Raw genomic sequence first — 70,190 nt, forward strand, 5'->3', positions numbered from 1 at the left:
GTGCTAGATCCAAAGGGCTCTCTGAGATCATCTGGTTCAAATCCTTTTTTCTTCGGAGATTGAAATGGGGAACTTGACTTCCCCAAAGCAACCAGGTCAGCCCTAGGGCTTGCCTTGGGCTTTATACTCCTGTCCTGTAATGGTGCTCACCATGCCATGGACTCTTGGTTAGGGGTCTGGAGGCCTGAAGGGATGGAGGGGAGGCTGCCCAGGTGGCCAGCAGAGGTTTAATTGGGCATGACATAAAGTGTGCAACTGAACACCCTCCTCGGGTTGGTGTTGTGCCACACACCAGCATGCTGCTGGGCAGGAGAAAAGGCGAGGGAAGAGAGTCACTTCTTTCTTTGCCTGGGGGAAGAAGAAGCTGTTTAAATCCAGTGGAAGAAAAGATATGAGGACTTGGGCTAGAAGGGAGAGGCTGGCTGAAGGCAAGGGCAAATTCCAGCCACATTGGGCTGATGGGGAGAAGGAGGAAGGCGAAACAAGGGACATGACAGTCATAGTGGGGGGAAGAAGGGGCAGGAAGGTGGCTTCTCTATCATAATGACTTGGTTAGAGAAAGACAAGTACCAGGGACTTGCAATGATGGTTGGCAGGTGCAAAATCTCAATCCTGCCCACCTCCCCATCAACGCCCTGATGTGCTTATGGGACACTGGCAATACCCTTCCGCAACAGGGCCCTCTTCCGAGTATGCCTGAGCTCTGGGCAGGGCTGGGTAGCCCCTCGGAGTTAGCACTCTCCAGCGATTCTGATTCAATAGGTCTGAAACTTGCATCTTGAGCAAGCTTGCTGGGTATTTCTGCTGCCAGTAGCCCATGGACCACATTTGAGAAGCCTGATTCTGGGATCTCTAGTGTCAAACAGATTGTTCCAAGGAGGGCGGCAGGCAGCTGCTTAGGAGTGATGGGTAGGTATCCAACAGCTCACTGAGAATCTAAGATTTGTTGAGCACCAGCTGTGTTTCATGCCCTGTGCCAGGCTCTCTAGGAGCGACAGAGGAGCTCTGCCCTCAAGGAGCTTAGACATGAGCTGGGAAACAGACCCATATCAGATCCCTTGAATGTGACTCAGAATGGGATATGTGCTGTAAGAGATGGACAGATGACAGCCATGGCCTTAGAGCAAAGGCCTGGGGACAACAGCCTAGAGAGGGTGGCGGCCCTGGCTTGGGGAGAGCCTGGCCTCCCAGGTTTAGACTTGCTTCTATAGGAGGCTCAGATAGGCCAAACTCGGCCCCATGAGGTCAGGGACTTGCCCAAGGTCACACAGATAGTAGCAGTGAGAACATACTTCAAACCTGCTCAACAGAAATTGCTCCAGGGGTACGATGTGGTCAAATGTGCTCAGGGACCTCATCTTGTGTGTACGATGGACCAGACGTGAGGGGGCTTTTTGTGTTTTATTAACGTGGAGGATGGCCGTGCTGGAGAGAGGAAGACTACTTTAGCAAACTACTGTAAATGCTCATGTTCTGGGGTGGACAGACACGGCTGGGACAGGAGAGGTGGAGGGTTCCAGGGGTGTTAGACTTCTCTGAACCTCCCATCGCACATGCCACAGGAGGTTTCCCGGCAGCCTTCTGCGGGACGACTTTATTCACAGACTCGAGAAAGATCTTGGTCCCCTTGTTTATTGGCGGTGGGGAGAACGGGCAACCGCGGACAGCCTCTTTGGCAGAAAGCAGCTTTCAGGTCGCTCAGGTGCCCCTGCCCCTCTCTCCCAAGACCCGGATTCACTCTCAGAGGCTCCCTGGGAACTCCAGAAAATTAACGCCTCCCAGGTCACTGGGAGTCCACAGTCTTTGAGTGGAATGTGCGTGAGGGAGGAGGGCGAGAGGCAGTGGTGACAACCTGGGTTGATGGCTTCCTCCCTCGTCTCTGAGGTCCCAGACAGATGTGCGGGAACAGGGGGCGGGCGGCACAGCTTTGCTCTCTGCTCGCGCCCACCTTCCAGGTGAGCCTCTGCCAGCCGGTCAGGACCGTATTAGGACAGCAAGAAATAAAAGGCAGCTAACGCCCTGCTCCCACGTCCCTGGAGGACCACTGTGGCACTCGGGGCAGGAGCCTGGGCATGGGACATGCTGCCGGCCCCCCACCCCCCGCAACCAGAGCAATCAGCTCCTCCTCTACTCTGAGTGGAGGGCAAAGGAAGAGCCAGAAGATTGAGGTTTGAAGTCTCGTCCTGGCTGCTAAGTGACTGGGGCGAGTCACGTGACCTCCCTGGGGCTAACGTCTTCACCTGCAAACATGTGAACACGACACAGGCTTGGGCTCATTTCATTCTTCCCGAAGAGGGTGGGCCTCGTGTGAGTTTGCAGATGTGCTGGGGGAACTCGATCATGAGGTGCTCTGGCTCCCGGCTGGGGTAGGGGTGGAAAGGGTGAGGTGAAGTTTCTTGCGGGAATCCTACCTTCTTCAATTGTTAAAGTTTTATTTTATCTATAATTGACACCTAATAACGGTACACATTTGTGGGGTACAGTGTGAGGTTTCAATAAACGTATACATTGTATAATGATCAAATCAGGGTAATAGCATATCATCACTCTAAACATGTATCGTTTCTTTGTGGTGACAACATTCAAAATCCTCTTTTCTAGTTATCTGGAAATATACAGCACATCATTATTAGCTAGAGTCACCCTACTGTGTAATAGAACACCACAACTTATTCTTTCTAACTGCAACTTTGTATCCATTGGCCAACTTCTCCTCATCCTGTCTCCTCCCTCCTCTCCCCACCAGCCTCTGGCCTCTGGTGACCACTGTTCTACTCTCTGCGTCTGTGACATCAACATTTTTTATTTTTTAGATTCCACATATAAGTGAGATCATGTGGTATTTGTCTTTCTGTGCCTGGCTAATTTCACACAGCATAATGTCCTCCAATTTCATTCACATTGCCACAAATGACAGGATTTAATTCTGTTTTGTGTCTGAATAGCAAGGAATCTCACTTTCTGATCAGGGGTCTAAAGAGGAAAAAGAAAAGGAAAAAAAAAAAGAACTTGCAGATTTTACTTCTGACACACCAGCCTTGAGCAGGAGCCTGCCAGCTTCAGCCTTCTGCCCGCCCTCCCCTCCTTCCTGGCCGAGTGTAGCTTGGAGCTTGGAGGGGAAGCCAGCCAGGGGGGTGGTGGCAAGGTGGGGGAACAGGGCGCAGTGTGGGGGTGGTTCAGGAGTGGAGTGTCCACGCAGTAACTGCATAAGCACAGAGAAGAATTTTTCTTACCTGGGGCATGGATTGGTGCAATAACTAACCTTCCAGCTGCTTTCTGGATTCTCCTCTTCAAATCCATCCTGCACAATACTCCTAGATTAGTCTTAAAACTCTAGTTGAAGGTGCACCTCCTCCACTCTCTTCTAATTCCTTGTAAAAACAAAATAAAAATAACCTGTTCTGGTCTATAATGCCTGGCTCTGAACTTCTAAAGCACTGTCTATCTCATTGGTTTGGCACTTTTCTATCCTGCAACCTATAAATGTCTTTTCTTGTGTATGAATCTCTTCAGTGAGGCTAGAAGCCTACTGATTCATTTTCTTATTCATCGTTTTAACAAAAATGTATTGAGTCTGTCGTGGGTGCCAAGGCAGTGTGCCATGTGAAGCAGATCTCTTCGTCCTCAAGAAGTATGTCTCATCTAGATAGGACGACAGACACAGAGGCAGAGGGTGACAAAGCAGTGTGATCAGTGAAGGCTCTGCTAGGGCAAGCACAGGGTGGGAATGGTGCAGGGGGCTGGGCTGTGGTGGTCCTTCTGGAAGATCCACAAGAGTGGCGATGTTGGAGCTGAGCCCGCCTTGAAGGATGCAGGGGCATTCAGTGGGTGGAGGAGCAGGCTGGGGGGTCTTATTGATTGAATGGAATATTCAAAGGCCTGGAGGTTGGTGGTGGAGAGAGAGAGAGAGAAGGAGGTTGGAGAAGCGAAGTACAAGTGTCTGCAGCCTGGCGTCCATGGGCGCCCGACGAGATGGAGAGAAGCCACAGCCTCCAGGAGGGTCTTCCTTTTCGGGAAGCTCAGGTCTGAAGGCAGACCTGGAGCTCCTGGAGGCACTTTCAGGCAGGTGGCAGGGTTGGGTGGGGCTGGGGGTGGTTCATATGGTTTAGGCTTCTTAGAGGACACCGCAGCCACCCAGGCAAGGCCCGAGGAGCTTGGGAACCACTGGCAGCTGCAGGAAAGGAGGAAGGGGAATGGACCTGAGTGGCAAAAGTCATCTGATAAAAAGGATGACTGGCTGCTCTTCTTCTCTTGAGCTTCTCATCTCACTGCTCTTAATCCAAGTCTTGGTGTCACAGAGCCTTAAGAGAACCTAGATTTCATGTGGTCCAGCCCCCTTCCCATTACACAGATGGGGAAAACTGAGGCCCAGTCTAGAGACATGTAGCCACTGGGTGAATCTGAAGGCTAAATTCCCCTGCTTGTGACTTTGCACCTGAGAGCTGCTTCCTTTCCAGTTCCTGAGAAAGAGTGAGGGTCCCATCCTATAGGGTGGGAATGAGTCCAAGTTAGGCTTGGGCCCGGGAAGGGGCAGTTAGATGATGCCGACTGAAGCCACTCACCCTGCAATGCTGCCCAGGTGCCGCCTTGATGCTACTGCTAAGAAAGAGGCCCAAACTCTATTTTAAAAGATGACTTTACTAGCAAGACCCTAGAGCGCTTCAGCTCTGTATAATATTAGGAATAGCAATAAAAGATATGACTTAGAGCTTTGCAAACTCCCACCTAGAAGTGCAAACTGAAGACTGTTAGAAACTTCCTGAAAAACAATCTGGGAATTAAAACATGATGGCTTCCCAACTACCCCAAACTAGAAGAGCCAAGAATTTCAAAGGGATACTTTAGCATCTGCCATGGTCAGACTTAGCATAGGAAATCAATTCCAAAAGCTAGGTGAGCAATAGCTACTAAAGTTCCTGAAACAGTGGGAAGAAAAAAAAATCTAGGCCAGGGTGTAGTTTGTGGGGATTTCAGATGCCTATAAGGCATGAATGAACAAAACTCTTAGAATCCCTGGAGAAGAGCACAGGCCCACCCAATGGTTTAGTTTCTTGATTACTGTAATTATGTATCCATAATGCATGTTATATGAAAGGAAAAAAGGCAACCAGGCCCTGGACTCTATAATACCCTAAGTCTGTGTGCAGCATCTGACATGTTTCTTAATAGCAAAGGCCTCGGACACTCTGCAGACTGCTTACTTTGGCTTTAACCAGTTTTACCCAGGGTGATCCTACCATGCTAGAACATGTCAAGGGAAAGGGAGGCTTGTCTCAATCTATGCCAGGAAGATTTTAGAAGCTGTAGTTGAGCTGATGTTGATGGAAAGAACAAGTGAACAATGGATTTGGAGTTAAAGAACCTGGATTGGACACTCCAATTGTCATCAGCTGTGTTGTATTGCTAGGCCCGTTTCCTCTTTGGAAAACAAGACGCTTGTACACATTTTTTAGCACCCACTTATGAGTGAGAACATGTGTGTTTGACTTTGTACATCTGGCTTGTTTTACTTAAGACAAAAAATGTGTACACAGGGACATAGTGAGTGGGAAGATAGACAATGGAGACTCAGAAGGGTAAGGAGGTGGCAGGGGTGAGTGATGAGAAATTACTTAATGGGTGCAATGTACATTATTCAGGTGATGGAAACCCTAAAAGCCTTGACTTGACCATAATGCAATCTATGGATGTGACAAAATTGCAATGTACCCCAAAAATTTATTTAAAAAAAAAGAAAGAAAAATAAGACATTTGTGAAATGAGCAACTTCTGCTTCATGGTCATTTTATAATGAAATGCAAAAGCCTTTCAGTCTGGGGTTGGTATTTGGTGTTTGGTGGGTTGGGGACGGCTCTCTCACACTTGGTGGTGAGTCAACCAACAACACCGACAATGTCTCAATGTCTTCCTCTTTCTCATATCTGGGCCCTCGATTATCTTGTTGATCAAGATAACTATTTTCCTGGCTGTCTGCAATGTGTACTTCTGAAAAATAAAAATGTCAGAGAATAACCTCCTCCTGCCCCGAACATGAATGGTCATATCCAGAAATGCTTACATGATACTTTTTAAAAAAATGTCCAGTACTTAACCTGACAATTTCTCTGTATTAATATAATTTCCCACTTGAACAGAGCTGTGTCTCATAGCACACGCCCACTTCTGCCCCTTGTCGAGCTGCTGCTGCATGTGTCCCTGCCTTCCAGCTGGGCCGCCAGACACACACCTCTAGCTGAACCGAGTTGGTTCATTGGCTGATTGTAACAGAGAAGCAGCGCACCTCATGGGGAACAGGGGTGACCTGGTGAGCGAGTGTTAGAAAGGACTTAGTATAGGATTTGGGCTTGGTTAAGTGATTTTGGGACTCAAGGACTCAAGGAAGCAGGGCTCTGCTCTGGATTGGATGCTGTCAGGAAGAGGCATTAATTCTATGATTGGTATCTTAATACATTTTATCCTGTAGGCAGGGGGAATGAAATGAGGTGAAGAGGCAGTAGTTACTCATATTAGCCAGAATAGGAGGATGTCTCTTCATTTTTTGTGGCTTGGAGACCACTAAGGACTAACTGAAGATGCCAAGTCAGTACCTGGCAGGGGTGACTTTTCTCTTCTCCAGTGCTACTTTTTGGCCAAGGGCAAAGTCAGGCTGCAAAACATGAGTCTATGACAGTCAGGTATTCACCATTGTCAATGTTTTGCTGATCGGGAGGTTGCTCAGCGAATGTAGTCTGGAGTTGGACAGGAATTAATACCTCCTATTCTTTTTGTGGCAGGGTGAGTTTTTAATCTCCTGATGTGACAAGGGCTGCAGAGTAGCATTAAAGACTCTGAACAGCACACACTAGCCAGTTGCAACACGGGCAGTGACCAGAAACAAAAATTGGTATTGGTTCTTAGACCCTGAAGACAGGGGCCTGAGTTACCATCTCCAGGCAATGAAAATGTGTCCCAAATCCAACTGATCTTTTTCTAGAGATCCAGGTGGCTTTTTCTTTTAGCCTATTTACAGACTGTTCTACTTGAGCCTGTAGCGTTTATATAGGTACAGCAAGCAGGGTTGGCTATAGCATAAATTCCCCTTCAGCTAAGATGAAATTAAGGTCCACGTGATCATCTCTGACAACTCTGGCTTACACATTTAAATTTAAACTGGTTGGTCTGGCTCCAGAGCCAGAAGTTGTGTAATAGAAGACGTCTAGTAGGGTCAGGGAAAAGTTTTGGGCCATCTCTTTTGGCTGAATGATCCCTACTGTGGGAATTGTAGTTTGTGTAGTACTCATGAGTCAGTTGTCCCCATTGGCAGTTCTCCGGTAGCCTGTGCTTGCCTCTTTTTGGAAGTTTCTGGACATTTCTTTCAGGGAAACATGATCCACTAAATGGGTGGTAATTTTAAACATCTGAAAGTCACTAGAAAGTGTCCTGAAAAACAGAAGAAAAGTTGGTGTGTAGCAGGTGGGTATCCACCTGATGTTCATATAAGAAGTAGTATCCCAGTGGGGCGCAGACTATATTGGGAATATCATTTATTGCAACAGGAATAAGCCAGTTTCCTGAGTGGAGTTAACTAGTTTCTGCAAAGCAGGATGGACAGTCTCTGAAGGGAGCAAGCTAAATATTATAGCAACACTGTACCCAATATTCGTTTCCATTTCTGATGGGCTGAGTTTTGCTGGTAGGGTTATAGTGAGCTAAACAGAAAAGTATTTTTTGACATGCAGTCAAAGTCCAATTTTTTGTAGGGTTTAAGTTTGGAATTACTTATAGGAGGGAAACATATATCAGAGGTCTTTCAGAAGGAAAGTGACCTTCTGACATATTTAAAGGAACAGTCATTCAATGCTTGTCCTCAGTCAAATTTAGACTGATGAGTGGAGACAAACACACTAGAGAATTATATTTTCTGAAGGGGCAGAAGACCTCAGGGTTAAGATGAGGGAGGTCAGGTTGAGAAGTCTTTTCGTTAACAGAGAGTGTCAAAATACAGTATTAGATGAGATTTGCGGTAGAGAGGAAGAAAAAGAGGGTGAAGAAGCAAAGTTCATCTTGTTTTGTTGTCTCGGGTGGGTGTTACCCACTGCTATAGTCCGTGGGTTGTCTGTTGTCCTAGGCAGAAGTTGTCATTTTCTGCAGTCAGCTTTTCCTTACGAATGTGTGAGGATGCTCAGTTTGAGGTTTCCCAGTGGATGAAATGTCTGGTGGGTAGGTAGGCAGGTGGGTAGTTATCTTTTCAGTGGGAAACACGAACCCAGGGATCAACACCTTGGCGTGTTGCTGCTGTGTTAGTTGTTACCAGTCCTTGATGAGGGCTTCCCCGTTACAGGGCTGTTTTTGTCTGGCTATCAGGTCACGGAACGCCACACCTCCAGGTTTGCGGGTGGCGCACAGGCTGCTCAAGTGGAGCCTCGCAAAGGCCGGACACGAGTGTCCACGATGTGTGCGCAGTCACTGCGTCCAGCACTCTCGTCCCGGGCAGTGAGGGCTTTGGCAGAATCCCGCTCCCCATACATCGTGGGGAGCTGTGGGGCATTTTGACACGCCTGCTTTTTCTCATGTGTCCTCCTGGCCTGGCCTGGAAGCTTTGTGAGGACAGAGCCTAGCCTAGTGTCCCTCCTTGTGTTGGGTGTGGCACTCGGCACAGAGTGGGTGGCTTGGCAGGTGCCCCTAAAATTATCATCTGGAGAAGGCCTGGAGGGGCTTTAACCTTTTAAGGGGAGACCTGTAACCTGGGAGGGCTGAGAAATGCCATTCCTTTCTCTAGAGGCCGGAGAAGGCCAAAAGGAAGACATGGACAAGACTCATTCGCAGAGACCATGAAGACAGAGCACTTGAGAGAGAGCAAATCCCAAGCTAGAACCCTCCTCATGGTTTTTCCAAGAATGGAGAGTTGAATTCCTACTCTGGACTGATTTGGGAGCATGTCACCTGCGTGGGGTGGGGCTCACAGGACAAAGGGCAGACCCCGAGGATGAAGGGGACTCTCAGAGCTGCCTTTGCCTGAGGAACTGAAGTTATAAGAACAGGAATAACCACAGTCCTCTGCACCTGCTTTTCCTGGCTTAGCTTGCTCCTCCTTCCCCTCCATCCAAGAAGGATCGGCTGAGACAGGGTTGGGGCCAGGAGGAGTGTGGTTAAGTGATGCTATAGGTGGAGCCGGGGAGGGCAAAGGTCAGAGCTAGGGCTGGGGAATGACCCTGCAGGACCCAAGTCTGTCCTGATGATCTCAGGAAGCAAAGGCTGAGGGGCTCGGTCTCTGTGACTGAGATGACTACCGCCCGTCCCTGGAGGGCTCCACTGCCTCCCAGGGCAGTAGTCTGTCTCCTCTCTGGCTTCTCCCCCTCCAAATCCATCTTCATCAGGAACTGTAAACGTCAGAATCAGAGCCCTTGGAAGGCTGTTCCTAGATAAATAATGCTTTTCATATTTAATTTACGAGTAGTTCTGCAGCCTCTTTGGGGTGTGCTGGGTTAATTAAGAGCTGAATTAGATGGAGCTGCATCTCCCTAAGGAGACTCAATTAAACTCTTTCTGACCAAAAAAAAAAAAAAAAGGAAAAAGTAAAAAACGTGGTTGAAGAAGGGGGTCTATTAGGGAAACTGTCCCTTCATTATGACCTTGAACTAGGGCTGGCTGGAGGGCAGCTCAGGGCCCTTTCATTCAGTCTTTCCTTCTTTTCTGTTTGGAGCCTCCTCTGGTCCCCGACCAGCCTGTAGGAGGTGCAAGGGACTGACCGTGGTGAGTCAGGTCAGCTTTTCTGCTTGGCAAGGGGTCAACACCCCCTACCTCCCACCCCTGGAGCCAGGAAACCACCCAGAGCTGGGCCAGCTGCCCACAGGAGGCTGCCAGGAGGCGGGCGTGGTCCTGGGGACTGATCCCAGCCTCAGGCCAGGACTGTGGCTCTGAAATTCCACCCCCATTCCCAGAGCTTCTACCTCCAAACGCAGCCCCCTTTGCTAGGGCTGAGCAGATGGGGGCTTCCTGGCGTGTGAGTCCCAAGCATCTCGTGGGCAGTCGATGGAGTCCCCCTTCCCATGGGAGAGCTTTCTCTCTCCTCTGCCCTCCACTGGGAAAGCTGGGGCCCAGCCGCTGGGGGTGGTGCTGCTGCGGCCAAGGGCAGGGTCGGGGGGAGAAGGTCCCCTCTGGTGGGGCCAGGGATGGGACGGCAGGGCTCCAACAATTTGGTCCACCCCTCCAGTTTATAGCTGGGGAGACCAAGATCCCAAAGAGGGAAAGGAATCTGGCCAAGGGCCTAGGCTAGTTGGTATAGGGATGGGGCCAGAATTCTAGGCTGCTACCACAACACATTCAAATGTGCATGTGTGCACACGCACAGGCACACACACCCCTTCCATGGGCTCTTGGGTTCACGGAGGTCCTTACAAACCCTGTTCATCTGGACTCACAGCCCTCATGCTCCTGTGGGGAGAGATGAACCCGCCAATCACAAGCCGACTCTCCCAGTCAGTCTCTTGTTCACACTCACACATAGAGACAGCCTCCCAGACACCTGGAGACCCTGTTACACACCTCATTGTCACAGAGTCTGCACACTCAGAGCAATGGATACTGTCAGCACCCGCTATGTCCCCAGACAGAATCACTAAGTGCCAGGCGATTTCAGATTGTCACCTGACCTATTGCCACATGCTCACCCTCCTCACATAAGCCTCGGGCTGGGGAGACAGTCTCTCTGTCAAACACGTGTGCACACACGTGTACACAGACCCACACGCACATGCAGAGCACAGGGCTCAAGTCCAGCCTGCTCATTTGCTGTGCAAAAAGCATGGAGCACTCTTTATGATTGTCCCTCAGCCTCCCGAGCAGTAACTGTAGACTTTCAGCAAGTGGAAAGTGAACCTTCTTGTGAAAAATAGGGACAGCAACATGCGTGGTGCCGGAAGGACAGCCCTCAGCGGAAGCAGGTGCTGGCATTACTCTAGCCCATGGGACTCTTGAGAGGAGGCTGCTTGCTTCTTCATCCATCAAACCGGCCTTTACGACATCTTGTACTTTGAGGACCTGTTTCCCTCGAAGGGCTCCTCCAGCAGACCAGACTGGAACTGGCCTCTCCCTTTCGCCCATGGTCAGATCTCTGTCCTGGGGAGATGCTGGGGCCTGGACAGATGGGGCAGGGCTCTTGGGGGAAGGGGGCTTTCCTGACCTCTTTCAGCATTTACCTGGTTTCTGATCCGGGGCTCACCTCCAGTACCATAGCCAAGTTCATCCTTAGGGACAGATTTGGCTTCCTGGTTAGCCCCATGGGGCTTCTGCTTGAGCACAGTTTTGTCCTTCCCCTTTGACACCTTTCAGGAATTTACCTGGACAGATCCCCGGGGGGTGGGGATGGGCTCCCCAAAGCAGTGTTGGGGCCTTCTTAGGGCTGGGAGGGCCTCAGAGACCACCTCCCCCAACTCCTGCATGTATGGAGGAGGAGGAGGGACCTGGCCAGCAGCACGTAGCAGGTGGAGGGCAGTCGGGACCCAGTCCAGGGCTCTGGGGTCTGCCAGCCCCTTCGTCCCGCCTCTCTGCCCCACATATCACAGCGCTCTCTCATCTGTGTTTGTCTTCCGTTGCGTCCTCTTTATCTTGCATGGGTATATCTTGCTTTATACAACAGATAAGTTCTTTTCGATGTTATTTGTAAAGAGAGGTTTTATACATCACATCATATTATAAAGTGTGTCCTCCCTTTCCCAGGGAAGTTGCATTTCAGGCCCTTGTGTTTGCAGAGCTGTGGTTTAAAAGGGGCTCTATACTCCCTTTGATTCCCATGAGAGCCCTGGGAGACGGCAGGTGGGCAGCATGGGCTCTATTGTTCAGATGAAGACACCAAGGGCCCAAAAGGTGAAGTGACTCCCAAGAGATAGTGAAGGAGCTAGATCTTCTGTCCTTTGTCTGTCTCGGTGGGTAGTGTCTGTCTGCTCCACTTGAGCACTGAATCCCATGTTAGATTAAATAGTCAGTGTGGAATCTGGATTGCTTTGTTCTAGTGCTGTTTTCCAAAGCATGCTCCATGGAACATTGGTCCTGAGAAATTCGCTGTGATGAAAAGATTCCTTGGTCAGATAAGGCGGGGCAGTGCTGCACCACGCCTCCCTCTTGGGGATTCACCATGCACATTAGCACATTAAAGGCTCTGGAAGCCCTGCTATGAAAACCTGTTTAGCTCTGCTTTTCCCAAACTTATCAGGCCACAGAACCCTCCATTCTGGTGATATCTGCTCTGTGGAACACACAATGGGAAACCCTGGCCTAGTTTGTTTCCTATTTTAATCTGGGTTTTTCCCCTTCCAGGCTGAAGGGAAGCCCACTGCCACCCCAGTCCCCTCCCCGACTGGGCTTCTCTCCTTTGCTCCCTAGTCTCTCCCTAGTCCTGGCATCCTAGTCTCCCCGTACCCCTCCCGCATGAGAGGTTGGAGCTGTTTTCTCTGGCTCCTTAAGTAGAAGGGACAAGAGCAGGGAGGGTTCAAGGTGGGGCCGGGCAGTTTTTACCGGAAAAACTCAGTAGACTCAGTGGGAACAGGAGGCCAGTGGAAGTCAGACCAGGTGATCCTAGAGCGTAGAAGAAGTGGAGTCTGGACATGTGTAAGGGAGAGACCCGGGTCAAGCCTGCTGCCCGGCACCTGTCTGGGGCCCTGTCTCACCCGCTGCCCTCACCCCCATGGCCTCCCTGCCCCTGCCCTGCCTGCCTGGCCTTCTCCCCTCCCTCCCTGTCTTTGTTCCAACCACAGCTTGGGTTTCTGCCTTTTGCCTCTTGCCTGGAGCCTGGGCGGAGGCTTTGCAAGAAGCCAGGCCTTCCTGTCACTTCCTCTCTTTTGAGTATACTGTCACCTCCCTCCACCTGCGGCGGCCTGTCTATCATGTCCCATGCTTCCTTCGAGGCTGTCTTTGGGGTTGGCGTCTATAGTGCCTTCCCCAGAGCAGGGTCTCCTGGCACCTGCTGGAGGAGGGCAATGTTTGCCTGGTCTATATTCTCTCACACTACGGCCCTGGGACGTGCTCCTAGTCCTGGCGATGCCAGCCGCCATCAGAGAGGAGGACAGGAGGCCCCTTCCATCTGTCTCCACGCTACTCTTTCTGTGCTGCATCAAGGCCAGTCTTCTACCGTAGCCCCTTGTTGACTCATCAGCACTCTAAGTCACCTGGGGCACCGAAGGCTTCCCTAAGGCAGCGTCTGCCTGGCCCTTCCCTGGTTGCCCGCAGTTGGCGTTTTGGATGCAAGAGCAAGGGTTCCCTTTCCCCTGATGACTCATGATGGATGTGGGTCAGACAGTTGGCCTTGGAGAAGCCATATTTTGTCTCTCTGAGCCTCAGTGTATTAATCCTCCAAATAAGGGAGACTGGTGCCTTCCTCCGAGATTTAGTGGGGGTGAAATGTGGCGATGGATGTGAAAATATTTTATAAGCTTTGATAAAATACATGCAGCTTGTCAATTCCTCACCTCAGAGTGGAGGAGCCCACTTTGCAGGGCTTCAGTGTAGATGAAATGACGGCAGGTGGCCCGTGATAGGTGTTTGGTAAAAGACAACTTTCCGTTGTTCTTGCAAAACCTTCCTCCCGCTTGATGTCAATTACTGGTAAGCCTGGGTCTCAGCCACGCCATCAGCCTCTGACCAGCTGAGTGGGCCTCAAGCTTCTGTGCCTAAAAGCATAACAAGATTCCCGCGCCAGCCCCTGCCCTCCCAGAGCCGGGTGATCACTGCCCACCGCATAGTCAGTGGTTTGTGTGCTCACCTGTCCCCCTTGGACGATGACATCCACAGGGGTAGGAGGACTATGACCCCTAGCTGAGCATACCTATGTGTTGAATGATTTAATGATCCATCTGGAAAAACAAGTATCTGCTATCTGCCTGGACACAGGGCCCTTCTCGGTTTGTCACCCCTGGGACTCTGAGTCACAGCCGAGGCTGTTTTCAGGGAAGCAGTCTGGGACCTGCAGGGCACAGCTGGGTTTTCGCCTGGGCCTTCACTCCAGCCACATCACCAAGTCCCACCCTCTGGACCCTCTTACAGGATCCCTGTCCTTGCTCCCTCCCTGCCTCCTCCTGTGGGACTCTGCGAGGCCCAAGGTGAGGCAGGGCAGCTAGCCGGCTCTGCAGGCAGGCTGGCCCCAGCCCAGCGCTCAGGGTAAGGGTGAGGCCAAGCGACTGAGTTAGAGATGCGTAGAGAACCACAACGTGTGTGGGCTTAGCTGGAGGCTCGGTGGGGCAGTGACATACACATCTGGCATTGGGATCTGCATCTTTCCTTTCTCCCTGGACGGCACAGTGAGCAGCTAGGCAGGCTCATCTGCAGCCCTGGGACGGGGGGGGGGGGGGGGGGGAGCAGCTCTCCCTCTGCAAGGCTCGGGCTGCGGTTCTCCATGCAAAGGATGGAGGCTGATGTCTGCTCACCCACGCGGCTGGGAGGGCTGACTGGTTCAGGCCGGAGCCCATGGTCCTGGTGCCCTGCTTTGGGGTCAGTTGGAAGAATTTACTTGCTGGGTTATATCGACCTTGCCTTGAGTGGTCACTTCTGCCATTCATTTGGTGGGCACCTAGTGACCACCTGCTGTGAGCCAGGTCCTGGGCTAGCAGAGATGAATGAGCTAGGCCTCAACCTCAAGGAGCTCCCAGCCTAGCAGGCGAGGCAGGTGCACGAACACATAAGGGCAGGAACTGGTAGTGGGTGGGGCTCAAAGAGCACGGTGGGTTCCACTTTCACAGGAGTGGGCCTCAGGAAAAGCATGACAGGAGGTGACTGGAATGAGACATCAAGGCTGAGCAGTGGCTGTCCAACAGATGAGGGTGAGGTGGGGACGGGGAGTGGGAGCCGGCTCCTCTGGAAAGTGGCCAGGCAGCAGGCCAGATTGTGTGGCCTGCAGTGACCTGGGGCAGGGGTGGCCCGGGGCGCATGTGAAGAGGGGTGTGCCAGCTGCTCACAGCCTGACCAACGGGCAGTCCTGTGGTGGTGTGAGGGTCAGCCCAGGGTCAGAACAGATGCCAGGGCCACCTCTGAAAGCAAGCCCAAGGCATCTTGCCAGTTTTATTAATACAAAAGGCAGGTGGAGGCTGGGGGCTTGCAAACGGTCTATTCAGACCTCTGGGCTACCTAGCACATGTGGATTTGGCTCTCTGGGGAATTATGGGCCCGTCAACAGCCCCCAAGGTTACTGTACTGTCCCAGGGTGTGGGAATGGGAGTGGACCAGAGAGGAATCAGACCTCCTTGGAGGAGTGTGGCCTGGGTTCTCTGCCCTGCCCCTGCCCCTGCAGGAAGGGGGCCTGGAGTGAAGGGGCTGAGGGCCATCAAGGGAGCAGTAAGAGCTGGCGATGGCCTAGAGGCTGCGGACGTTCTGTCCAGGCTGGGGCTGGGCCAGTCTTCTGGCTCCATGCAGAGGGTGCTGGTAATTCCCTGTGTGCCCTGAACATGTTTCCACTTGTCAAGGTTCATTTATTTTCTTTTTTCCCTCTCTGGAAGACAGATTTGAAACAAGGGCCTCTACTTGTGGGGCTGTAGGGTGCCTTGGTGACCCCCAGCCCCCTGCTTTGATTGGTGCTCTAATTTCTTCCCAGCCTCTTTCGTGCACCCACCTGTCTGGGCCCTGCTCCCTGCTCAGCCTCCATGAGGCTGACTCTAGCCCTCGTCTGCTGCCAGCGGCTCTCCCTGGGGGCCAAGTCCCCTGCCTCCCCTTCATCCTCCACTTTCCCCCTCTGGCTCCAAAGATGGAGCTTTGCACATCCCAAGCAAGGCCTAGCACCCTGTTCCTGGAGCCCAGACTTTTGGGTTTTTGTTTTTCGAAAGGTTGAGCAGATATGTTATTGATGAGGGCAGTCAATAATTAGGGGGCAGGGGACAGGAGCAGGTGGAGGGACCCTTTTTAGGCAGCCTTGAAGCCATAACAATAATAGCTGGCATTTATTGCCTACTATGTGCTTGTTACTTTGTTCAGTGCTTTATTTAATACGTTTATTTCTCTTCCTCCTCTCAACTGGCCCATTTAAAATGGAGGCCTGGAGGGTGGGTGGCAAGAGTTAGATGCTTCACTGCCTCCTTGTTAGGGGGTCTTCCTCCTCCAGGGGAGAGACTCTCTGAAGGTTAGCTAGGGCCCCCCTCTGCCTCCAGCCAGGATGGACTCTGAAAACCGGGCCTGAGGAGGGGGAGGTGGCCAGGCTGCCGGGTCTCGAGTAAAGGTTGCTTCTTCAGCAGCCCTTGGTGCCTTGTTCCAGGGTTGTCTCATGGCCTAACTGAAACCCTTCCTCCCCGACCCAGCCCTGGAGCAGAGGGAGTGCAGCCAGGCCTGCTCCCCTGGAGGTGGGTGGGGGCAGGGGGCAGTGTTTTCTCTGTTACCAGGTCGTGGATGTGGGAGCTCACCTGCTCACTGGGTGGAAACAGGTGTCTGCACCGCAAAACCCTCTCAGGGACCCGATTTCAATCTCCTTCCTTTGGGCCCCAGGCTCCTGACGTCACCCCTCTGCCTGGGCTCTCCGCCCCCCTCTCCGCCCCCGTGTCCTGGCCAGCAGCCCCTGCTCTCTGACTGTCCTTCCCGCTGTGGCCTGAGGAGCAGGGCAGGCAGCCAGTGGGGCACCTGGCCACCCTGGAATGTGTCTCTTTGCTGTTTCCACAGCTTGGCCCAGGCCCCTGAAGGCTGCGGTTGGAAGGTTTTGCCCTTTAAAAAGATGTCTTTCTTTGAGAGGGTGAGGAGTTAATCACGAGTGTGAAGAGACCCTTCTAGGGCAGATGTGTTCGGGGCCTGCTTGGAAAAGAGTTGAGCAATAGTAGTTGAGCCGCTTCAGAGATGGAGGGATAACTTGCTCCCAGGGGAGACTCTTCTGGAATGCTCAGGAGATGGGCTGGTGCAGTAACTCTGGGTGTCCCCCCTCTGCCAGAGTCCCCATTCTCCTATCGGTCTGTGTGGGATGCTGAGGCCCGGGACAGCCTAGCAGGGGAGGCACTCAGTGTGCTTGATGCATGGATGGATCACACAGAGGCCTTCCGAGACAGCATTTCTGGTTTGGGTTTGAGTTGGGCTGTGGGTGTGGGTGAGAGACGGGGCTGTTTTAGGGTCTGGAGACCATGTCACCCCAGGGAAGGGACCGCCTACAGTTTGCAACTGCCAAGGAAGGGCCCTGGGTGGTGGGATGTTTCTCACTGACACAAAAGGAGGCTAGGCCTGGCCAGGTGCGGCTAGTGACCTGGGGAGGTGACCCGTGGGGTGGAGACATACCGAGTGGCCATAGGAGTGCTGAAGAGCAGCCTGCTCTGGACACTAGGGCCGAGGGCGCCTGTCCCGGCTCTGAGGTGGCTGCCTCTGAGAGCCATGCTGTGCTCCCCTGCAAAACAGAGGCGTTACTACTTATCCCATCTTCCCGCCTCTTCTCTGGCTGCCCCAAGGGTGACAGGAGCGATTGCTGTGATGCTCAGAGCAGAAGTGTTCCAGGGGACTTGGGCTCTGCATAGGATACCCTTTCTGGGCAGAACCAATCCCTTCTTCTCTGTCCCGGGTATTCGGTTTCCCCTTAGTTCCAGCATTTGTGGCCACGCAGCCTGGTTCCTCACTTTCTGGCCTATCTCTGGCCTGCCCTTGCCCTGCCCTTGCCCACACCCACCACACTGGCAGGTGCGCTCCTTCAGGGCAGAGTCACCTCTCCTGCACTCACCATACACAGAGGTGATCCTCAATGTCGCTGAGTCGGGGGCTCAGAGGGCAGGGGACTCTGCCTCCAGGAGTGGGGAGATAGGGCACTGCTGCCACTGCCTGAGGGGCTAACATTCTGCACAGAGCCCCGGCTTGGACCTCTGCAGATGTGGAAACTGGGCTCAGAGGTTCCGTGACTTGCTTAAAGCAACTTGCTTTCAGGCCAGACTGGGCCCAGGTCTGTCCAGCCCCGGGCTGTAACATCCTGCTCAGGCCTCGCCTGCCAGGAAGTGAAGCCCTGGGGATCTGGCTGCAAAGGGAAGCCAGGTAGGCAAGGGAGATGTGACCTGTCCCTCCCCATCCCTGCCATCCTTCTTGGTTTTCTTCCTTGTGGTAACTCTTGGATCCTTGGAGCCAGCCCCTGGCCCCATGGGCCTTCCTGCCTCAGACCTGAGACCTGGAAGCCAGGTCACCAAGAGCTTCAACATCCCCTCCCGACGCGTCAACACCCTCCTTTCTCGACAACCCTTCTGCGGGGAGGAACGGGAGAGGCCTGGTGCCCCAGCTGGGGCAGGGCCTTCCTCTCTGTCACCCTTTCGAGAAGCTGCACCCAAGCAGTGCTTTGTGAACGGTAATAAAGCTTTGCTTAGATCAGTGTCCTCGGAGGTGGTGAGTGTTTTTTTCAAGACGTGCCTACTCTGCTCCAGTCTCAGGCGTAGGGTCATCAGCAACTCATTTCCCATCACGACAATCCCAACAGGTAAGTGCATTGTTTTCATCTCAGGTGGGAAAATGGAGGCACAAAAAGATGAAGCCATTTGCTTGAGACCCAGTGACCAGGAAATGGCAGAGCTGGGATTTGAACCCTGGACAAGCTAAGCCATGATCAGCTACAGCTTCGGTCCCCAACCCCTGGGGTGCCGCTCAGTACCGGTCTGGGGACTGTTAGGAAATGGCCTGTGCATCACCACCTGAGCTCCACTCCCCCACCCCCCACGACACCCCAGTCCCCCACCCCCGGTTGGTGGAAAAGTCATCTCCCCTGAAGGGCTGCCTCTCATGCCCTCTTCAGCCGGAGTAGGCAGGTGGCTTTCTGTACGCCTCCCTGTGCCTGAGTTCTTCCTCAGGACCAGGCCCGGGCTGGGTGTGCCCGCACGCAGGTAGCACGGAGGGAGCCTCGGAGACAGTGCCAGTAAGGTAGGGACCAGCGGGCTGGGCGGGAACACTGGGCTGGGTAGTCCTCAGCTGGGAGGCCCCGGAGAGTAGTCAGCAACCCTGCAGCACCCACCCCGTTCAGGGGCTGGTGGGGTGCGTGGCTCTGTGGCGTCAGCAGCTCCTCCCTGGCACAGTCCCCTGGCTCTCAGGCCACGGTGGTTCCAGAGGGTATGTGGTGGAGACCCATGAACTCCCCCCAGCTGGGCAGCCACAGCAGGCGCAGTCTGGCTGAGTGTGAGGAAGGGGGACGGGCTGGAGACGGGTGGAAGGGGTGGCGAGGCCGTTTGCTTTGGAGTTGAATGCTACAAAGCAAGTGATACAATGGCTTGGGAATCAGCAGCTCAGGCACTCTTTTATTGTGTGTTCTAATGTCACTTAATTTTTGAATAAGTAATACACTCCAGGGGTTAAGCAAAGGGTATATCATGGAGAGACTTCCTCCCACCTCTGTCCCAGCCACGTGGCTGCTCTCCCAGAGGTGGCGTGGTTTCTATGTGTCCGTGTGGGGGTAGTCTACATGCACAAGCAGATATGTATAGCTGGTATTTTAAAATATGTATTTGCGTACTATCTGCAAAATAATGTTTTGCACGTTGCTTTTTTTCACTAAACAGTGTATCTTTCAGATCTGTACCAGTATACAAAGACCATCCTCATTCTTTCATTAGGGCTGGGTAATATTCCATTCTCTTGATCATTTTTATTTTTTACTGAAATGTAATTTATAGACAACAAGATGTACAACTCTTCAGTGGACAGCGCAATGAACATTTGCATTCGTATACACCCATGTGACCACCACCCAAATAAAAATAGAGGACTTTTCCATTGCCCCAGAAAGTTCCCTTGTGCCCCTTCCTAGTCAGTACCCTTGTCAGGGAGTTACATCATTCTGACTTGTATAACTCCACCTCAGTTTCTTACCTTGAATATGGGAGTTATGTCGGAACTGACTCACAGGTTGTCGTGAGGACCATGCAAGTACCCAGCACACAGTAGTCAGTTAATGAAGGACAGATGTCAACATCATTGTCAATACATCCCTTGCTGGTCCTACTCCTGCTGGGCTCTGCTGGGCTCTCCAGTTACCTTCAGTTCTCTCTCTCCCTCTCTCTCTCCCTCTCTCTCTCTCTCTCACACACACACACTCTCACTCCCACTCTCACACCGTCTAGCCATGGAGATAGACCAAGAGGGTCATTGTACGAGGCCTAGGCTGAGTGAATGGCCCCATTGTTCCTGGGCTGGGTTCCCAGAGCTGCCCGTGTGGCACTGACCAGGGCTGGGCTGTCCAGTGGGAGGTGCCCATGGGCCCCTGACCAAGAGCTGGCCACACCTGGCGGGGACACCCACTCTCCCCCCTTCCCCAAAGGGAGGAGGGAAAGAGCCCAGTTCAGCCTGAGACTGGGCAGGGGGGCCCGAGGACACCTCCCATTCTCCACGCTGCTCCCTGCCAGGGGCTGGGTGCCTGCAGATGGGGCACTCGGAGCTGGCACCTCGGGGCTGAGAGGCTGGGTGCCTGCAGATGGGGCACTCGGAGCTGGCACCTCGGGGCTGAGAGGCTGGGGGCAGACCCAGAACATGGGCCAGGAGAGAGAAGGGAAGGGGACACTGAGTGCTTACTGACTCCTTCTCTCCCCTCCTGGGAGGAGTGTGTGGGCAGCCTGAGGGCCCCATGGAACCATCTGGAAGCAGGCCTCCCCTCCCAGGCAACTCAGACTCCGGGAACTGCCCCAGGAGGCAGGACTTGTGGTCACCTCTCTGGGCCAGACTCCCCAGACATGGGATTCTGTGTACTGGCACCCCAGGTCATCTGCGTGCCCACTGGGCTGCTGCAGGGTTCCTCAGAGGGGACACCTGAGGGACAGCCCTGGCATCTCTTTCCCCATCTCAGCGCCTCCGATGCTGTCTGTAAAGATACGGTGTCCACTCCTGCCCTGCTTGTCACCTCCTGCCAGCAGGGAATGTGCCAGAAGGGCCTCCAGCCTTCTGGGCACGAGCCAAGGCTGCAGAAAGGGCTGCCTCAGGGGCCGGCAGGCGGCGAGCCTGCGTGCGCGAGCAACGACGGGATGCAGCGGCGAGAGGCGGCAGGGCAGGGGGAGCCCGGCCTGGAGGCTGGTGAGGGGACGGAGGGCACAGTTGGGAGGGCGTTTATCAGATAAGGAGCATGCTTCCTGAGCGCCTGACGCTTCTTCCTGCCTCGGTTAAGAGACCAGACTGGAGTCCTGGCCGCTTCAGCTCGCCCACGGCCCTAGAGACTGGACGAGGGCCCTGGTCACCTCCTGCTGTCCCAGGACATGTCACTGAGTTGCTCTCTGGGCCCAGACACTGCCTGTCCTTCCGTGTCCCCACCAGTCTGGGCACCTGCCCACAGGGCTCCAAGCGGGACCCTACATCCTGCTCGGAACGGACGGGCGCAGGGCGGGGCTCTGTGGGTGGGCGCAGAGCGGAGCCCGCCTGCCGGGATCTGCTTTCTCAGGCAGCCCCTCATGCCATGGAAACAGTGCCACGGAGGCCTGGGAATTACCCAGGATGGGAATTTTAATTGCAGCCCACGATCCTGTTCTGCTGTCCGCCCCCAACTCCCACCACCTCCCAGCCCTAGGGACTGTGCAATATTCACCGTGTCATATTTTTAGACCAGACACAGGGTCTGGGGCCCGTCCGAGGCCTTGTTTGACTCTGGACAGTCTGCGTGTCTCCTCGTGGCTCTGTGGCCAGGTGTCTCAGGATGTGCCCTGGTGCCAGTGTGTGGGGTGGGGAGCGGGAGGCAGGAGCTGCCTTAAGACGAACACGGCCTGGGCCACCACTCTGCTTCCACAGCAGGAGGGCTCTGGGGGGGAGGTTCGGGGCAGTCCTGCGTCCTGAGAGCGCTCACTGGTGTTCCCCAGCCTGGGCCTCCATGGCCTGGGGCCACGGGGGTGAGTGTGGCAGTGGCCGGCAGAGTGGGCTAGGGAGGGTCAGCTTCAGCGCTGGCCCCTGCCTCGGAGGGCAGCCGGAGCAGGTGCCTTCCTCAGAAGGAAGTGGACATCTGGTTCCCTCTGAAGTCTCCTTCTTCTCAAGAACGTTGGGGACTTGGAAGAGACTCACCTTGCCAAGATCTGGGCTGGACCTTGTGAGCCCACAGGAAGGAAGACGGAGCTCCTGGAAGATGGGCCCAAACCTCCCCAACACAGGCCACTCCTGCCTTCCCAGCACCGGGCCCAGGGAGGCAGTCTGGGCAGAGGTGTGTCATGCAGGGGCGGGGTCACAAGATGGGGTTCAAATCCTGCCTTGGCTACTTACCAGAAACAAATCTCTTCGCTTCTCTGTGTCCTCCCATCCCCCAGGATTTGTCGGCATCCTCTAATTTATCTGGGGGATTTTGTTCTGTCACTGGAGGAGGAGGGGGGCTTTCTGTTGGGAGTGGCTCCTGGGAGAGAGGGAGTAGCGAGGGAATGGTGCCCCCTCTCTGGCCTCTTGGCCTGGATTTGAGGCCAGGTTTAGAGGCTGCAGGCGCCAGCCGTGCAAGCTGTTTGCAGAGAGGCCTTGGGACACTCGTGGCCCTGTAGTCAGGCCTGGAGGCCCCGCAGCCCAAGCGCCCGCGTGTTGGGGAAGACGCTGCTCCTTGGCCTCTGGCAGCCCCAGCCCGAGGCCGTGGGAGACTCAGGGGTCACCCTTGGCCCGGACATTACCTTCCTCGCCAGGGCCACAACTAGGGCGGCATAGCAGGGCTCCTTCAAGTGCCCGCTTGGCCTTTGGCAGTTTTTAGGGCAGGAGCAGAGAACATGCCAGTGGTGGCTGCAGATGACAGGCTGGCCTGGGCGCAATGCAGTGCCCCTGGAAGGGATTCTCAGAAACCCCTGTAGGTAGAGTAGCGAGGTAGCTTTGCAAGTGGCTTTGGCTGGAGGAGCTGATGGGGCAGAAAAAGGGCTCCTGCGATGACGTGGTCTTCTGAATCCGTGTGCTGGCGGGCCTGGCAACCTCTGGGCCAGCCACCCACAGGGATCTTATGAGGAAGAAATGGGATCGTATATATCTGAGGGCCCAGAACAGTGTCTGGCCAGAGGTTAGGCCATCAAATATTTGTTTTATTGCGACAACAAAGAGGTTTTGGTTCCTTGATTCATCCAGAGGAGGAATTCATCCAGAACAGGCCAGAGCTGGGGGTAGGAGGTAGATAGAGAACTTTTCTGCAAAGAGCTGGAGACCCAGTTGGAGGCTCGGCTCACTTCCTGTGTGGCCTTGGGTAAGTCACATAACCTCTCTGGGCCTGCCTCAGTTTGCTCCTCTACCACATGAGGGAATTGGTTCAGCTCACCTCCTCCGGCTCCTCTGGCTCTGTCATTGAATGGGCTTTCGCTTTACCTGCGGGGAAAGGGCCACTGGGCCCGGCTGCCCTTGCCCAGGCCTCTCTGGTTTCTCTGCAGGTACTGTGGGCTCCTGCGCCTGAAGTCCAGGCACAGCCAAGAGGCGTCCTCCACACACTTGCTGCCTTGTCAGCGTCCCCCGAGACATGGGAAATTGAGGATCGTACTGGCAGATCTTAAATCAAAGCCTGGGCCATCTATCTCCCAGAACAGACTGAAATAACAAGGTGGGTGGCACAGACCGCCGCTGCCTGGACAGTTGGAAGATATTAAAAAGCCAGCATCTCGAACCCCCAAATCCCTTAACCCATTTCCAAATACCCCAGGGACCTATCTGCTGGGGGGGGGAATATCTCATTTTAGACTTCCCCAGGAGGACCCGAGGGCTCTATTTCAGGAAATCCCTCATCTGTGGGCTTCGGAAGGCCCCCACCTGCCTGGCCTGCCTGACCGCCAGCTTCTCCCGTGCAGACCGGAACGGTTAGGACACCATTGCTCACCGGCTCTGCAAAGCTGGGTAAGTTGCTTAACCCCTTTGGCCCTTAGTTTCCCCATCTGTAAAATGGGTACCACCATACCTACTTCATATGATTGTTTTTTGTTGTTGTTTTTTTGAGATAGAGTTGTCCAGGCTAGAGTGAGTGCCGTGGCACCTGCCTAGCTCACAGCAACCTCAAACTCCTGGGCTCAAGCAATCCTCCTGCCTCAGCCTCCCGAGTAGCTGGGACTACAGGCATGCACCACCATGCCCACCTAATTTTTCCTATATATATTAGTTGGCCAATTAATTTCTTTCTGTTTATAGTAGAGATGGGTCTCACTCTTGCTCAGGCTGGTTTCAAACTCCTGACCTCGAGTGATCCGCCTGCCTCGGCCTCCCAGAGTGCTAGGATTACAGGCGTGGAGCCACCGCGCCCGGCCTATACGGTTGTTTTGAGGGTTAAATGAAATAATCCACACAAAGCAAGCAGTACAGTGCCTGGCACATGACGAGACCTCAAACATTAGCCATTAATATTAATCTCCCTACTATCCCACAAACAAGCCCCAGCCAGCTGCTGTTTCCTCTCACAGGCTCTCCTGCTCTTTTGCCTATTTTCCCCCTATCCACTCCTCAAACCTCAGTTTGTCTCCCTCCTCTTCCAGGAAGCCCTCCCTGAATGACCCTCCAAGGCTACCTCTTCCTCTGACTTCCAAGGCTACATTTTTTTTGTATTCAATTATATTTGCAGCAACTTTTCTTTGCTGCTTCATCGTGTGGGATCCAAGCTCCTTGATTACAAGGTCTTTGCTTCTGTTTTCTCCCCTCCCCTATCCCCGACGGCACCCGCCGCAGTGCAGCACACACCATAGGTGCTCAAGAAACGCCCGTGCTTGTCCTGTGGGAGATGCCAGGAAACTGAAAACAGAATCCTGGTATTTCTGAGACCGGGTCTTTTGTCTATTTTTAGTTTAAATCTTCTTCAAAAAAATTCCAAATTCCACTCTGTCTTTACATTACAACCACACCAATCTTTTCATGTCAGCCAGATGTACTTTTCCCTCCTCTCCACCCGAAATACACCAGAATTTGAAAAATGAGGCGCTGGATCTGAGAACGCGAGAAAGAGAAAGCTCTCTCTAAACCCTGACTATTCTTGTCAGGCTGAAAACTTGGGGAGGGATTAGTGCTGGGTGAAAGAGAAGGTTCCGACGGCTCAGCCCGGGGCTATTGGAGCTCGGAGTCTTCTACGGAGGGACAATCGGGATTTTGAGACATGAAGTCCCTGCTTCTGGAAGATCAGCACTCTGGTTAGGCATCTCAGGACACTGCCACTTCTGGGGTGGGGAGGTGGCAGCTGGGGAAACGGATCTGGGCACCTTGAAGTTGGGACTGAGGGCTGGCCCTGCCATCCTGACTGCTGTGGGCGGAAGGCAGGCCAGAACGCACTGGAAGGCAAGTTAGCCACCCAGCTTGAAGGAACGGGGTAGGGGGAGAGGAGTTAATAAATATGAATTTGCAGTTGTGATCAAGATAAAAGACATTTGGTCTGGTGGGACCCTTGGGGGCAGGGGCCTTTCTTCGTACCACCTGGGACTGGGTGGAGAGAGAGACTTTCTTGATGATCCAAGACCTGAGTCCTCCGGAGAAGCATAGCTGTCATTCTTGTCTTGGTGAGTGTGTGACTATTTGCTCCTGGCTACCAACCAGTCGGTAACAATAATGACATCGCGCAATTACTAAGCACTCACCCTGTGCCAGACACCGTGCTGAGTGCTTTACGTACATTTGACCATCTGGTGATCGTAGCAGCCCCAGGACAAGGTGAGGACCAGTATCTCCATCTTCTGGGCGAGGAAACTGAGCGGCAGAGAGGCTGTGTCACTCACACAAAGTCACATGGCAAACACAGGGCAGGCTCCTCTGACCCGGGAAGCTGCTGTGCTGACCACCCTGCTGCTGCGTGGGGCGGAGGCAGCCGCTGTCTTTCCATACCTAGGAGAGGAGCCTCCCAGAACTGCCTGGGGTTTTCAAGCCATCCGCTGCTCTCTGCCTGCGGCCCAGGAGTGACCGAGAGGCTGTAGGTGGGAAGGTGATCATCTGGTCAGAGCTGAGGAACATCAGAGGCTCAGCCAGCCAAACCACCCACCCATTCCCCAGATAAGGAAACAGGCCCATGGGGTGGCCAGCCTTGGCCATGGTCAGACATGCTGCAAGGCTGGCATTCCCTGCTGTCCTCTCCAGCCCAGGGACACTGACCCCAGTGTTTTGCCTGTTTACCCTGCTTCCTCTCCACTCCACTCTGAGAGGCCAGGGGTCCATTTGCCTTGTCACCAACCTATCCCTGGTGGCCATGCAGGCCTGGCCTGCGGGAGATGCTCAGTCAATATTTGTGCAGAGCATGAAGGCCCAAGGTGCTCGCTTTGCCAGCTCTGGGGCTGCTCCACACAGAAGGGCAGCGGTGGCTCTGGAGTTCCACCCAGGAGCCCTGAGGCCGTCTGGAGGGAAGAGGGTGGGCGGGGTGGAGGGTGGCCTGGAAGATAGTCTGCCGGCAAATCCACTCCATGCCCTACTCAGCCCGTCCCACCTTACCCCGGACCCTGCTCCGGAGCGACAACTGGCGCAGGGGCAAATGACTCATTGCCACACTTGCGAGGTAAAGGGGCGGCGGAGGAGGATGGGCCAGGGGTGTGTGTTGGGGTATTGGCACTGAAATGTGGTTGGCTCCGGTTCTGGGTTCTGGAGTCCCTCTGTCGAGCTGGCTGGGGAGGAGGTAGAGGACAGCTGGGCCAGGGGCCAGGCTGGGGCCCCAGCCGGACTTCGGGGGAGGGGGGCGCTCAGGAGAAAGGCTTCGGCGGGCGGCCCAGCGAGCTGCGTCCTCGGGGGGTGGGGGCAGGGAGGCTACGGGAAGAACCGTAAGGGGTGCCAGTGGCAGCCCCTGCCCTTGCCCGCTGGGCTCGCGGAGCCGGTGGGCGTGGCCTGCCCGGCGGGTGGGTGGGGGCTGGCACCGGAGCGGCCTGCAGAGGGGGCGTCCGGAGCGCGGGCTGCCGGGCGGCGCGGGGGGCGGAGGGCGCGCTGGAGGGGTGGGGAAGAGAAGGGGCGGGCGGCTCGGGGGTGGAGCCGGGGCCGCAGCGCCCGCCGCTCGCTCGGCGCTGAAGCCGCTGCTGCCGCCGCCGCCGCTGTCGGCTCGGGGACGCGGGCGGGCGCTCCGTGAGGCTCCGGCGCCTGCGGCTGCTGCTCTCCTCCGGCGCCCGGGGCTGCGGCGCCCTGGGTCCCGGCCCCTGGCCCCTGGCCCGGCGTCCCTCGGGTCCCGGCGCCCCGGCCCCGGGTCCCGCGCCCTGCCCGGGAGAACGCAGTCTACTGCTCTGGCCGCCCCGGGCTCGCGCCCCCGGGCCATGAATAGGGGCCCGTGAGGGGCGCGCGGAGGCGGAGGAAGAGGAGGGAGGAGGGAGGCCGAGGAGGAGGGCGCGGGAGGCGGAGGATGCCGCCTCCGCTGTCGCCGCCGCCACCCGCGGGCCCCCGGCGAGCCTGACTCCAGACCCGAGGATGGAGCCGGCGCTGGGCGCTGCAGCGGCTCCCGGCGCGCCCCCGACCAGGTATTGGCGGGGCCCGGCGGGCCCCGGGGCGGGCGGGAACGGACACTCCGCCGCAGCAGCCGGGAGGGGCGCGGGCGCGGTGGGAGACGCCCCTCCGCCCGGGGACAGTGGCTACGGGCGGTGCGTGGAGGGGTGGTGGTGGCGAGGGACCTCCGCGTGTTGGGCGCAGGAAGGGGCTGCCTGGGCTGGTGGCCGGCGAGCGCCGCGATCACCCCAGCCCTCCCCGCCCCCATTGGAGGAGGGCAGCAAACTTGAGACGCGCGGCGGCCCCCGAGGCGCCCCGCTCCCCTCCGCTGCGGAGCGCACCCGGGGGCTCTAGCGGGCTCACCGTCCCACAGCCTGCGGGTCTCGGGGCTGCTGAGGCGCCTTGAGACCCTGAGGTCCCCGCGCCCGCACCAACTTTCCAAACCCGGGCTCCAGCCGGAGGCGAGGGGCCGCCCCTCGCTTCCTGCTCGCAGCTCTGGCCCAGCACCCGCATCCACCGCGCTGCGATGAGACGGGCCCCTGTGGGCCCGGAGCCGCCGATGGTGCAGAGCCCCCACGGGAACCAGCACAGCCCTCCCGCCCTTCTCTGGGTAGGGTCGGGGCAGCAGCCTCTCCTGGGCTCCAGGGACCCGACGCTTGCTTTCACAGCAACATCCCGGAGCAGCCCTAGCCGAGATTCTAGGAGTTAAAAGGCCAAGCTACCTGAGGAAGGTAGGACCCAAGGGTCGTCCTGGGGTGGCACCTTGGCCTGATTTCACATGTGCCCCTTCCCCCATTCCAGTCCTGCCCCTTCCCAGGATTAGGTTCTTCTGCTCTGTTCTGATTTCTTCCCGATGGACTTAAAAACTGCCCCTAAGCAGGAGGCTCCTAGGAAGGGCCACTCTCAGGGTCCAGGTGCCAGAGGATGGGCTTAGGCCATTGGCAGAGAGGTGGAGGCTGGGGCAGGGGAGGTGGATGTCCAGTCAAGGACAGAAATTCAGCCCAGCATCTTCTGGGGGACTGGCTGGTGGGAGCGGGGGTCAGGATTGGGGGCAGGAGGCAGCACCCTGGCAGACAAACAAACGGCACGTGAGAGGCAAGCCGGTGGGGGCCGAGGTCCCAGGCACCTACCTTCAGAGGTGCCACAGCCCCTTGAGGTGGGGCTGGGCTGTTTCAGTTAGACCCCTTACCTGGGCAGGCAGTTCCCAGGCTCCTGTCCTCGGCAGCCAGGGACACTTCCAGGCATCATGATGACCCTGTTTCTTTTTCAAAGTGCTTTCACCGTCATGACTCACACATTGGATTCACCAGGGAGGTATCAAGCTTCCAACCTATTCCATTCTCCTCCCTCCTGGGTCTTTAGGGAGCTGCTGGGGAAAGGAGGGGTGGATTTGCCCTTGGGCCTCAGACCCCTGTGGGAGCCCAGGAGCCCAACCCTGCAGACTTTCATTTTCCTGCTGATGCCTGAGATCCTGGCCATCTCTGGAGCAGCCTCAGGTCATGTGGTGGGCTGGGGAGGAGAGGAGTGCAGGTGAGAGGAAGTCTGTGCTAATTATCCCCCCAACTCTGCTGGGTCTTTGAAATCATGTCCAGCTATCCCCTGCCCCTTCACTTAACACCCGGCTGGCCTCCTCATCTCAAAGCAGTAGCACAATCCCCCTAAAATCCAAATTTCCCTCTTTGCTGAGTAGTTGTGATGCTTTTGGCTGTAGCTTTCCTCCTTGGCATCTGAAGTCAAGCTCCTCTGACAGACAGCTTCCCTCTCTCTCTGCCATGCGCAGGCCCTATTAGTAGGAGAGGTGTAGATGCCCCTTACCCACCCTCCCTCCGCCCCCCTGCCTCCAGGGCCCTAGCTCTGGAGCAGGGTGGTGCTGATATAGGGGTGTGTGTCAGGCTGCATTGGAGAAGGGAGGAGGTGTAGGTCTGTCCTCCACTGGGTGGGAGCACTCCACCGGGTGTGGTGGGGGATGCCAGGTTCTCCCCCGCGGGTCAGGTTCATGGCCTCCTGGGTTTCCCCTTGCCACCCCGCCCCCGTCTCCTCCCTTGCGCACTGTGGCTCTCTCTTTACTTTCCCAACTCCACTCTGCATCGGTGCGGGGAGGGAGCATTTGATATTCATAATCTGGTTCAGAGAAGGTCCCGAAGCCCTGAGTCACTGTATGGTTTCCATGGAAACAGACTTGTTCGGAGGACTCGATGTAGCACGGCCGTGGTGGGGGAGAAAGGAAACATATAGTAAAATCAGGCTCCACAAGTGTGGCGGGAGTTGGACCAACTCCCTTCGGTGGGGAGCATGAGGGTGGGCAAGGCCCTGGGCTCCCTGTAGGAGGGGCTGCCTCTCCCCGCCCACTGAGGTCCCTCATTGGGAGGTGCTTGGCTGCCCCTGTGGTGGCAGGCTGCTGCTGCTTGTGTGGACCTTTGGCTAGGTGGCAAGGCCCATGGCTACCTTTCAATGCCTCAGTTTCCTCCTCTGTAAAATAGGGAAAATAAGAACACCTACCTGGTAGGGGAGCTGTGAAGGTCAAATGCATTACGATCTGGAACACACTTAGAACGGGCCCATAGTAAGTGTTCATAAGTGTCATTATTATTAAGTCAGGGGATTGGAAGAAACTCCCCCGGCATGTTCACCTGGAGCCTCCCCTGTGTCCCAGCAGGTGGTCCTGACATCTAGTTGGCTGGCCCGTCTCCTGCTTTTCAAAGAGCCTCCCCCAGCAGCCCTGGCACACCCCCTGCTGGGAAGCAGCCATCCATTTCCTTCTACAGAGCATTTGTTGCAGGTTGCTGAGGGCCCTCCACCACGCTGGGCAGCCTGGCTCTTGTTCCCACCCTACCTGTCTAGGAGCCTTGTGGGACCAAATACTCCAGGTCCAGATGGACAGGCGGCTTCCTGCCTCAGCCCCCTGGGGGAGGGTTGGTCCTGGATCCCCTTGGAATTGGGGCAGAGGGAGAGGGACAGAGAGGTCCAGGCAGAGAGGGTGGCCCTTTTGTGACAGAGAGAAGGGGTTGGGTGAGGCAGGCCACCTCCCCTGAGCCTACAGAGGCTGGTTCATCTGGTTCATCTGGCTGGAGAAGCATCTCTCTCCTTATGGTCGGCCAGAGAGGGATCAGGAACTCTCCAGAAAGCTAACAGACCCTGCCCTGCCCACCCCCTCCCCAAGTTCGAGCCTCTCTTGCTCAAGTGTTCCCGGCATGCCCAGCGAGTCTGGATGGGCTGGGGCTCCAGCCTGAGCCCCATCTGATCTGTTGTCATCCCACCTGCCAGGGCAGGGCAGGAGGCTGACCCCAGCAGTGCCAGCCTCAGCCATATCGCAGAGCACAGCGCGGGGAGATTCTGGGTGCCAGTGATGGCTCAGCCCGTGTCCCCCTCACTGGCCCTTCTCTCTCATGCAGGGACCCTCCCCGTGTCACACTCCCGTGTCATACTCCCTCCCTGCCTCCTGTAGGTGGGCTTCAGCTCCAGGCTCTGCAGAGTCCCTCCCGTGGCTGACAGCTGTCAGAGCTGCAAAGCGTCCCTGTTATCTGCTGGCCCTTCCTTCTATTTTACAGATGGAAAACCCGAGATTCCTGGGGTTTGCCTGTGTTGCCAGAACCCAAGCTAGCTGTGGCCTGTCCCAGCTCCACACCAGCCCTGGGGATGCCCGTCCCTCTGCCCGGCAACCCAGGCAGCCCCAGCTGCTGCCAGCATCCCCCCGACACCCCCTGCCAGCTCTCGGGTTCCTGCCAAGGTTCTTCCCCCCTAGGTCTCTCTGGACCGCTTTGCTGTCCTCATTGGTGTTCACAACACCTTCCAATTTAATATCCTCTGCAAATTTCATTAACGGACTGTTTACTCCCTCTCTCAGGATCATTAATGAAGATGTTAGATAAGATCTGACCCAGCGCTGGGTCCTGGCAGCCCCGCCCCCACTCCCAGACTTGCTGCCCTCCGGCCCCTTCCCCCGGGCTTGCCTCCGCCACCCGGGACCCTTGGGACCTGCCCCCTCCTGCTATTAGGCCCCTTGACAAGTGCTTAGGGCCAAGTCTGTTTGAATTAATTTTGTAAGATTACTCGAGGCGCTGTATCAAATGCTTTGCTAAAAATCAAGATATATTACCCTGCCTGCGTTTCCTTCATCTACCAGTCTTGTAATTCTATCAAGAAAGCTATCAAGTTTGTCAGGCATGATTTGTTCTTTATAAATCCCCACGGTGCCGCGTGGGGCACAGGGTTCCCGCGTTTTCTAAATGTTTAGAGATTCCTTCTTTGTGTTTGCTCCTTTTTTTTTTTTTTTTTTGAGACAGAGTCTCACTTTGTTGCCCAGGCTAGAGTGAGTGCCGTGGCATCAGCCTGGCTCACAGCAACCTCAACCTCAATCTCCGCGGCTCAGCGATCCTACTGCCTCAGCCTCCCGAGTAGCTGGGACTACAGGCATGCGCCACCATGCCCGGCTAATTTTTTTTTTTTTTTGTATAGATATATATTTTTTTTAGTTGGTCAATTAATTTATTTCTATTTTTGGTAGAGACGGAGTCTCGCTCAGGCTGGTTTCGAACTCCTGACCTTGAGCAATCCGCCCGCCTCGGCCTCCCAAAGTGCTAGGATTACAGGCGTGAGCCACCACGCCCGGCCTGTGTTTGCTCCTTGATTAGAGCTGGAAGGCTGTGGGCTGGAGTTGCTGGGAATGCTGTCTCCTTCTCAGGGATGGGAAGAAGGCACGGTCCCTTCCCTTCCCCAGAGTGTCTGCCGGTGTCCGTGAGTTGTTTAGGACCCACTGAGTCCCTGCAGTGTGCCGAGGGCCCCACGCTGGGCACTGGGGGAGGAGGGACAGGAGAGAGCTGGAGGGAGGGCCTGAGACGTCACGGATTCTGCAGGGCAGATGAGGACCACGGACAGCCCAGCCTGGTGCCGACGCGCTGAAGGCGCCGTTGATGGAGAGATGACTACGTAGCAGTCACTCTACTGAGAGATTTATGTGCACCGTCTCGTTTCAGCCCCTCACCTGCCCTGGGATGGGGGTGGCCTCCTCTCACCTAGGTACCTGGGGCTCAGGGAGGGTAGGGCTGGCCAGGGCTCAAGGTCTGGGTGTCACCCGTTACACCGCTCCTAACCTTTAAGGTGTACGTAAAGCTGAGGGGAGCAGAATGGGGTGGCTCAGACATTCTAGGAGGTCCGAGTGGGGAGGGAAGGGAAGCCTCCAGGGAATGCTTTGGAGAGGCGAGGCCCTCACTTGGGTATACACCCCCCACGTGACCCCGGAGCCTGAATTGGGTTCTCTACCCTGTCACTTCTGAGCTGGTGAGCAAGTCCTTCAGCCTCTCCGAGCCTGGGTCCCTCACCTGTGCCATGGATACAGCTGTAGTCCTTCCCCCCAGGCTCGTGGAGAGGATCAAACATGGTGATGCGTGAGAGGTTCATGCCGAGGAGCTGGGCTCTGGGTGAGCAGCTGCCATCAGTCTCCCTGTATAGGCCCTGTCGGTGCTGGGCAGGGACGCTTCTCTGACTGGCCGTGCACCCCGTGGGTGGAGTGGGGCTCTTCCTAGTGTGTCTCTCCCAGGAGCCGGAGAGGCGGCGGGGTGGGCCTTGCTGGCGTCCTGGCACAGGGGCATCCTTGGCACCAGCTGTGGGCTGGCGATAAGCTCTGGGCTTAGGGAGCAGGGAGGCACCATCTGGGCTTGAGCCCAAACCCCATGCCCCATTCCAGACTATTTCAGGCTATGTGGTAATAAAGCCATTCTTGGGTGTCTTCTTGGCTGCATAGGACATGGGCATTCCTGGGCTCCTTGTTATAAAACCACGGAACCTCCACCTGCTTTCCACCCCGGACCCGGCCTCTGCGTGGGGAGCACAGTGTATTTTGGCTCCCGCCAATCAGGTGCAGCAGTCCCTTGTCCACCCCCATTCGTGATAATGTTCCTTATTGTCATTCAGCAGGGAGGGAGAACGCCCTGGGAATTGGTGAGATGGCACAGACCCATTGGTGTGAGCCAGAAAGGGCCCCAGGCTGTCCCCACATCCCGCCAGCTGAGCCCAGGGACCCAGTCCTCAGAGATGGTCAGTAGTAATGGATGAGCCAAGGTCTGGGTCAGGGGTGGGTGTTGAGGTCAGGATTGGAACCAGTGTGTCCTGGCCCCTGGTGGCCACCTAGGCCCTGCCACTCCTCGACCCTCTTCTCTGGCGTCCCAGTGCTGGCTGACGCTCTTGCTCTCGGGCGCAGCCTGAGGGTGTAAGCTTTGCAGTTAGGGCCAGGGCTTGGGGGTCCTCAGCCTAGTTTGGGTCCTCACCGCACCATGGACTGGCTGCACATGCTGGACAGCTTCCCCCACTCGCCTGAGCCTCAGTGTGCCTCGTCCATGAGAGGTGGCCATGGTACCTGCTTGTGTCACGTGTCCCCTGATGGGAGCCAGCTCTGTGGTCTCCTGCAGCCCCCTCCATCCCATGTTATAGCCTCAAGGCTCAGGTGAGTCTCAGGGTCCCATCCATTCTGCACCCCAGCTCTCGTCCCCACGGGACCAGCTGGGCCTTAGGTGCAGATGGCCGAGACCAGAGACTCCGGGATCCAGGACAGAAGGCCCCCTCCTCCTGCCGGGCCGGCAGCAGCTGCCTGTGCTCCAGGCCTGTTGATGTTTTCCCATCGCTGAAGCAGGGAGGATGGGCTGCAGCCCCGTGTCCAGGAGGTGGGGCCTTAGTACTCTTCGACTCTGGCCCTGGCTGCTGGGGGGGTGGCAGGAAACCGGGGCTTTTCCGCCCAGTGTCGGGACACTCCCGCAGGCCAGGCTATGGTAGGACCGGCCTGAGACAGGCAACCGGGGCCTTCTGACTCATCCCTCCCCCAGGAGCCGGGCACACTGGGGCCTTGTGCCATGGCCAGGAGGTCAGTCACTCTCCCCACTGCAGGGAAAACTTTCCTCTTAGGTTGGCTGGGGACCCCCCTCCCCCAGCCCCCGCCCCCGGCCATGGCCCGCCTGCTGGGCGCGGGGCCAGACTGCCAGCTGCCCTCCTTACCTCGGTGAGGCTTCTGCAGCCGGGACAGTGAGGGTCCCCAGCCACACAGGCTGTTAGCGCTCCAGTGGAAGAGGATGTGGCATCTGTTTTAACTTTTTAAACCCAGCCAGCATTGCCTCCTTAACTTTTTAAAAAAGTTAAAAGTGGGTTAGAGTACCCCTAAAAATCATGCCCACGGTTCTTATTCAGTGAGCACTGGCTCTGGGCCCAGCACTGTGTTAAGCTGTGGGCATCCACTGGCTTTGTGTCACAACCCAAATCTTTTGAAGAGCCTGTGATCGTTCTTCCCATTTCGTATGTGAGGACAAACAGACCTGCAGAGGTCACCTGCCTTGCTTAGGGGCTCATAGCCACAGAGCAAGACAGTGGCGTTCACACCCCAGCCTGTCTCTCCCCAAGGCTCCCCGAATGCAGGTGGGGGACTTCTCATGGAGGCTTGAAATGCCCACGGGTGTCACATGTGGACATAGGACTGGTCTGCTCTGGAGTCAGGGGGCTCATAAGGCAGCCAGGTAGCTCTCGTGACGGTGAACGGTCAGTGGACCAGTCACTCCCTGGGTGCTTGTCCTGGAAACCATGACTGTGAGGATGTGACCCCCCTAGAGTGCCCAGAGTATGTGGGCTCTGCCTGTGGGGTCTGTGGATGGGCCACAGGGCCCAGGGACTCTAGCAACGGCACACAGACGTCGTGTGTGTTGGTGCGGGTTCTGGGGAGAAGCTCCATAGACCTTGCAGTGTTTCAGGTTGAGGGGGGCATGGCCCCAGAAAGAGGCACCGGTGCCTGCAGTCTCCCCTGAGCTCCCCAGACCACAGAGCTGAGTCCAGACCCCATCAGATCACACCCCTGGATGGTGGCGCTGGCTGGATTGTATGTTGCCATACTGCCCACACTGAAGGATGCTTTAGGACACAGTCCTGTGAACCTTGTCTTTGAGTTTATTAGGTACAACGTCATGAGGACGTGGCTCATGGTGGTACACACGCAGGGCTCTGAAGGAGACCCCTCAAAAAAATCTTGTACTAGATTCAGTGTCAGGAATAGCTAGACATCTCTTGAGCAGATGCTATAATCTTTATCTCATGGGTCCTGTGAAACATGTGAATGAAATATTTCCTTTTTCCCCTTGGCTGCCAGGGAGCTCTGACCCATATGGGTAGCCCCCATATGGCTTGACTCTTGTACACTGATCTGGCCTCTGGTTCTTTCAGACTTTTATACTCTTGTTTTCCCCTTGCCTCATTTTCATCACCTCATTTTCCTTAGGAAGAAAAACACCTTGCTGTTTTATGTGTTTTAGCCTTAACTAAACAAACGTTGATGGTGGATGAGTGCTGGCTACGCCGGAGCCAGGGATTAAGCATTTCCTCTCTGCAGTCTCCATCCTAGAGGCCTGTTTGCCAGCTCCTCTCTGCCTGTCCAGTTCCCTTGCTCCTTGCTCCAGTTCTTGGGACCACAGAGCCTTAGGGTCCCTCCATCCTGGCTTGATTCTGGGCAGAAATATGATACTCTGTTTTTTTGTTTTTTTTTTTCCTTTCTCCTCTGCTTTTCTTCCTCATCTTCCAGGGCTTCACAGAATTTTTTAGGGAGAAAGGCTGGGAGGGGAGTCATTTCCCCAGCTTGGGCCTCACCTGCTCACACAGCCCCAGGCCCCCTTTGAAGCCTGGCTCTTCTTAGCTCCCGCCCCGTCTCAGCAGCCTCTGCGGGCTGCTGTCCTTAGTGGCCCACCTGCGCAGAGAGCCCACTGCTGGTGGAAAGGCAGTGACTTCTACCCTGGAGCCTTAGAAATGGGGGAGGGAGAGCCGGCTGGCAGTGCCCTGGGGACCGGACGGAAGGCACAGTGCGGTGCCAGTTCAGAGCCCCACCCTGTCATCCAGCACCTCTCCAGTTCCTACCTGGAGTGGCTTCACTCTGTCCCCAAAAGTTAAACTCAACTGAATAAAAAAGCCCAGCGTAAACTGTGTCGTCCTCCCACCTGGTTTCCTGAGCTCCCCTTCCCTCTGGGCCACTTACAGTTACCAGTTCAGTGCACGCTCTTGCAGTGGTTGGTTGTGCCTGTATACAAATATATATGTACATCCTCTTTTAAAAACAGAAATGGTGACATTCCTGGCCCTAGTATTTTTTTTCCCCTGGAGACAAGGTCTTTCTTTCTGTTGCCCAGGCTAGAGAGCAGCAAGCATCATCACAGCTCACTGCAGCCTCAAACTCCTGGGCTGAAGTGATTGTCTTGCCTCAGCCTCCCGAATAGCTAGGATTACATGTGAGCCCTACCACATGTAGCTAATTTTTAATTTTTTGTAGAGATGGGGTCTTGCTATATTTCCAGGCTGGTCTTGAATTCCTGGGCTCAAGCAATCCTCCTGTCTCAGCCTCCCAAAGTGCTAGGATTGCAGGCATGAGCCATGCACCTGGCCCCTAGGGTTTTTTTTTTTTAACTTAATAATATATCTTGAGTAATTGTTCCATGTCAGCATATACATGTCAGTGGAGCCTTCTCTGATATAGTCAGTTGAAAAGAAAATCCCAGGGTGGTGGTTAAGCTAATGGTGGAGGGGTTAAGCCTCTAGGGAAGGGAAGGGGTGCCCACGTGTGGGCTATTGGAAGTCCAGGAAACTTCTAAATTGCATGTGGAAAATTGTGGGCACAGATGGAATTTTCTGGGAGAGGGACTGTGGTTCTAAGGGGCCTGTGGTCCATAAAAGCGGAGAAGCTCCAGCTCTGGGGTTCTGGGATTTCTATGTAGCAGGAGGCAGGGGCCTAACTCGGCAGAGGGCAGAGCCCTGGGTTTGGGGCAGCTACAGATCAGGCTGAGTTGGGGACAGTGATGCCAGCCCTCGTATCTTCCTGGAAGATGCCCGGGTTTTTCCCACTCCCAGTGGAGAGTCCCCGTGTCTGCCGCGAGGGTGGCCCGGATTGACCATCAGGATGGAGTATGGGGCCTTCCTGGGATTAGAAAACCCCAGTGGTCAGAGCTGCGAGGCCCTCCGCTCACTGGATCTGCGGAATAACCGAGGCACAGAGAGGCTGAGGGTGAGTCCAAGGTCACCCAGCCTGGGACCGGCAGAGGCCGTGGGCTGTTCCTGCCTGTGACATTCAGTTCCGTGCTGCTTCCGTGCCAGAGCGCAGCAGAGAGGAAGGGGCCCCGGGGGGAGGCGCGGCTGCCTGTTGCTGGAAGTGGGGGTGCGCGGAACAGAGGCCGCCGCCGGGGTGGGCGTGCCGCCCTCACACCTCGCCGCGTCCTGCGCCGTCACCTCCCGCCGGCTGTGTCCTCGCCCGCGTCCGCAGCCGCAGCCCCCGAATTCCGAACACCGCGGCGCCGGGCTCGGTGGCTGCGCTGCGGGACGTGGCCGCTAGAGGGCAGCAGGGAGGCCACTGGGGTGGCTCTGCTGGGGAAAGTCCCCCGCAGGGAGAAGGGGCAGAGTGGGACCCGGCGGGCTGCAGTGTGGTTTGTTCTGAGGGACTTCCTGTAAAAAAAAAAGCAACCCAGACATTGAATGATGACATTACTGACATTTATTGAGTGCTTACCCTATGCAGGGCACTGTATTAGCTATAAGTAATTAGTCCTCACAACAGCTTGTTGTAATTGTCCCCATTCTGCAGGAGAGAAAACAGAGGCCCAGAAAGATTGAGCAATCTGGCCAAGGTCCCACCGCCAGTAAGTGGCTGAGCTGGGAGCAGCGGGGCTGGTGCCGGAGCTGTGTCACACCTGTAGGAAGTGCCTCCAAATGGAGGCATCGCTGCTAAAGAATGACTCCTAAATAACCTGCAGATACTACCTGGCAGGAGCATTGATGGCATTCCCTGTCTGTTCCTTTAAATGCTCTCAGTCCTTCAAGTCTTACCACCGTGTCTATGGTCACACGCATGTTATGGATGGAGAAACCGAGGCTCGGGGTAGCTGTGAATCGCGCAGGCCCGCACACCTGGGGTGACAGGTCCGTAGGCGGGCTCAGGGCTTGAGCTCTCGGCTCTGGATTGTAGTTCCCCAGGACAGAGCCGTCCCCACTCCCACTCCTGCCCTCAGCTGAGGTTGGCTGTCAGTGAACGCTGAGCTTTCTGCCGGCAGTGGGAGTCCACCAACTCCCCTGCCTTCCAGCAGAAAGGATCCATTCTGGGCTCCCGTGTCCAAGGTTTGCTTGGGTTTTCACTAACCAGAGGTGGAGGGAGACCATGCCAGAGGCTGCTAGAAGCCCAGGGAGGGGCCCTGGGGGTCACAGTCAGGCCCGGAGGAGGAGGACTTTGAGAAGTCTTTTGTAGTGGCTGAGGCTCCCTTGGGAACAAGAGGACCTGGCCCTGAGGCCTCTGGTTTCCAGGGCAGATGCCTCCAGCATACCAAGGAAGGTTGGCCAGCCCCGGGCCGGGCTCTGCCAGGCTGGCAGGAGAGAAGGGGGCATTTCCAGAAGGGCCTGACTTCCTCCATCTTCCCATTCCCATGCCCTGGCTTTGCCCTCCCTGGGGGCTGGGGGGATGGCCTGTGGCTGGGCCTTCGAACACGTTCCCCTTCTGGGTGCCCAGGCTGTAGCCTGTGAGGCTGCGTCTCACTGCCTTAGGGATCTGAGCCTCCAGCTGCTCCAGTTACTTCTGATTTGTTAGCAAAGCCGCAGCTTAAGTTTCTCTGGGTGGGGGTGAGGAGGAGGAGTTGGGGGAAGAGACTTAAACGGTCCCCTCCCTGGCAAGATGGCAAGATGCTAAGATGCTCCTCTTTAAAGAAAACCCTGGGGTGAATTCTGTTTTTGGAACTGGAATCCTAGAATTAAGTGAAGACTCCTTAAAGGTTCTATTTGCAGTCTTGTTGGGGACCAAAGGGGGTAGGACATGAGTGGAGACAGGGAGTGGATCAGGGAAGAGGATTTGAACGTGGACTTCATAGCACATTGCCTGGGCTGGAATCCTGCTTCTACCCCTTCCTAGGGGTGTGAACTTGGAGAAGTTATCTGACATTGGGGAGCCTCAGCGTCCTCATCTGTAAAATGGGGTTGTGACAGTGTCAGCCTCATAGAGTTGGCATGAGAGCGAGAGGAGCTAATGGCTGGGAGTGTATGCCTGGGAGAGACACCAGGAAGGCCCAGGAAGTTCTCACCTTCCTTCACGCTATGTAACCCACAGTGCCCAGAACAGTGCCTGGCACACGCTGGGTATCTGATAGATGTCTGTGAATAAATACAAAGGAAGTGCCTCCAAATGGAGGCATCGCTGCTAAAGAATGACTCCTAAATAACCTGCAGATACTACCTGGCACGAGCATTGATGGCATTCCCTGTCTGTTTCTTTAAAGGCATTCCCATTTGTCTTGAGGCACCTGGCAAGCCCACAATTGGCCCACAATTTCCGGGGTTTAAAGCAGAGAGGCCATCTCCCTGGGTCCCTGGGCCAGCCCCCGGGGTGGAGGCCAGCGTCCTCTGATGCCACTGGGTAAGGCTGGGCGGGATGGGGTGTGGTCAGGGGTGTGATTTTCTCTGATCCCATTGAGAAATTCCTAAGAATCTAGACTGTGCGGCTTTCCCTATTTACTGCCACTCAGTGATCTGGTACCGATTCCTGTAGGTAACGAGTGGAATTTCGTATTTGAAACAGGACTCGATTTCTCTATCTGGGCAATGGGAGTGAGGACCCTGACCTCCTCGAGGGGGTTGTCGGGAGTAACACGGTGCTAGAAGTTGGGCGCATAAGCCAGGCGGCACTGCAGGTTTGGGAAATGAGGATCCACTCGCTCCGCGCCCAAAGGACTTGCGCCAAACAGCGGGGTGTGGGCAGAGTGTTCACAAAGCACATGAGGTCACCCGTCAGCCAGGAGCCAAGAGAGCCACAAGAGCAGACAGCAAAGGGAGAGGACATGCTCCAGGTCTCGGACCCGTCTGCCCGCCCCTTCTCAGGCTTGATCCCTCTCTTGTCAAGGCACCAGTGGGCTGGCTGCAAGTTGAAGGCCAAGTACGTCTAAGCTGGAGGAACAGAAAGTCAAATGTCCTTACAGGGAAAGAGCCTGGGCTCTGGGGAACCTGCCAGACTGGGGCTGAGCCAGGCCAGTTACTCCTCCTCTGGGCCTCAGCCTTCTCACCTGTGAAATGAGCTGACGCCGGCTTCCACAGGAAGTTCTTGTGAGGGGGAAATGAGCTGGTGCCGGCGAAGGGAAGTGCGCAATAGATGCTCACTGAAATAATGCAGCCATCTTGGTGTTTGCACTCCAGCGCTCAGAGCGCCAAGGTCAGGAATGCTCCCTGGTCCACTTTTGCTTTGAGTTTCAGGTAGCTGGTCTCCTCCCTTCCGTGTGGTTGGAAGAAGGATCCCCCTGCCCAGCTGTCCCCTCGGAGCTGCCCTTTCGACCTGGAGCCCTGGGGTGAGCCCCTCTGCCCTTGCAGCCTTCTGCTAGACCCCCTCCTAGAGAATCACCGAACACGTTGAATTTAAAATGCAGAACAATCTGGGCCGTGCTCCGGGCCCTGTTGCCCGTGTGGGGCACTAGCTCTCGGTCAGCTGGGCATGCAGGCGTGCCAGCCTCCCTGCCCATGGGTCCTGGCGAGAGCAGAGGGACTGTGACTTGTTAGGAGGACGTGGGTGGGTGGGCGAGGAAGGTGAAGGGAGTGGGACGCATGCAGCCCGGGACTCAGAGGGCCAGACCTAGGGGATCAGAGATGGCACTGGTTGGTTGGGGCCTTGAGTCAGTGATAGATCTGGGAGAGCAGGCAGGGCCCTCATGGCCTGGGCCTGGGGAGCACACTGTGGGGAGAGAAGGGGTGGGGAAGAGGACCCTGGGAGCCCACCCCCACTTTTGCACCCCTCCCCTCCCTGTCTCCCTGTAGTCTGCTGGTCACAGGCCGGGACCACTGGCTAAAACTGGAGGCGCTGGCAGCTGTGGACTCCCCAGCTTGGAGCAGCCCCTCTTTGGTAAGTGGTCAAGCCCTCCTGCATTCGCTCTGGGAGCAGCCCCAGCCCTCTCTCAGGGCCTGGTGGCCCAGCTGGCCTCCCTTGGGGGCACTAGCAAGATGCTCAGGTTGGCTCCTTGTCCTGAGCCCGTGGCATGCCCTTCGCTTTCCCTGCTTTCCTGTGGTCCCTCCCTTGCCTCCCTTCTGTGGCCAGAAAGGGCTAAGGGCTAAGGGTGGAGGCCCTTGGGACTGGCTTGGGGGAGCCAGGCCCCCTGTCTCCCTAAGATCTTTGCAGACCAGTCCACTCTGTGTTAGTTGGGGTCTTTTGGCCCCGTGGCCTGGACCCTTGCCCCCAGTGACCAGGAGCAAACCCTGGGTCCTGGGAAGGGAGGCTTCTGGATCCTTATCTCTTCTCCAGAGACTCTTAGAGGCTCCAGGAGCCCCAGAAGTCCACATCTGGAGCAAGCTGGTCACCCACATCCACAAGTTGGAGGGGACTTGACACACTTGTCACCTTTCCTGCCCTGCTGGCAGCTCACCGACTCATGGAGTGCAGGGGTCCTTCCTGCACGTGGGCTTGGCGACAGAAAGAGGCATCTGACATGGACTCTTCTTCCCCTAGGGGTGGGCAGAGGACAAAGGAAAGGTGACCCCCTGGGGAACTGGGCACCAGGTCATGGGGTGGAAGACGCTGGCAGGGGTGATGGGCAGGACATGGCTTGAGGCAGGACCTCAGCGTTCCCTTAGTGTGGAAGTTGGGGCAGTGAGGCTCCTGCCCAGTAGGCCTGTGCACCCATCCACAGGTTAAATCCTGGGGTGCAAGGAGTGTTTGTTCAGCTCCTTGAAGCTCCCAGGAGTCCCCTGAGAATGGTGGAGTCTAGTGTAGAAGCTGCTCAGGTCTTCTGGGTGTGCGTGTGAGCACTGGGCAGGGAGCCGGGTGTTTCCCTGGGCCCCCTGGAGACAGCTCTTCCCAGGGCGCCAGCCAGGGCCCTGCCGTGTCAGGCACCTGACCACTGGCCGCCTTTGCCCGCAGACCTCGAGCCGTGGAGAAGCAGCCCCATGAAGGTGCCCAGCCATGCAATGTTCCTGGAAGGCCGTCCTCCTCCTTGCCCTGGCCTCCATCGCAATCCAGTACACCGCCATCCGCACCTTCACCGCCAAGTCCTTCCACACCTGCCCGGGGCTGGCGGAGGCCGGGCTGGCCGAGCGCCTGTGCGAGGAGGGCCCCACCTTCGCCTACAACCTGTCGCGCAAGACCCACATCCTCATCCTGGCCACCACGCGCAGCGGCTCCTCCTTCGTGGGCCAGCTCTTCAACCAGCACCTGGACGTCTTCTACCTGTTTGAGCCGCTCTACCACGTCCAGAACACGCTCATCCCCCGCTTCACCCAGGGCAAGAGCCCGGCCGACCGGCGGGTCATGCTGGGTGCCAGCCGCGACCTCCTGCGGAGCCTTTATGACTGTGACCTCTACTTCCTGGAGAACTACATCAAGCCGCCGCCGGTCAACCACACCACCGACAGGATCTTCCGCCGCGGGGCCAGCAGGGTCCTCTGCTCGCGCCCGGTGTGCGACCCTCCGGGGCCCGCGGACCTGGTCCTGGAGGAGGGGGACTGCGTGCGCAAGTGCGGCCTGCTGAACCTGACCGTGGCGGCGGAGGCCTGTCGCGAGCGCAGCCACGTGGCCATCAAGACGGTGCGGGTGCCCGAGGTTAACGACTTGCGGGCTCTGGTCGAAGACCCCCGGTTAAACCTCAAGGTCATCCAGCTGGTGCGAGACCCTCGCGGCATTCTGGCTTCACGCAGCGAGACCTTCCGCGACACGTACCGGCTCTGGCGGCTCTGGTACGGCACCGGGAGGAAGCCCTACAACCTGGATGTGACGCAGCTGACCACGGTGTGCGAGGACTTCTCCAACTCCGTGTCCACCGGCCTCACGCGGCCCGCGTGGCTCAAGGGCAAGTACATGTTGGTGCGCTACGAGGACCTGGCGCGGAACCCCATGAAGAAGACCGAGGAGATCTACGGGTTCCTGGGCATCCCCTTGGACAGCCACGTGGCGCGCTGGATCCAGAACAACACGCGGGGCGACCCCACCCTGGGCAAGCACAAATACGGCACCGTGCGAAACTCGGCCGCCACGGCCGAGAAGTGGCGCTTCCGCCTCTCCTACGACATTGTGGCCTTTGCGCAGAACGCCTGTCAGCAGGTGCTGGCGCAGCTGGGCTACAGGATGGCCAGGTCGGAGGAGGAGCTGAAGAACCCCTCGGTCAGCCTGGTGGAGGAGCGGGACTTCCGCCCCTTCTCGTGACGCGGGCGCCCGGGTGGGGTGGGAGGCACTTGTGTCGGTTTTGATAAAATGGACCGTTTTTAACTGTTGCCTTATTTCCCCCGCCCTCTCCCACCCGGTCTTTGTGTCCTTCCCGCCTCCTGCCCACCCCGCTCCCTTCTGCCTCTTCTTGTCTCTGAAATTTGCACTACGTCTCCGGCGGGAGTCACTGGGGCAGAGGGCGGCGGAGGGGGCTCCGGCCCGCCCCGCCCCATTCAGACACTCGGACGTTGGGTCTCTGCGTGGACGGTGACAATGTTTACAAGCACCACACTCACACATTCGCACACACACGGCACCCTCGAGGAGAGGCCCAAGCCACACAGCTTCTCCAGACTGTTGAATGGATGAGTGGTGGGGGTATTGTAGTTTTTGCACTGTCTCATACAAGGTAAGCAGATCCAAACAGAAGGACCACTTCCCTCTAATTTATGAATGGTGTCCACCCCTTCCGCACCCCTGCTTCCTGCCCCAACGCCCACCTCCCCCCCTTAGAGCAGAGAAACTGCCCCCTCCTGCCCACCCTTGCCTGTCGGTGAGCAGGTTTTTACTGTGAGGTGAATGTGGACCTTGTTTATTTTTTCCAGTCTGTGGCGATGCTGTCTGTCTGTCTGAGTCTTGTGGCTGCCCTCGGACCAGTGATGACTGATGAATCTTAGGAGTTTCTGATTGATCTTGGGGGTCCATCTGTGATATTTCTTTGTGCCAAAAAGAAAAAAAAAAGAGTGGATCAGTTTGCTAAATGAACATTGAAATGCTTTATCTGTGTTTTCTGTAAATAAAAGAGTGCAATAACCTCTGGGTGTGTTTGTGGGACATTCTGGATGGGCGAGCGCAGGGCTCAGTGGGGGCTGGGTGCGCCTGGCTCTGGGGAGGGGGGCGAGGAGGCGGGGGAGGTGGGAATGAAATGGCAAGTCTGCCTTCCAGAACGCTGGTCGCCTTAGCAGTGAGTTCAGGGTTTCATTTCCCTTCAGTCAGCCGAGACCAGGTTCCTCAGCTAGGGGTGATGCTCAACGTCTTTAACAAGTGGTATGGTTTGCCGAGTCAGATGGCTGGGGCTAAGGATGAGATCCTGGGACCCCTTCGTGTGCCAGATGTTACTCCTTTAGCTGGTGCATGTGTGGCCAGGATGGGGGAGGGGGAACACTCAAGGGGTGGGGTGACTCCAGGCATTGGCTGTTTTATCAAGTGGCCTGGAAGTATTTTACTATTTTAACAACAGGCATAGGTTTATTGGTGTCTATGCTGGCAGAATATCTGCTGTGCTTACTTACCTTGGCAATCTAGTGAGTTCCTCCGGGCAACTTCTCCAGCTCTTAGTCCAAGGAAATAGCTGGTCACAGCTTTGTTGTCCTGGGACAGTGGATTGCCTGGTGATTAGGCAGCCCATGTGGTCCTGGCCAGTTAGAAGAAGGGCTTCCTGAGGAACTCAGTCCTGGGCTATTTTATATGAGTTAGGAGATGTAGATTCGGCAGCTATATAAATGCTTTAGCAGTAGCTTAATCAAGATAGGCTATTTTCTTTTTTTAGGATTAGTTTTTATTCTGATAAAAGACACATAATAATGAAATTTACCAGCTAACCATTTTTAATTGCATATTTCATTGAATACATTGGTAATGTCACATACCACCATCCATCTCCATACTTCTTTTCATTTTGTAAAACTCTGTACCCAATAAACAATAATTCCCTATGCCTTATTCTCCCTCAGCCCCTGGAAACCACCATTCTACTTTCTGTCTCTATGAATTTGACTACTCTAGGATCCTTGTATAAGTAGAATCATACAATATTTTCCTTTTACGACTGGCTTATTTTACTTAGTGTGATGTCTCCAAGGCTCATCCATGTTGTAGCATGTGTCAGAACTTCTTTCCTTTTTAATAGTATTCCATTGTATCGATAGACCACATTTTGCTTATCCAATTATTGCTCGATGGACGCTTGGGTTCCATATTTCAGCTATTGAGAATGATGTTGCTGTGAACCTGGGTCTATACATATCTCTTGAGACCTACTTTCAATTCTTTGAGTGTACACCTAGAAGTGGAATTTCTGGATCATACGGCAATTCCATCTTTAATTATCTGAGGAACTGCCATCCTATTTTCCACAGTGGCTATACAATTTTACTTTCCCACCAACAGTGCACAAGGGTTTTCATTTTTCCACATCCTTACCAATACTTGTTGTTTTCTTCCTTTTTTCTCATTTGTTTATTTTTTGAAATTAGCCACCCTAATAGGTATGATGTGGTAAGATAGACGATTTCTTTAAATCTCACTCAACTCTCACAGGCAAAAGCTGTTCAGGTCTGGAATGGTGGCTCCTACGTTGTATGCCCAGAGATCAGGGGCCCTGACTCTTCCTGTGCTGTTGCTGCTCCATCATTCTAAGGTGTTGCCCTTGGCTATATGCTCCAAGATGGCTTGCCAGGCAGTGGAAGCACACCTTCACCACATGTGAGCCCAATCCCAAAGTTATAGACATGAGTTACTGTGACTCATGTCTCATTGGCCAGAACCTGGTCACGTGACCACATTGACCTGCAAGGGACGCTGGGAAATGTAGTCTTTTATCTGAGTGGCCATGACTGTTAAGGTGGCTGATATGCTCCCTGAGATTCAGGTTTCTCTTCTGCAAAAGGGAGATAGTATGATTTGGACTGTCATTCTTCAAGAGTAGGACGTCGATTGGAAATGTCTCTGTCAGGACCACTGGGCCGTGCCTGGGGCTCTTCTTGCCCCCGGTTCGTAGGAGCTGCTTCTCCAGCCTGTGGTGAGGAAGTCAACCAACCAGTTGGCTTCATGGCGTCAGTGCCCAGGTGGGCGTCACTCAGCACCCCTGGCCGGCTGCTCCAGCACTCAGAGAAGGCCTGCTCCTACAGAGGCCACAGCTGGCTGATCCTTTCCCTGCTACAGCAAATGACATTGTGGCACTGTCTCCTGAGGAGCCCCTTTCTCTTCACTCTGACTGCCCTGCCTTGGATTGTCCCCAGGCCAGAGGCTTCTCTCCTCTGGGAGGGTGGCTTCATACTGGAACTGGGAGACACCAGAGATCCTGACCTAGTTGGAAAGAACCCGTCCCCTCAACCGCTGTGACAGAAGACTTTCATAACGCTGGCTGGGCTTTCAGAGGAAAGCCCTGTTTAGTGATGGAATCACCCATCATTCATTTATTCATTCAAGTATGTGCGGACATGGGGTAATGGGCGCTCCTTCAGGAAACACAGTCCGGTGGGAGCAAACAGATGAAAAGATGGGTATGGCATGGGTGAAGCGCTGTGCCCACACACAGCTTTTGTGCCACACAGCAGCGCTGGATCCCATGCCAACTTGGTCTTGGAAAGCCCAAGGCCACCATAATGAGCCCACAGGCATGTTCTCTAGGCCTCATGGTCTTGTTCTATGTGTCCCTGGTCCTGGGGCTTAGAGAAGTCAGGGAGGGCGTCTCTAAGGTGGTAGTGCTGGCTCTGAGCCTCGGGGAGGGAGGAACTGGCCCTGTGGAGAAGGGTGAGAAGATTGTTCCCAGCCGAGGAGAAGCCTGGGCATTGACCGCTGTGCAGGCTGCGGGCAGGGGCGTTGGGCAGACCACGCACCGGAGCCTGTGCCCAGCAACTCAAGCTCAGGAGGCTCGCAGCTCACCAGGGGCAGCTCAGCTGTCAAGAGATCTATTGATATGTTTGATGACTGAACCCACAAGACAGAATCAGAGACCAGAGGGCTTGCCTGCTTTTAGGACAAAGACCAACCTCTCCCAGTGCTCTTTAGGGTCCTTCGTGACCTGGGCCCTGTCATCTGTAGCTTCATCCTGTGCCGTGGTTTCCTCCACTCTTCACTCCTAGTCCTCTTGTTTTCTGGCAATTCCGTGAACACTCCATGGTAGATTGCTCCATTTACAGTCCTCAGTTTGTTCACGCTGTCCTGTAACCACAGCGTTGGGTAGTGTCCTCCCACGCTGACTCTGGGCTTAGCCATGTGCCTTGCTCTGCTCAGTGGGACAGTGGCAAATGCGGAGATATGAAAAGTGCTTGAGCTTTGGAGCTTGTCCTTTCCTGTTGCCTCTTGGAAGCCTTCACCTGCCGTGTGAAGGAAGCCCAAGCTAGCTTGCTGGAAAAGAAAAGACCACTAGGTGAAGGACCAAGGAGCCCCAGCCGGTGGTTAGTCAGTTCCTCATTGACTTGGCAACTGATGAAGATGCGTGAGTGAGTCCCATCTAAGATGAGCCACAGTCTAGCACAGATGGCTGGCGTCACCTGGCTGAGCCCAGCCAAATTTCTGACCCACAACATTGTGGGTTAAAAAAACGGATGCTGTTTTAAATCATTAAATTTTGGAGTGACTTGTTACACAGCGAAAGCTAACTGATACATATGCCATTCTCTATTCCATTGCAGGGTCTTTGCACAGACTGTTCCTTACACTGCTTTTCTTATTCCCCTCTACCTAGTTAATGTCTACTCATTCTTTGGATCTCAACTTAATTATCAACACTTCCTTGGTTTTACAAGATCCATTCAGTTATCCTGATTATAGACCCGTATACAGCTGATTATATATCTTATATATCCTGATTATAGGCCCTTATAGTACTGTGTATATCTCTTTTATAGTGTTTACTACAGTTGTAATCACACTTTTTAATCACAGGACCTGGCACATAATAGGTATCCAATAAACACTGGTTGCTTGAATAGAAAAATGAATAAAACAGGTGTTTCCCATCTGATGAAGGCGCTTGCCTGCCCAGGGCCCTCCCCTGGGAGTGTGCGTGGCCTCTAGGGAATCTGAACGAGCCCCGAGGCAGCTAATGCCCTCGCAGCTTGTTTCTGACACATTATAGGAGGTTCAGCTCAGTTTTGTTCCAAGAATCCACATCCTGCCACCCCACCCCCCACCCTGCACCCGTAGTCAACAATTCTAACTCTACAGACCAACACCGGCTCTCCTATTTCATTGTCACAATGCCGTCACCTGCTTTGCCACTTGTTACAATTTCTAAGGCTAACGCTCTGGCAGCGAACAAACACGTGTACAGAATTTTACAGTTTACAAAGCACACTTCCCCCTCCTGTTAGTCACACCTCTACAGCATCTGTTTCCTGCTGACACAGAGGCACCTCTTTCTCGCCAAGGAAATGGTGGTCAGAATGCCACGTAGGCAGGATGGCTCCTGCCTCCCTCTTCTGTACGTCGTGCCTTGATGGCCGAGGTCCTAAGGACTAACTTCCTGTTCTTGTCCCAAGACTCAGGGGCCTTCTCACCCTGTGGGTCTAGGTACATGTCCCGTCATTTCTTTTCATCACGGACTTCCTCTGTTTGTGTGTTCCCACCTGCTCACCCTTGTTCCTCTCCTTGCCAACAACAAACACTCTGGCCTCCCAGCCGCACTTCCCTGGGATCCTGGGGAGCTCGCTGGGCCCCGCTTCCTATTATCCCAGAGGGTATTGTCCAGGAGCAAACCTGCCTTCCTGGACCGTCCCCTCCCCAGGAAACCACTTGCTGGGGAAGGATTTCTCCCTGCTGGAATGCCTTTCCTTGTTGGGAAGGAAAAGATGCAGGGGAAGCACCTCCATGCACCTGAGAAAACACATAGGCTCCTGCTTCCTGCGGGCTGGAAAACAGCTTGGAATCAAGTCCTCACAGGCAAGAAGCCAAGGTCTGGGCCCACCAGGGAGTCTAGCTGCAGCCACTGGGGTGGGAGGGGTGGTCACCAGCTGGGCTCTGTGTCTGTGTGTAGGTGTAGCTGGGAGACTGACGCCCAGCTTGCGGATCTGGGGTCCTACAGACTTCCTGCCAAGGCCACACATGTGACAATACCATGCTTCACAGAGCTCCGAAGTGCTTCATCAAAACATCGAATCTGCCTACCTGCCCACCTCTAGTTGCACTTTCTGCTTCTTGGAGTTGCCACTTGCTGGTGATCTGTGACTGAATTGGGTCCTACTTATCTTGGGAGCCACTGTGATAAAAAGCATGGTTCTAGATTCCAGTTTCATCTCTGTCACTTGCTGTGACCTTGGGCATATCATTTAACCATTCTGAGCCTCCATGTCCTCATCTGTAGTGTTAAGCATTAGAATACCTACCTCAGAGGGCAGCTATGAAGACTGCAGAAGGAAATGCTTTTAAGTGCATAGGCTGGTGCTTGGTATATGGGTGAATGCTCAGTGAATGTCAGCCATCCTCCTCCTCCTCCTCCTCCTCATCATCATTTTATTCACTGGGCCTAGCATGGTGCCTGCAATATGATAGCTGCTCAACAAATGTTTGTTGAATGAGTGGATTTTTTTGTGGACTTTCTTAATTTGGACTGCTACCAATGCACAAAGCTATACCTGAATGAAATGGCACAGCAACCAGTGTTGCCCCTTATTAGCCAAGGCCTGGAGCTGAGGGCTAGCTAGGGGTAGAGAAGGGGGGACAGTCAGAAATGCCCACAGAATGACCACTAAGCAGAGGGACAAGTTGGCCCACTCAAGGGATGGTTCCTGCAAGTTCCAGGCACCCTAGGAGGAGTAACCCTCAGGGGAGACATTGGCTGAGTTAACCTGCCATTCTCTGGCCACATTCCCAAGATCATCTAACTTGCTAGAAAAAAACGCTTCCTGGCGTGGCCCAAGGCAGCTGCCAGCCACTACCCTTAGGTTGAATGAACTTGGCCTTTCTGCCCCTTTGAGACACCTGTATCCATGGTGCTCCCTTTCCAGGCACAAAAGGAGCATTTTTCTCATGGGGGCCCAGAACATTTTCCTCTCCTCTAAGGCCCAAGGAAGCCCGCCGTCTAAGACAGTCAGCGATGAAGGATGTAGAGCTTCCCTAAACTGGGATCTTGCAGCTTCCTGGACCGGATCTGGGAATAGCCAACCGACCACACCCAGCGGCTGGGGCTTCCTTCTCTGATAAACCTGGCAGGCGGCTGTGGGCAACGACACCTTCTTCCTGCATTGCTTCCGGCTTTCTTCCTTTAGTAACACCTCAGCCTTCAGCAATGTCGCCTTGGCCTTGGGTTGGCTTTGGGAAGCTGGCTATAGCTTCGGGAATGGGCTCATCACACCAAGGGTTGCAGGAAGCATTTAGAGCCATCCAGAATGACTGGAAAATCAGTGATTCAGGTGCTAGCAGACTCAAATTCAGCTCTTCTTCCACTGCATCTTGCTGGACAAATCAGTAATCTCCCCAGAGCCTCAACGCCCCAGCTATAGCTGGGGGACATGATTGAAAAGAATGCGTCTTCTGTAGCAACTGGGTATAGTGGGTATGTGTCCATCTGGTCAAGTTAAACATGTTAGCAAAATATCTCTCCTGTCTTTAAAATAATCTGTTTAAATTTTTTCATTGCTGAGAAAATGTGTTAAAGATTTCACACTAAGACTGTGGATGTATCTATTTCCCCATGTAGTTCTGTCATTTTTTTGCTGTATAATTTTGAGATTGTAATTTTAGGTGCATACAAAAAGTTGTTATATATTCTTGTTAACTGAACCTTGCAGCATTAGACAGTGTTCCTGCTTATTGTAGTGTGCTTTTGCCTTCAAGTCTGTTGTGTCTAATGTCAATAGAGCAGCCCCAGCCTTCTTTGGTTAGAGTTCATGTGATTTTTTGTTCCATCTTTTCATACACATACATGTCTTGCAATTACTGATGTATTTGAATTTCTGGCTCCATCTTATTTTGTGCTTCCTATTTGTCTCACCCTTTGTGTGATTTTTTTTTTAACCTCTCCTTTTGATTTAGGATTTCTTTTCTATTATATTTTCTTCCCTCGGCTAATTGGAAAATTATATGTCTGGTTCCATCCCTTCAATGATAACCTTAGAAATTACAGATTCCTTTCTCAGTTTATTCAAGTCTGAAGTTAGTATCTTTACCCTCCGCTTGAAAAACATGCTTAATACCTTTAAACACTTTACTTACATTCCCCTTCTTTTAAACTTTTGAGTTGTGTGATGCATTTTTAAAACTAATGCATTGTAGGTGGCCTTTTATTTTTTCCTAAGTAATCAACTTTATTGGAGCATCATTGGCACACAATAAAAGGCACGCATTTTAAGTGTACTGTCTGATAAGTTTGACAAATGTACAGTTATGCAATCACTGCCACAATCAAAATATAGGATATTTCTATCAATACTCCCAAATTCCCTTGACCCCCATTGTAGTCACTCTCCCCCTTTCCCAGTCCTTGGCACCCATTGAACTGCTTTCTGTCGCGTTTGTTCTCCCTTTTCTAGAATTTTGCATAAATGGCATCGTGCAATATGTAGCCTTTTGCATGTGGATTCTGCCACTTAGACGGCTCTGGAGATCCATGATGTCGAATGTATCAGGAATCGGTTGTTTTTACTATCGAGCGCTCTTTGTTCCTGTGTGAAGATCCAAATTTCCACCTGGTATCACTTTCCGTCTGCCTGGAGAACTTCACCTAACATTTGTTGGAGTTCAGATCGGCTGATGACAAATTCTCCCAGATTTTGTTTGTCAGGAAGTCTTCATTTTTGCCTTCATTTTCAGAAAGATATTTTCATTGGATTTAGAAATCCACGTTGATAGTTTTTCTTTGAGCACTTTGAAGACTTTTGCTTTGTTGTCTTCTGACTTATATTGTTTTCAATGAGAAGTCTGCCATAATTCTTATCTTTTTTTCTGTTTCCATGTCTTTTCACCGGTTGTGCGTTCTCTGTGTCACTAACTCTCAGCAATTTTGATTACTGTGTGCTTAGGTGTGTTTTTCTTTATCGTTACTCTGGTTGGGGTCCATTGAGCTTTTTGTATTTATGGGTTTATAGTTTTCATGAAATTTGGAAGTTTTAGCCGTTTTTTTCTTCAAATATTTTTGGTGTTCTCTTCTCACTCCCCCACCCCACCTGAGACCCTAAGTACAGACGTTGGGTACTTTTGTCTTCCCACAGGTGACTGATGGTCTGTTCATGTCACCCTCACCCCCAAACTTTTCTTTCTCCATGCTAAATTTGAGTAGTTTCTAATGCTTCATTTTCAAGTCAACTGATCTTTTCTTCCGTAAAATCTAACCTGTTGCCAATCCTGCCGGTATATTTTTCATTTTAGTTTGTATTTCTCCTCTCTCTGTGGTCCTTGGGTCTTTTTATTTTACATCTTCCATTTAATCCCCATTGTGTTCATGTTGTCCTCCACATCTTTGAGCATTGGGCATGTTTCAAAGTCTTTGATGACAATTCTACCACCTCTGTCATTTCCGGTTTTTAGAGATTAACTTCTTTCCCTCTTGGTTGTGAGTCATATTTATCTACTTTTTTTTTTGCATGCCTGACCATTTTTGATTGGACGCTGGATGCATCAGTCAAGGGCCAGGCAAAGAAAAAAACCACATTAGTAATTTGAATAAGGGCAATTTAATAGAAAGAATTATTAACTAGAAAGTGGTTAAGTTACTAAAAGGGGGTAAAAGAGCATTCTGAGGAATATAGGAATAGCAAATGCAGGAAGCCCTACTTTCTCTAGGGCTGAGGAGAGAGTACACCAAGAAGGAATTAAGAACTTGGAAGAGGTTGGGCATGGTGGCTCGTGCCTGTGATCCCAGCACTCTGGATGGCTGGGGTGGGAGTATTACTTGAGTCCAGGAGTTCCAGACCAGACTGGGCAACATAACAAGACCCCATATCTACAAAAAAGAAAGAAAGAAAAAATAACTTGGAAAAAACATCCCTCCCCACAGTCCCTGCTCTAGGGCTTAGATTCAGACATTGTTGGAGAGGGTGTGTTTGTCCGGAGAACGCTCAGCTTACACCTGGAGAAGAAACTTGCCGTATGGCGTGGCCAGAGCTGTCCACAGCAGCAATTCACTAGATGGCCGGGAAATTCACTAGTGGGTGCAGGCCATAGCTGGTCTATAGAATTTGCTCGTCAAGTGGCCAATACGCTAGGGTGCCAGTGGGCCGGTGCTGGTCCACAGGTAGTGGTCTGTTGGGTTTCTGGAGAACTTGGTGGAGAATGAGTGCCACCAGCCCTCCTAAACATCACTGACAGCAGTGGAGATCAAATACACTTTAACCAGGAGGAGAAGCTTCTTCCTTGGCAGTAGCCATGTAGTGACACCACCCCCGGTTGTGAGTCACATCTACCTGCTTTTTTTGTATGCTGGTCATCCCAGCACCCTCTCAAGGCAAAAATTAACATAGTACCAGTTGGCAAAGGAGATATGTTTACAGAGCCCATCTCCAGCATCACAAAGCTTGCATTTAGAGCTAAGAGGTAATAAACTGACATATGGATATTATGCATTTTCTGTTGTTAAATGTTGATTTTGTTGGATTCCTTTATAGAGTGTTCAACTTGATTCTGGCACAAAGTTAAGTTACTTGGGACTCTTCCGATGCATTCAGGGCTTTATTTTAAGCTTTGTTATGATGGGTTCAAAGCAGGGCGAATTTAGTGCCACTACTAAATTGCGATCCTTCTAAGGATGCTAGCCGATGTCCCATGTGTTGTCACTCTGGATGGTGGGAACATGAACTATTCCCCTCTCTGTGTGGGCTCCTGAAATTTTTGGCTTACTGCTTTCCAGTGGTTCCTTCCTGACCTTGTAGGATTTTACCCCGTGTGCAGGTTAGTACTCAGCCAAGGACGTGAAGGGACCTCTCCGAAGCTCTCTCAATCTCTCTCTGTGCATTTCCCGTTTCTTTGGTAATTTGCCTCACAATTTTTAGTCATGTTGGTTTCTCGAAACTTTGACATTGTCTATTCAAACCAGTGAGAGCACTGGGCTCTGTCTGCATTACCCCTCCCTGCACCGAGGTCTGGAAAGTAGCCGGGACTGTCATGAGGCTCATCCCATTTGTTCCCCCTCTCAGAAATCGCAGTCCTGAGCTTCTTGTCAAAATCTGCAAACTGTTCTTCTTCTTCTTTTTTTTTTTGTAATTATCTTCCAGTATATTAGTTCCCTCTTTAGCTGTGTCTAATTTATAGTTAAATGTGCCCACCCAGTATTTAATTTTGGTTATAATGTTTTTCATTTCTAGAAGTTCTTTTTCAATAGTTCTTTAGTCCTGAACCTGACAGTGAACCCCTTGGAAGTCTCAGTTATTCGGCAGGAGAAACTCCCATCAGACTTTCCACCTTGGGAAGACTCTGGGCTTTGCGAGTTGGGCTGTGTTAGCTCTTCCTTGAGCCCTGGGATGCTAGGAAGACCAAAGGTCTGTTTCACAAAGTTTGGTACATGCTCCCTGGGCAAACATCAGCTGCTTCTCTCGCTACCTTTCTGGTTTCTGCCTTCACTGCATTTTTTGCCTTCAGTATTATTTACTTTCCTGCCAGCTTATCTTACGTTTAAGAAGACTTCTAATTATTTTGCCCAGATTTTTTAGTTGTGTTCAACAGGAGGGTCATTCCAGGTATTTCATATTATCAAAAACAGGGGCATTTGGGTCATGCTTGATGTTCTTCCCCATTACCTAGCACATAGTAGGTTCTCAGAAACTTTTTTGTAAATAAGTGAAGGAATAGGAGAATGAATGAACACATAGGCACACTGCTTTGGCTGCGTGAAATGTTAGCCAGCCTGGAAACACCATGAGGTCAGGGACCTCGCCTGATGAGTTTGCCACTGTCTGAAACTCCAGGTAATGACCTACGCCAGGGTCCAGCTGATGTCAACTGATCTCAACTCAAGGTGGCCTGGAGGCCCAACAGGAAATCTGTCCCATAGGCTACCATGCCCTGTACAGAGAACAACTCTGCTAGTCTGTGGGCCTTTGGGGATGGGTGATTTTCAGATGGTGGGGATGGGTTTCAGTGACTCTTCTCTGCTCTTTTCCTGGTTACTCTGGGGCTGCTGGCTGCAAATCTTCTCTCATAGGGATGGAGTCTCTGGTCTCTTCAGTGTGGTGATGCCTTTGGTTGCCCTTGCAACTCAAAGTGTGGTTTATAGACCAAGGGCATCTATATCGACCCAGAGTTTGGGGCCCAGACAAGACCTATTGGTTCACAATCTTCACTTTTTGATAAGAGCCAATGGTTATTTACGTGCACATGAAAGTCTGAGAAATAGTGCTATAACCCAGAACTTCCCAACAGGTATGCCCTATGAATAGTTACAGGTGTATAGCAAATGCATTACACATGTGCAGTGAGGCGGTTACAGGCACGTGGTGAGGCAGTGATTCTCACAGCCTTCATGTGGCCATGTAGGATGACTAACACATTTTGGTTGCCTGGGATTTTCCCCATTTTTAGCACTGAAAGAACCACATTCTTAGAGACCTGTTAGATCCAGGCAAACTGGGATGGCGGATCATCTGACCCTATGGGGCTGGGGCATCCTAATCTTTCAGCAAGAAGCACCTGTGTCAGTTGTCAGCTTTGGAATACTGTGTTCCCCACTGTGGACAAGGGGCCCCTCAAACTACCCAAGGAGCTCATGCTCCAGGTGTTCTGAAAGCATGGGGCCCAGTCCAACCTGGGCTGTCATGAAGGGGGTGACAGGGAATTTGGGTGGGGTCTCTACAGTGGAGCAGCTCTAGCAGAAGTTTCCAAATCCCTTGTCTTTATCTACACTGGCAACTTAAGCCCACTTGCAGGTGAGGTAATCTTTTAGTGGCATCCACATTAGCTGCAGGGAAAGAGCTCTAACAATACATACACAGTCTGCAAATTAGAACTTCATCATTATTTTGAAATACTTGATATGAAATGTTTGATTATATTCACAATTTATTCACATTATCATAAAAAATTTCAACATTACATTTGTCAAAGAAATAAAAGGAAGAGCTGTTAGAATCTTTTAATATAATTTCAAGTGTTATACATTTTTGAATGGTTATAAAATGGTCTTACATTTTTTATCACATACTTGTGTGAACAAAGTTTCCTGTTGATAATGACATTCAAGAATTTGAGGAAATCATCATTAAAAAGCCCTGGTCAAGAATTGCATATGGCCATTTTATTCATAAAGACATATTAAAAAAAATTGTGTCCATGGAAGAAAGCTCAAGTTTCTCATTAAATTTTTGAAAAGATTTTATTGGGAAGCTTTATACATATTCAATATTTAATATTCTCCCTATTACTTTGTACTTATTTTTCTTATCAAAATTATGTAATATAAATAAAATGTAATACATGTTTTTTACCCAGCTCCCTATAGATGCTTCCCAAATTATCTCCAATGTGTTTACTCCAACGTGCTGTGCAAATTTTATCATTTTCTCTGTGTGCCAAGGCGTGAAGTACCTTGAAGTCTTGCTCAAACTTTCTGAGTCCTCCACTTCTCTGAACCCACTGGGATCCCCCTACCACTGGGGGAAGGAACAAGGCGAATCACCACACCCTCCAGGGAGCTCCCCTGTCCGCTCGCTCCCTTCTCCCTCCCTCTCTGGAAGGGACCTCTTCTTTAGTAAAAATCTCGGTAGCCTCAAATGGTTGCTATGGCAACCCTAGTGCCAGGAGGAGTAGGGGTGGTCTGACATGGGGATGGGCTTCAAGGCAGAGCTGCCCTTCCTTCTTGGGGCAGAAGTATGATGGAAGATAGGAAGGGTCAGAGCACTCAGGGCTTGCCCCAAACTCCCTGAGACACCTGCACTGAGGCCTGCTGGAGACAACCCCCTGGCAGGGGACAAGTTGCTGGTGGAATCTCTCAGCCAGCCTGTGCCCCTTCTTCAAGAATGGCTCAGGCTCAGATGTCCCCTCCTCCAGCGAGCCTTGTTGACACTGTGAGTCACCCCGATGCTCCTGTATGTGTTGTCCACACTCAGACTCACCCTCCATCCGTTGCATGGTGCTGCCCCGAGGCAGGTCACTGCTGACTTCCCACTAGGCCACGAGCTTTCCAAGGGCAAGGTTAATACACCGTGTGCTCCCATGCGCAGGGCAGGCGGTGAGTGCTCAGTGGTGGATGTTTGCTGAATTACAGTCAATGTTTGTTGAGCACTTATTTTGTGCCAGGGATGGTTGCAGGGGCTTTGCGTGTATTTACTCATTAAACCCTCCTGAGAATGCTGTGATGTGAGTATTACATTCAGGAATGAATGAATGAACAGACCTAGTTAAAATCCTTGACAGCTTGGCCCTTGGAGTCTGGGGCCCACTGTTGGCCACACACAGAGTGAAATGTTGGGCTTTGTCCTCTCTTAGTCCTTTGATCCCTCTCCCTGGTCCCTAAGTGATGGACCTCCAGGCTTTTTTCAAGTTCCATCTCAGGAAACTCAGAACTTCTCAGTTCCTGACACTCACATCGTTGGTCCAGGCCAGGGTACGCTGATTCTCCATTACTTCCTTGGCCACTTCTGGGCTCCTTCCCCTGCGTTTCATATGCTTGATATACTTCCTTTTATGTTCATGATTTTATGAAACCTATATTATTTTCTGTGCATGTATTTTAATTTGTATGAATAGTATTGTGCTAAGGACCTCATTCTATTTTTTTCTCTCTCAGCGTTATATTTTTAAAGATCTATCCAGGTTGCTGTATGGGCCTCTCGGCTGCTGCTTCTGATTGCCGTATCTGTGACATCTCCCAGCAATGAAGGCCTAGATAGCTGCTTGTCTCCTCCTCTCCCTGTCCCCTCTCAGTCCCCAGGTGGAGATCCTCACACTCCCCTTATAGATCTGCATGGCAATTCCTCCAGCATCTATATCCAGGAGGAAGCTTCTGGTAATGGTGGACGTGCATCCTCAATCTGACCACATAGACTTACACTTTCTACCCTTAAAGGGTCTTGTACTCTTCAAGCCCTAGGGCTCACTACACTGTGAAATCCCACAATTCTAAGATGCTAGAAAATAATCCAAAAATATATTTTTTTGGCTGCACTTTGTAGCTGAACAAAATGCAGGGGGTAGATCAGCCCCTGGTCTCCAGTTGACCAACTCTGAGTTGGAGGCCCAGACAGGACTAGCCCTAACTTTGGCCTCTGTGTGCAGAGTCGCACATTCATGACACCTGTGTGTGGCTCTCCAGGGCAGGGGCAGGTTCACGCTAACGATCCCTGTGCAAATACATCTTCAGCCCCTTCTGAAACAGCCCCTTGCCGGAGTCCCAGGCCAGGCAGGTTAGTGAGTTCTGTGTTGTGGGGAAGAATAGTCGTGGCCTAGCCAAGCTCACCTCTGTCATGTCCCCAGGCTTCCGGGACACCACTCTGTCAGAGCAGGTGAGGTTTACCTGACAGATGTACTTCCTATTCGTGTTCTCCCGGACAGCTCCAGCTTCCTGCAGCTGGCTGAGGAAGGGGTGGGAGAAGGCCTGGGAGAGGGACTGTCTTGGCCATTTTGGGCTGGTCTCATAAACTTCTGTGAACTGCATGTCTTGCTCACAACAGGAATTTATTTCTCATAGTTCAGGAGGCTGGAAGTCGGAGACCAGGTTGGTTGGGTTTGGGGAGGGCCCTCTTCTGGTGGCAGGCTGCCATCTTATACCTCCACATGGCAGAAAGGGGCAAGAGAGCCCGCTGGGGTCCCTGATATAAGGGCATTAATCGTATTCATGAGGCCTCCACCTTCATGACCTAATTACCTGCCAAAGGCCCTACCTCCTGCTATCATCACATTGGGGATTAGGGTTTCAACATGCGAATTTTGGTGGACACAAACATTGAGGCTGTATCAGGGCCCCTTGGGAGCTGCCCCAGCTCCTTTAGCAAACGCAAAGATTTTTGCTCATGCCCTTGTGAGTCTGGGAAAGCCCTTAGCAGTGGAGAATGTCTGAATCATTGTGTGGCTTTAGACAATAGCCACAGGTGGTCAGAAAGTCCTCAACATTTGTTGTTTAAAAAGAAAAGTATAATAGCTTCCCGTCTTCCTGTTGTGAATCAGAGCATCTGTGGCTCCAGCCTGTTTGGCCATTAATCCCGAATCTCCACTGGGATTTACAGGGGTTGGCCACACCCCCCGCCAAGGTCTGTGCTTCCTAAGGCCAGAAGGCAGCCCCCCTGGTGCAGCAGAGAGAAGGGGTCAGGACATTCAGCTTTCAAAGTCAAACAGTCCTGAGTACAAACCTGACCCTGCTACTTCCTGGCTGTGACCATGGACAGGCTGCCTCCTGTCTCCAGGCTTCAGTTTCCTCATCTGCAACACACTGATGCTATTTCCTACCTTACAAGATGCTCTGAAGATTAGATGAGCTAATTGCTGTAAAACCCTCTGGCCAGAGCCTGGGACATGAAAAGAATTTAATAGATGAGAATTGCAAAATGCAGCTTAGGGGATTCTGGGATGCAAGAGGGTTAGGAAAAATACAACAGTCGATAAATATTTACTTGGGCCTACCATGCTCCAGGCACTGGCCAGGTGCCACAGCGTCCTGGGCTGAGTCCTGCTTGCACCCACAGAGGCTGCCCGAGGGCCCCGGGGACCTGGTGAGGAGGCGGAGAGAGAAGCGCTTAGATGTGTGGTGTGCTGGGGCTTTCTCTCCGGACTCCAGTGTGAGAGGTGATTTTTAAATGTTTATTTGCCAAACATTTACTGAGTTGCAGATACTGGAATCCACTCTGGCTAGTTTAAGCAGAAAAGGGATTTATTAAACTGCATGTGATAACTCAAAAAGTCTTTGCAAGGGCAGGAGAAACAGACTTGAGGCCAGGCTTCCAGGACAGATTCGGACAGCCACGCCACAGAATTGGCTCAGTGGGAAAATTATTGCCGCTGCAGCAGCTGCCATTGCGCTGGATGCCGGGAGCTGACTTCACTGCAGCCACGGTCTCTTCTGTCACTGGAAGTTGACCTTGTAACGACAGCCACCCAGAGAGCTGGACCACAGAACAGATGTCTTGTGCCTGTTTCCTCATGGGGTTCAGTTCTGCATCAGGGACGACTCTCAGGGCAGTGTTTGATTGGCAGAGCCCGGGTCACATGCCTGTGTCCTAGCTGCAAGGGAGCCTGGGAATTGAGTTCTGGAATATTCTCAGGGAGATGGAAGTCATCAAGAGGGAGTTTTCCCAAATGAAAACTCCTCAAAGGATGATAAGAAGACACAAATATGTCCCTAGGGGGTATTTGCCATATGGGGGAGGGGATGTGGGAGTATATGAGGGGGTCAGACCCAGCTCTTAGAGGGGCTACTATCGAGTGGGGTAGACAAACATCTGTGTAGGTAAATATCAGGTGAATTAAGGGCCTTGTAGGGCACGACCACCCACCATCCACTGTGCTTGCATATCCAGTTCCCATGGCCAAGCTGGTGAGACAGACAGTGATTTCGTGACCTTCTTTCCAGTAGTGATGTGGAGTACTGGGAAGAGTATGGTCACCTCTTCCACTGATTTTGGATTTCTTGACTTCTCTAAGCCTCAGTGTCTTCATATGTAAAGTGGGGACAATAGCACCTACCACACAAGGGCTGGTGTTCACATTAAAGACAATACTTGTAAACTGTCTGGTATAATAGATGCCCAATATGAGGCAGTTATTTTGTAGTTATTGCAGTGAGCGTGATGAGAGAGGGTTCTTTCAGTGGGTGCCAGGATGCCATGCTTTTGGGAGGTTGGGGAGGGATTGGGATCGGCCTAGGCGATGTTGGGATGTGTTCCTTTTTGCTGACAGTGGCATTCTTGGGACTAACAGAACAAACTCCCCTTTGTGAAGCTCCAACTTCAATTGTCATTAAGTAAAATATACTGCGACAGCTCTCTCCTCACCCACAACAGGTGTCTCCCATGGGGTGCTTTTCCTAGAGCCCCTATTCAAACAGAGAACAGTGAGGAGCCGGACTTTGGGTTCTGGGCCGCTGGCCAGAAGGTGGGCTCTGTCCTGCAGCTGGGGATGGTGCCCTGCGGAGGGCCAGCTCCCTGGGCGGAACAGGAAGTGAGGGAGCCACGTCTGTCCAGAGTGGGTTGGTTGGGTCCCACGTGGCCTTCTGGTGCCTGGGGACACACGGGGACAGGGTCAGAGCAGGCAGAGGCCACATGTGACTCCTCCTCCCTGGTCTCCCCATGTTTCCGTGGGTGCCAGCCAGGGGCTTGGTGCCCTCTCAGCTGGTGTCTGGAGGACTCTGCAGAGGCACACAACCTGAGCGCCCCTAGAGGCCAAGTGAGAGCGTCTGGATCTTAAACTGCTTTCGTCTTCCCTGGGGAGACGAGTCAATCCCTCTCAGCCTTTCCCTCAGCTCCCACCCGCCACCCTGGCTGCTTCCCAGAGCATGGTCCGGAGGGTGCCCTGAGTTGCCCGCTGAGGAAACTATAGCCCAGAAGGGGCAGTTCGGTGAAGTAGAAGAAATGGAAAGGCTTTGGAATCAGGCAGACTTGCTCTTGACCTCTGGCTCTTTTTCCTCCTTTTGGAGTGATTTTGGGTATGTGACTTGCTGTCCTTATCTGTGAGGTGGGCATTTTAATATTAAATGTTGGCCGGGAGTGGTGGCTCACGCCTGTAATCCTAGCACTCTGGGAGGCTGGGGCGGGCGGATTGCTTGAGGTCAGGAGTTTGAAACCAGCCTGAGCAAGAGCGAGACCCCGTCTCTACTAAAAATAGAAAGAAATTATTTGACCAACTAAAAATATATATACAAAAAATTAGCCGGGCATGGTGGCGCATGCCTGTAGTCCCAGCTACTCGGGAGGCTGAGGCAGGAGGGTCGCTTGAGCCCAGGAGTTTGAGGTTGCTGTGAGCGAGGCTGACGCCACAGCACTCACTCTAGCCTGAGCAACAAAGTGAGACTCTATTTAAAAAAAAAAAAAAAATTAAATATTTATCTCGTGGTGTTACTGAAGATAAAATGTGAAAAGATATATAAATGGCAGATTCCTGCCTCAGGGCAGGTTTGACAACCATTTGGATCCTAACCTTTCTGGCTGTCTGTGCATCTGTCTGTCTGCACCTTTCTCTGTCTTTCTCTTACAGAACCAGAGTAGCTGCCCAAGAGTCTACTTGTGTCAGTCCACAGGTGGAAAGAGTTGCCTTCCAAAGACAGAGATTTGAAATGTTCTGGAAAGAGATGAGAACAACAGATACATTTGATGAGTGATACAAACCATCCCTGGCAAGATACTCTAGAGGGAACACTGCTCAGGAAAGGGTTGGGAAGTTCTTAAAAAAATGCAGTTTGGACCATTCAATCCCAAATAATTGAATGAATATTAAAAAATAAAAAAGGATGGTGTCCAAAGACATCAGGCTTTAAGGGGCAAATTCAAAGAGGGCAGAAAAAAAACATAAATGTGGCTAGGAGCATTTCTAATGCAAATAACAGAGAACCCTCTTCAGTCTGGATTAAACCAAAAGGGACTTCATTGAAGTTTAGAGGTAGGTTTTGTTTCAGGTATGGTTTGATCCAGGCACTCGAACGATGTCATGGGACACAGCACGGGAGTCTATGTTGGCTCTATTCTTTTGCACAGCAGTTTCTCTTACGATGGCCAGGCAGGTGGCAGGCACTGCTATAGACTTAACATGTTCCCCAGTTCAAGTCCAGGGGGCCTAGCAAATGTCTCATTGCTGGATTGGGTCCTGTGGTCATTCCCGAGCTAATTGCCATGGGCAGGAATGCAATGTTTTATTGATCAGGTTGGCATCACACGCTTGTCGGTGGAGGTGGGGACAGCCCTCTACATGAACTGACAGTGGGGAAGGGTGGCTCCCCAGAAGGAAATCAACCACCGTTACTAGACAAAGAAGTCAAAATAGATGTTGAGTGGTCAAAAAACCAAATGTCCACTGTGGTGGGTGTGAATAGACAGTGTCAGGAAATCAGAAGGCCAAGTGAGCTATGTCTTTCTAAACCACAAAGGATAACAGGAAGGGATTTTAATGAATTTTACACCAAAAATAGAATTGGGAATAAAAGACCCACAGCTTGGGTTAAAATGGTGTGTTTCTTTTTTAAGACCCTTCAAATAATTACTTTAAAAATTTATTCATTAAAAAATCTTGTATTTGTTTAGTTTTATTACACTAGATCAGAAAATGCAGCCTGTCTTCCTGCTCTTTAGAATTGAGTAATTTTTTTTTTTTTTGAGACAGAGTCTCACTCTGTTGCTCAGGCTAGAGTGAGTGCCGTGGTGTCAGCCTAGCTCACAGCAACCTCAAATTCCTGGGCTCAAGTGATCCTCCTGCCTCAGCCTCCCAAGTAGCTGGGACTACAGGCATGCATCACCATGCCCGGCTAATTTTTTCTATATATTTTTAGTTGGCCAATTAATTTCTCTCTATTTTTGGTAGAGACAGGGTCTCGCTCTTGCTCAGGCTGGTCTCAAACACCTGAGCTCAAACAATCCTCTCATCTCGGCCTCTCAGAGTGCTAGGATTATAGGAGTGAGCCACCGCGCCCAGCCTAGAATTGAATAATTTTGAATGAGGTTTTATTTGTGGCTTAGTGTATGATCAACTTTGTAAGTGTTGCACAAACACTGGACAAAAAGGTACAGTCTCTGTTTACAGTATATCAGTTCAATGGCTATTAATTCGGCTCTTAATGATTGAATTAAGAGATTGAATTCAATCTACAGATTGAATCTCTCATTGCTTTAAGTTTGCCTTCTTGGTCTTCCATGAATTGAGAAGGGTATGCTAGTTTTACACTGTAATTGAGCTTCTATCAAATTCTCCTCACACTTTTAGGAATTTATGTCTAATATATTTTGATGCTATGTTCTCTGGTCTATTAATGTTCACGGACCAGACTCTGATTGCGTTATTGATCATAACTCTTATCAATATCAAATGACTTTCTCTGCCCTGTTTAATTCAATTTGTCTCAATTTTATATTATCTATTGTCCACACTGCTTTTTCCTTTCTTTTGGTTTCCATTTTCCTGGTACTTCTATGCTTTCGGCCCAACACAGCTTGGGGGAGACGGTCGGTATGCTACCTTTTAGTGCTGGGCAGAACAAAATTCCTCATCTCCCGTTTTGCTTCTGTGCCTTATTTTTGGACTGACAAGGAAAGCACAGACATGGAATGGAAGCATGAGATACACGGAAAAAGTTACCTTCACTTACTTGGCAGCTGTAAATGAGCTCTGTGTTCCAGGTTGAGCAGAGAACTCACGGCCCGAGATCACCTTGCAGGGGGCATCGCTGAGCCCGCGTTCTCTTTGTCCTTGAGAAGTCGCAGAGTAGGAAGTGCTCCTGAAGATGGGTGATGGTGTACACCCTTCCACTTCTCAAAAGGGGAGCAATGTGGATTCTGAAACTACAGACCAGCATATCCTTACCGCGCAGGATGTGGAAACGGGGCATTACACGTGTGGTTTGTGCCCGGGAAAGGAAGCAGGCATGCCTGGGACCCGGCATGGGCCCACTGAGAACCAGTCTTGTCAAATAACACAATCTCTCCCTTTGACAGTTCTTCAGGGCTCGAGCAAGTTTAAGAAAGAAAACCCTTTAATTAAAAAAAATAAAATGTATGTAAAACAGAAAGAATAGCATCGTGAACCCATGGTACTTACCTCAGTCTGTTTTGTGCTCATATAACAGGACACGGGAGACTGGGTAATTTATAAGGAACAGAAATGTATTGGTTCACAGTTATGTAGGCTGGGAAGTTTGAGATCGAGGGCCGGCATCTGGCAAGGGCCTTCTTGCTGCGTCATCACACAGGGGAAGGGGTGGGGGAGAGAGAGAGAGAGAGGGAACTGAATTCACCTTTTTGTAGCAAGTCCACTCCCATGACGGTGGCATTAGTTCATTATGAGGGTGGAGCCCTCGTGGCCCAGTCACCCCTCATTAGGCCCCAGCTTCCAACACTGTTGCATTGAAGATCAAGTTTCCAATATAGGCTTTTGGGGGGACAGATTCATATCACATCGGTACTCATCCCCCAATTTCAACAACTTTCAACTCACGGCTCATTTTGTTTCATTCTCAGTCACATTCTCTCCTCTCACCATCCCTATCATTTTGAAGCAAATCATAGACATTACATAAATATTTCACTGTGCATCAAAAACCCATCACTCCAGTATTATCATCACACCCGTATTAGTTGTCTGTTGCTGCATAATAAGTCACTACAAAACCTGGTGGCTTAAATTGATGGTTGGATCTCGAAATTTGATCAGATTCAGATTCAATTAATTTTTTTCTTTTGCTTTTGGGCAGAATTCTGCATCATTTAGGGGTTCAGTAGGGAAAACAGAAAGCACAGTGGGCGTTTCAGCAGAGGCAATAGCTGCAGGATGCAGTCACCTCTCTGGGAGTGGAGAACAAGGGAAGAGGTAGGGAAGACAGAATCTAGAGCGGCAGAGCTGGGGCTCGGGCTATAGCGACGGTGACAGAGCCAGCAAGCCAGCAAGCCAGCAAGCCAGCAAGAAGTTGTAGGTCCCTTTTCCAGCCTTCCAGTCTACCCTCAGTGTCCTTACTGGCAGGGCCGAACGTGGAGTCAACCAGCAAAGTCAACCAGCTGTTTGCAGAGGGCCAGCTGCAGCTCCCAAAGCAGAGTATCGAAAGGGGGCCTTGAAGCTGAGAGATCACAGCTAAATAGCTGGCATCCTTCTTCGCAGGTAGCATTAAGTATTCAGCGGGGCTGCATAGTCTTCAAACAATTCTCTTATTGTGTTGTTGTCAGCCCTCTCCCAACCTTAATCCATTAATTCACATGGGACTACAAAATCAGCAAAGTAATTGACATGACACATCCTGATATCCACTGGGCAAGATGGAGACAGAATAGAGGAAGGACATCTGGGTGCCGTGGTGTTTAGATGGACACACACAGAGTTGATGAATGGCTCTTGTCCACCCAGAGGGAGCTTTCTGGGGGATGGGTTTCTGTCCCTGACCCTGCACCGTTCAGCACTTTTGTCAATGACTGGGATGAAGGTAAACAGTGTGTGGGAGTCTTTCAAAGGTATTTGTTGAGCACGATGGTGTTGACTTTTTTCCCCCCACATGTTGGCACTTATGGAATTGCTAATACTTGCACAGTCCACTGGGGAAATAAATCCCCAGAGACTGCACCCAGCCTAAGGTGACTGGCTTAGATCCTGGCAGCCCCCAGCCTTCCCAGCTGCTCCAAGGGCTGAGGGGATCACTCCCTCGAGGCCGGGGGATTGGCATCTGGGGCACACCCCGAGCCGATCGATAGCTGGGAGCTCTGCTGTCGAGGGAGGCCAAGGCCAGAATTGGGCCTGACAGCACAGCCACGTCTCCCACGAGGCTCCTAAGGACAGGAGCAAGTGGAAGTGGAACGCGTTATTGTTTGCGGTACTGATGGCTGAACGCTCAGCTCAGTGAAGGGCTCTCTGATGACCTGGGCTGGGCCACAGGCGTTCAGCTGGAGAGTTAAGGGGCGGGGAGAGGGATTCCATTCCCTCTAATCCCACTTCGAAGCAGTTCCAGAAACCAGAGAAGAAATGTGCCCAAGTTCTAAGACAAATCTAGGGACTAAGCCTGCTCCAGGCAGGAAAGGGTTACAGCCTCTCATTCCTGGAGCACAGGTAAGATGAGAAGGGACCCCAAAGGCTGGGCCTTCCCCCAGAGTGCAGTAGGTAGGGGGCAGGCAGGAAGAGAACGGGGTGAAGAGGAAGAGAAAGTTGCTAATCCCTGTGAGGAACATTTAAAAATGCACCGCGCCTCTGCCCACAGCCATGGGATTCTCCCGGGATCTGCAGCCTGACTCCCAGCTGCTCCTCTCTGGCTGTGTGTGAGGGGGTGTGTTCCTTATCTATTGCTGCATGACAATCACCCCAAACTTAGGGGCTTAAAGCACCCAGCATTACTGTGTTTGTTTCTGAGGGCTTCTGAGGGTTGGGGACCTGGGGCGGGGGCGTGGCTGGGTAGTTCTCAGCCCAGGGTCCCTGACAAGGCTGTGGTCGGCTGTGGTCAAGATGTCATTGGGGCTGTAGTCATCTGAGGCTTGACTGGGGCTGGAGGATCCACATCCAAGGTTACTCATGCCACTGTTGGTAGAAGGCTTTGTCCCCTGCCATGCAGGGCCTCTCCCGGGGGCTGCTTAGGACACTGTTCCTTCCCCCACAGTGAAGCAGGGGACTGGTCTGGGTGGGCCGATGCTGGGGGTTGGGCAGAGGCTTTGCACCACATGCGGGGAATTAGGTGAGATGATGATGGCGTCTATGCTTCACCCTGACCCTCGTCTTCCATAGTCTCAAGGCTGCTCCTGAGACCAGAGAAATTGAGAGAAGGCCCTGCTGGGAGGAGCCCTGGCTTCGGGAGGGATCCTGGCTGGGGAGTGGGAGGAGCGTGGCCCAGGGGGCGAGGGAAAGACAGCCATCCTTGGGCTCCCCGTCCCCACACAGGGTCTAGTCCTCGGTCCAAAAGCTGTTCAGATCAACCTGAGATTAACCTGGGAATGTCCCCCACTGGCTGGGTCACAAGAAGAGGGCAGTAGGCTGGGATTAGGGTATGAAGACCCACAGCATGGAGAGAGGTTTTGTCCTGTCTCTCCAGGAAAAAGGGTGACTGGCCTGAGGGGGTACCATGCTTGGCCTTCAGTGGAAGGAGGAAGACTCCCCTGCTCTTGGTGTACTCAACCCTGCTCTTCCTCTCGGCAGTGCAGGGACTCTTCCATCCGAGCAGTCCCCAGGGTGTCCATGTTGCTGCTCGCTGCTCACTCGCTGTCTCTCACCACCCTCATGCTTGCCGCGGGCCCGTGGTCATGTCTGTCTTAATAAGTCACAGGCCTTTGTCACTGTCCAGGTGACGATGCCCAGAGGCCCCTGCATACTGTGTGGTGATGCTAGAGATTTCTACTGTCGAGCTCTGGATCATTTCACTTGCTAAGATTGCTGCTTGGGCTCCCTCCTTGAATCTGCTCAAGGGAAAAGGGAAAAGCAGGTGGGAAACTGGGTCCTCCAAGTGACATAAAATGTTGGGAAAGCATCATCCACTCATGCATCCATTGCCTATCATCCACCCAACCATTCATCACTCACGAATTCATGTGTCTACGAATCTGTCCATCTATCATCCATGCGTCTGTGCATCTACCCATCCACATATCCATCCATCCATCATCCAGATACCATTTACCCAACCATCCATCCATCCATCATCCAGGTATCCATTCATCCAATCATTCATTCACATGTCATCTATGAATCCACCCTCCCTCCAACCAACTGTCCATTTGGCCAACCATGCATTTACCCATCATCCACCATCCATCATCTCCACCTGTGGTGGACACTGGCATGTGCTGCCCTGATCCCCTTGTGATGAAGGACTTGTTGCCTTATCTGCTGGGAGTGCTGGTGTCAAAGAGCCTTTAGTGGTCAGTTCCTTTAGGGATTATCCCAGCTGAAGAGAGCTGCCTTGCCTAAGGTCACGCCCCTTCCCAGGGCAGCCCACATCCAGTGTCTTATGGTTATGGGAGTATGAAGACCTCGTTATCTTGGATCATCAGGACACCTCTGAAGGGCTGTTCTTGCTCCAGAGATCCCCATGGTGTTGGTCATGGCCAAGGGTGTTTTGAGCCAGCTTGACCTCTCCTCTGCCCACTCCTGTGTCCTTCCTCTCCTTTCCGCAGGTGTTTATCCCAAATGTGCTCCTTACTAAACATCCTGCACAGTAAACTCTGGCTCAGGTCTGCTTCCTGGGGAACTCAACCTATGCCTTGGACATCATCCTTTCACCCATAAATGCATTTCTCCATCCACATGTCCTTTACCCAATAGATAAACATTTACCTTAAGCTTGCTGTATGTGTAAGAGTTGGGCATTATAGGAGACAGAGACAGGAACTCATATGAGTCCTACCTTCAAGGAGCTCACAGTCTACTACATATGCTTAGACCTGTCCACAAACAGCTCTGACAAGGAGATAAGAATGGAGAGCTGTCCATTCTGTGAGGGGATCAGGGAAAGCTTCATGGAGCAGGTGGCATCTGAGATGGGGCCGTGAAGGATGGGGGATGGGAAAGAGCATTCGATTGTGTGGAATTGGGATGGAAGTGGCTTTTTAAGGAGGAAAGAACAGGCTGTGCAAAGCATCTAAAGTGAAAACTGAGACTCATCCACCCACAGGGAAGAAACAGGTATGACAGCTGGGCACAGCTGGACCTGGGATGACCTCATGACACTCACTTCCTCTGCCCTCCACCTACAGAGCTCTTCCTTGTGCCCAGCTCTTCCTCCCATCTGCCTCCCCTCTGTCTCTGCAGGAAGTGTGGTTTGGTCACCAGCCAAAGCCTTGCAGTCTGGCCACAGCAGTGAGGGACCAGAGGCAACAGCAGAGAGGAGGGCAGGCCGCTTTCCTCGCTGCAGAGGAGAGGAGGCGATGGCATGCTTGGCAAGCTCTTTTATCCGATGCTGCTCACTCCTCAGAGGGATGCTTCCTTGGACTCACTTTTGGATTAATAAGAAACCAGATGGGCCCAGCTGGTTAGTGAGAGTCATGAGCTAATGAGGCCAAGGTTGCAGCATGACCCCAGGAAAGGCCTGGAAGCCTTACCTGCAGAAAGTCTGTTCACAGATCTTTGAACCATGCACAGATAACCTTGACCTTGGCCGGGTACATGGCCCCTGGCCCCTGACATTAACTAATCTCTGACCCTGATCACAGACTGAGCCAGGGTTTGGCTGCAGAATGAGCTCCAAACACCAATCAATCAATTAATCAATCATCTGACAGCTCTGTGTGGAAGAGCTTCTAGAGAGGCCGAGGGCTTGTCCAGGATGGTAGGGAAGGAAGGCATTGCCTCTGCTGCTGTGGCCACATACGTACCGCCACCAGGCCCTGCCACGTCCCAGGTGGCTCGCCTGGGTGCAGGGGAGGCAGGCTCAGGGATGCTGGCTTCTGCTCACTGTCAGGAAGGACTTTCTGTTTCTCAGCTCCTCCACAATGCAAAGGGCTGCTTTTTAAGGCAGTGAGCTCGCTGTCAGAGGAAGAGTCTAGCAGTTAGCTGGTGGATAATCATC

General features: G+C 53.0%; 1 protein-coding gene across 4 annotated transcripts; it reads left to right on the forward strand.

Moving 5' to 3' along the window:
* Positions 1-26,786: 26,786 nt before the first annotated feature.
* On the forward strand, positions 26,787-44,197 carry CHST1 (carbohydrate sulfotransferase 1). 4 transcript variants are annotated; one of them, XR_012918937.1, is made up of 5 exons: positions 26,787-27,260; positions 40,456-40,547; positions 41,011-41,095; positions 42,107-43,793; positions 43,990-44,197. XR_012918937.1 is itself a non-coding variant. In XM_012790240.2 (4 exons), exon 4 carries the CDS (start codon positions 42,149-42,151, stop codon positions 43,382-43,384), a length of 1,236 nt encoding a protein of 411 aa, XP_012645694.1. In that variant the 5' UTR covers positions 26,787-27,260; positions 39,489-40,547; positions 41,011-41,095; positions 42,107-42,148; the 3' UTR covers positions 43,385-44,197. The 4 variants fall into 4 exon arrangements, 3 of the variants coding, with proteins under 3 accessions (XP_012645694.1, XP_012645717.1, XP_020142090.1); XM_012790240.2 differs by having other exon boundaries at positions 39,489-40,547; positions 42,107-44,197; XM_012790263.2 differs by having other exon boundaries at positions 42,107-44,197.
* Positions 44,198-70,190: the final 25,993 nt, after the last annotated feature.

This window comes from Microcebus murinus, chromosome 4, assembly GCF_040939455.1.
Source record: "Microcebus murinus isolate Inina chromosome 4, M.murinus_Inina_mat1.0, whole genome shotgun sequence".
Classification (NCBI taxonomy): Eukaryota; Metazoa; Chordata; class Mammalia; order Primates; family Cheirogaleidae; genus Microcebus; species Microcebus murinus.

Coding starts and splice junctions, on each gene's coding strand:
- CHST1 (XM_012790240.2), top strand. CDS start 42,149: ATGCAATGTTCCTGGAAGGCCGTCCTCCTCCTTGCCCTGGCCTCCATC.